Raw genomic sequence first — 70231 nt, forward strand, 5'->3', positions numbered from 1 at the left:
AAAAACTTAATAATTTTATGCAGAACATGGAAGAAGCTTCGAAAAAGACTTGATTTCGAATATCAAGAGGATAGCTAGCAACGTTAAATTTAAAATTAACAGTGTTGGGTATGGTTGTCAAATTAGTATTTTTTTTTTTTTTCATTATAATAATTCTCAAATGACTTCGACCCGTTTAACTGAAACTAAATATATATCTATAGATATTAAACAACGAGATCAATCTTCATATTTGTATAATTCCATTGAAAGAAACCAGTGCTGGGGTATATTTCTCTAACCCATCACAATTTCAGGTCAATTAGCGCGCGCCCACCATCAGGACAGCTGAAAAGAAATGAAGGGGAAAGCTCCTACTCATGGAAAGAGGGCTAATAATGCGAGACAAGTGAATAATGGCACCGGCAGCAGTTTATTAGTACTATTGCTGCAAAGGACTAGTGGCCACATTGTCTAGAGAATTCAAGACTGTTCAAGAGTATAAAGCAACCTAGATTCCGGATCCAAATGGTGACAGGCATCAATAGCACGCGCCTCCACCACCACCACCCCCCAACGTCTGTCTCCTCTTTTCACCTCTCCATTAGATGCGCAGCATAAGGCACAGCCACGCTCAAATTATCATTAGGAGCAAAAGACTGTAGATTCACCCTAACATCAAAGGTGAGCTCTCAACGTTTCCATACACAAATGCAAACCCCTCTTCCCGCCTCTTAAATCAATATCACAATCAGGTCAGAATACAGAATTTCAGTAATATATTTCAAACAAATCCATTTTTCATCTCTATAGAACTGAATTCATTCCAAGCTGACAGCACGTAAGTGCCTAGAATATAAAATCACGGGTAGAAAATATAGAGTTTCTGCAATTGCTTGCATGAGAAATAAGGAAAATCTTGAGCTAATGGATATTCTTATCGGTCTTACGATAGAGTTCGTCTGTTGAAAGACTCCACTGTCAGGTTGGCCGTGAAAGCTGGAATTGAGTTCATCTTGCGAATAAATATATCCACCTGAAAAGGTGCAAGCCTTGGATGAGTTTCTTCCCCACATTCCAAGAAACGAAGCAACAATAATAGAACTAGAATAGCAAGTAGTCAATAACAAAAATCAGATTCAGCTAACAGTTCAGATGACAAACTTTTATACTGAGAATTTTAAGTAGTGAAAATGAAGTATAAACTTTCAGGTCATTAAAAACCAAACCAAGCAACTGTGCTGGTACAAATTTTGGAAGAAAATCTTTGGGCTAACAGCATCAATGACACAAAACAAAGTGCCATCACTTTCCATATAAACCAGCATTGAAAGTTATAGCCCAACCTAGCCATTTAAAATCAAAGGCATTAACGTTCAACATCCCCATATACTTTTAACATGAGAGGAGTGGGTGATTTTAATGATCCAGTTAAGGTCATATAGGCCAAGGAAGAGCATTCAGAGGTATGCAAGCAATACATGTTTGTGCCTGTGCTTGTGTCCACAGACTCCACACACAATATTTGTAGGAAAACTATTGCTCCATACCTGACGAGATATGTCGGGCTGTGATGTGTAATCGTTAGCCTGTTGCAATTGAAGAAAGAAAAGGAAAGTTCAAAATTCTTCACTAAAATCAACGGACCAAAAAAGTAATTTGCATCCCATTGCCCAAACCCAGAAAAAAGAAAAGAAGATGACAAACTGTAATTAAAATATTCACTCCTTTTCCACCAAAGGAAAAGTTTTTTTATGCAGGAAATCATTTTCCAGTTCCAATGCCACCAAGACACAACTAGCATGTTTTATTGTCAGTAGAATAATTTCTCAAGGACATCAGGCACCTTTATGTAACCTAAATTTGCTAACTTACCAAAATGTTTGTATTCCCTGATTCATATTCAAACTCAAGTTTCTCATCATCTCTTTGGGCGTAGACCGATTGCAGGGTAAACCGAGTAACTGGAATTCCATTAGAACGCTGGTGTTCATCCATTACAATCTGCAAAAGATGTGGGCAAAGGAAGAGCAAAAGCCAATTATACTCAAGTAAAAGAAAGCAGCTCCCTAACTGATTCATAATGACCTGAGAAGAGTCAGTGGAACCTATGCCTCCAATGAATATCTTAGTACCTTGGAATGTCCTGGCAATTAAGCTTTATGCCTTTTTTTTTTATTTAAAAACAGACAATGAAGGGTTAAACTATCACAATTGGAGCTTGAAACAGAAAGAATGACACTTTCCACGGCCCAATTACCATCAAATTTAAATGAAATTGGTAAATCCAATATAGGTGTCAAACTGCAAATGCAGTGAGAAACATTTGATACCTTGTAGCCAAAAAGTTCACAGCATGCCCTTCGAAACACAGAGATTCTATCAGCAAAAACAGTCTTGTATCTGTTCAATGGATAAAATCAAACGCTTTGGGTTATGATAAAATTGAATAATGGTTTAAAAATGCAAGAATTCGAAGTACTTTGTGAACATCACTCGCCTTTCTTCACGTTTTTCAAGAGTTGCAATTTGTTCTTTTAATTGTGTTATCTTCCCAGAGATATAGGAGTCCACCAGCTTGCCCGCATCACCTGAACAATTAATCATCATGAAACTGTATGATCAAAAGTATTGGAAGGTTCAGAACAGAAATGTAATGAAGAAAACAAATTTGGAATGGAAAATAAAATAATTGTTCAAGGTAAATTGCTTGTGCTTGATACCTGACTGACTCTTCAATTCTTCTACAGCTTGCAACTTCTCCTTGGTCTTCTGCAACTCAGTTCGTAAGGCCTCAATAGTTTGTTTGGCCTCATTATCAACTGCAAGTGTATTAACCATTCTCAGCACTTTTGTATTTGCGGCAGAGAAGTCACCATGACCTAGCTGTGGAGGAAAAGAAATAAATTTGTAAAGGATTATAGCTGAATGTTAAAATAAATCAAGCATCTTTAACAAATGAATCATTCACATAACCAGATCTCAATTGTGTGCAACTGAAAGAGAGCACCACAAAAGAGTTGGCTTTCAGCATGTTTTCAACATACCACACACTAAACGAACCTTTTTCATGTTCTTTACATCTCAATGTGATCAACAATCACTGGAAAATAGAAGAACATAAACAAACAGCCAAGCTTATGTTTGGTATACAGGAAAATCTCTTTGGTGGTATCCTGGTGTTGACAGGGTACAATAAAATCACTCTACAAGCACTCCAGAAAATTAACATAAGAGCATGAAAGCAACTTCAGAAACAGTCGAGGAATTATAAATTGCCAACTTTTAATGTTCTTGTGTTTTAAGGATCACATTTAGCTGGAGAACATACATATGAAAGTATGAATACCAACACTAACCAGTGCAAGCAACAACTGCTCTAGGAAACTAGACCTAAAGCCTTCATTAATGTCATAAAATTTTTGGGGGGCCTACTTACTATAAAATGAGGTAGTTTTCAACAGGCAAGAAGCAGATACAACATTTTCAGTTCCATTTCGGCAACAATAAGCCCAGGCGCAAAGCATATAATCATCTCAGCACAGATACAGATTGAACCCTCATAAATAAGGAAACTTCTATGACTTTGCACCGGTTCTAAATATCCTAGTGTCCATAAAGGTAACACCTAAAACCAAGCAAATTTTAACGATCTTAAGAAACATCACATGTGAGAGAGAAAAAACTTAGCAAATAACCAAAAGAAGGGCTAAAATATTTATGTGTGCATCTGAAAGGATCTGTGTGTTTCCCTGTGAGCTATTCTTAACATAGAAGCTCAATGGACTCTCTTTCAGATATGTGAAAGGATCTGTGTGTTTCCCCGTGAACTATTCTTAACATAGAAGCTCAATGGACTCTGTTTCAGATATGTGACAGTTCTTATGACATGAGAAACATGTCTTATCAGAAGTTCATACTTCGGTAAGTTATTTATTAATTGCCTTCAGGCTATGAGACAAAGTTTTACAAGAACATAGCCAGTCATGTACAATTTTAGCCTTGAACCTACAATGAGAAGAGAAGTGTTTCTCAAGCCTTGTCTGAGGATGAACTTCGGCTACCAGCATTAAGAAGTTCCTACTCTATTATGCCAAACAGATCCTGAAGCATCCATTATTTAACAGAAACAATAAACCCATGGATTAAAAAGAAAAGGGGAGTTCATCAACCACATTATTTAACAACAGACCTGCCTCCTAGCACTTAATTATATCCAGGGAGCATCCCTGATATGTACAATTACCAGCATGAAGAAATCTGGATGCAAGACCAGATACAAAAACCAAGTTTGCCTAAAGTACATTTTTGCAAGCATCAAACCATGCCTTTATTCCACACAAAAAATATGCAGGCAATAATGATGCGTATCCCTTAGTACTTAGTATGAAAAGATCAGGAGCAACAGACTTAATAATCCTATGATGGAAACTAACAAGATTTCCTCCACAGAACTGATATTTTGCTCCTTCATGAATGACCTTCTCCTAGCAGAAAGAAGTCAAACATCATTCATACATGAATATGTCAAAGTGCCTTCTCATGTTTGGAAGATGAATAGATGTTAAGAAATTAGAGCAGTCAATAAAACATTTAATAAAGTGCCCAAGCGTAAAAGCGCCTGGTGATTCCTGGAATAGCTTTGAAATTACCTTAGACTCCAATAGGGAGATCTCTGCACGAAGCCGATCACCCTCCCTTTCCAATGACTTAATTCTTCTAGCTTCATTATTTAGCATGTCATTGAGTGTCTTTATTTCTTCCAATTGGCGACTATTGACTTCTTTCTGTGCATGTAGATTACTCTCCAATTCTTTAATACAAAATTCCTTCTGTGCAAGAGATGACTCAAGTTCCTGGACATGAAAAGCAAAGTGCAAAGAAAGACTGTTAGAAAAGATTGCAAGAGTTCCAAGGAAAATAGATGAACTATTCAACTCCAAGACCTGAAGAAGAACTCCACTGGCTGCTTCATCCCCTCCTTGATCATTCTTTGGCCTCTTCAATTCATTGACAACATTCTTCAACCTATCTCTTTCTTCAGTAACCATAGAGAGCTGCAATTAGCCATCAATATATTTATTTAATCTGCACCATATCAATGGAAGACAAAAATATGTTGAATGTTCACCACTGTTTAAGGATGAATTCATACTCATATAATAAAATCGATATTCTGATTTGCATCACCAAGCATTAACCCCACCAGTTAGCATCTTAAGACAATAAATGGGTCATCTTCAGCAGCATGAACTAGAAGTCATGGCATTAACTTACCAGAAAAAGAAAACACTTCTCTAACACTATCATTGGCGAAAAGAGGGGGGAGGAAATGGTGAGAAGAGGAAAAATCACTACATCAAGCACCTGAATGTTCATTCAAGGCCGTCAAGAGTTTCTTCAAGCATCCTCCAAGTCAGTAAGAACAAAAGAAAGAGGACACAGCTCCTGTGGAGCTCTAACAACAATTAGCAAAAGGAGAAGGAGGAGGGAGAAGGGAAACAAAAGAAATCCCTAACCACTCATCTCCACAGTGCATAAACCATAACAGCCCTCCGCACCCCCAAAAATGATGCCTCATAAGAATTTGGTGACAGAAAGGGAGATATCCAGACACGAAAACGTGAAAAAGTTTTAGGGCATCAAAGGCAAAGGATAAATGGTGTACAGACAAAATGAAGCAGTATCATGAACATATCCAAAATGGAGACATAGGCCTCTGCAATGGCAACTCTGTTTAGATTGTTCTGCAAGCAAGATCAACTCCACAAAAGACATAACTGAAAAAAATTTGACACAGTTATATCCCGGTACCCCGGAACTCTCTCTTAGATTCTTGACATCTGCTCCATTGTTTGTGGAGTAACTCAATTTACCTAAACAAGGGAAATAATAATGACTGAATCTCCTCAAACACAGTTAGTGGATAAGCAAAATGCACAACTCCATTTACACATGCAACACTATTCCAAATTTTAGTTCTTATTCCCAACAACACTATCCACCTTGAGGATTTTTCTTAAAACTGCTGCAATAGCAGAGCCAACATGAGAAATTCATTTAGAAGGGGCACCCCCCCCCCTCCCCCCCCCCCACCAAATACTTATCCAGGTAACCAAACTTGATAATTCTCTAAACACTAAGTAGAAGGATTTTGACATTCTCACTCAAAATTATCTGGTCAGCAACCCCCCCCCCACCCCACCCCTAAATTTGCTGAATAGAGCAGATCCATGAGTAGCAAACACCTCTGACTTTAACAAAAAAGTTAATTGCTGAACTCATTTGGACAAAACAGAAAAGAAGTGTTAAAGTTATAAGAGCATACATGTCCCTAAGCTAATACTTACCATCAATTCAATCTGTTTGACCTCCAATTTCAATGCTTCTGCCTTCTCTTTGGCCAATGCAGCCTCAGTTTCAGCATTTTGTTTACCAAGTTGAGCAGTTTCCAAGGCCACCTCCACTTGTTTGAAATGTGCGTTTGCCTCACCTGCCTTCATCATGTTATCAATTACCTCTCTGCATTGAACAGATACATTTAACATCAGAGAGCAAAAACTAAAATGAGAAAAAGGTCAGGGCAGCTAATTTGAGCTTTTCCTTTAAGCTCTCAATTTATATTTACTGTCATAGTAACAAAATGATTGTAATATTAACAGGTAACGAACTATTTCACACCATAGATTTTGTAAAGAAAGTGAATTGCTTCAACTAATAAAGATGCTTTGTGAAGTACAGATAGAATGGAAAGAAACTCAACCTTACACCAGAAAACACCCACCCTGACAAAATCTTTTATAAAGGAAAAAGAAAATCAAAATGTTGGGTGTCAATATTTCCACATGCAGGCAACCTTAAGGCTTAACGGCAGACTTAAATAATGAAGCAATTGAAACCAACAAGCTAAAAGAATAAACATACCTCTGTAATGCTGCAAATTTAACAGGTATATCATCATAAGATGACACACCAGGAATATCCTTTATTGCTAACTTCCAAGAAGACATCTCATCCTCCAGCTTCTTCATATTTAACTCAAATTCTAGTAACTTAGATAACTCTGACTCTGCTCTTTCTCTGCGGCCCTTTTCTTCCAGCAATTTCTCCTTCAATAACTCAATGCTTTCATGGGAAGATCTTATCTTTCTTGCTTCCCTCACTTCAGTCTCCTATAAAATGTCGAACATTGATAAATCACTTGGCGATGAGAAAAAGGATTCATGGAAAGAGAAATGATCACCAGCATGCTGTAAATATATGATGTGAGATCCTCAATATTAAGACACCTATGTCACCCGGTGTAGCCAACACCTGAAAGTACTCATAGTTGATAATTAGAGATAGAGGGATATTCAACATTTCAACCAGCATACACAATTTCATAGTCTCTGGAATATTTTCATCTTCATGGATATAGATATTTCAAATCTCTTTTATTCTAAGTTTTTGCTCAAAATATCTAGCATACACCCAGCATTGCTACTTCATGTGAGCTGGATGCACACTTAATGCCATAATGTAACCCTATATAAGTGAGTGCATTTGTAGGCAATATAGAATGCTATACTTTTTACAATCATAGTTTTCAATACCATTTCGGAAACCATTCCAAATTTTCAACTGGTATGAGATACGTATCAAACTTAGATGGCCTCCAAACATTTAACAAAAACTTAAAATTAGATTAAGCACCATAAATATATATATATACAGGAAGAGAGAGAGAGAGCGGGGGGGGGGGGGGAGACTAATTAATGGAAATGTTCTCCAGATTTTCTTTTCATTTGAATAAAGTTTTCACCATGGTAACAACATTGAATCCACAATACCAAACTATTATCTTAATTCAAATAAATATAAACTGATCAAATTCAACTTCATACATAATTCAACACATGTCAATTATATCTTCAAAAAAAATATGTATAAATTATACTTAGCAATCACTTGGATAACAAAGAAAAATGTAAAACAGAAATTCACTCTAAAATTACAAAAGAAAAGAAAAGGCAATAATTATTTATTACAGTGACAGTCCTTGTAGGGCAAGAATTCGCATGTGAATTAATGGTTAGTAGGATGAAAACATTATTATTCTTGATTTCTAGTTTGGATGTTTGCAAAACAACATAAAGTAGAGAATTTTCCTTGACGTAAAACTTTAAGGCATGCACTGGAGATGACCAAGATGTTTCTGCTGGTATTTGGTGAAGATATTCTAGATGAGGCTCAATTAACAGCAAGTTGAAATAGGAGTTCCATGCTTTGTTTTCAGAACCAGTATGAGATATCTTAGATTTACAACCATGTTTACAATGACTATCTCCTCATCAAAATGTCAGCCTTACTTAATTGGTAACATGCCTTTCAAAAATAATTATTCCGTATTCAAATTCCATGTCAACTAACACCTAAACACCACTTTATACAATTCCATGAACTTCAGCAAAAACTTTACTGCTGTTGCTACCCAAAAAACAATGAAGTGGACTTTCAAAATCAAATTTCAGCAGCAAAACATAAATACATCAGAATAGAAGACAAAAACACCACCAAACAAAGTATGTTTCCACCAGAACACAAGAGCTGAACTTCCCAAATTATTCATCCCAACTGCATGCAGAAATGAAAGTCATTTCTCGAGTTTCTAGTTTTCTTAGCGCAAATACATGTGAGTTTTATGTCAAAGCAACCAAGGTAATAAAGAAACCATGGCAGAACAGAGTTGAATACAGCTTGCATTCACCTAATAACTTAAATAGCACCGACTTCAGCAAGAAGCCTATATACAGAAAAAAGTATTCAACCTGCCTGAACTTCACTCATCTACAGTTCTTGGGTGAATGACCAGCAGATTACCATATCACTTGTAATGGACATTGAAAGTAGCAAAACCCTTTATCTGAGTATGAGGTATGTGTAGAAACCAAACTTACAAAATTTCTAAGCTCTTCTTGTAGATGTTTAACCAAACTGTTGCTATCAGTAGAAGAACCTTCTTGAAAAGTGAAACTTGATAATTTCTTCTCCAATTCACTTCTTTGATGCGAGCACTGGAAAAAAAAAAAGATGAGGCCATAAAAAGACTTGATGAAAAAAGTGATCAAATCTCTACTGCACGTTAAGGATTCTGGAAGGTTTTTAAACATGTCATTCTAAATCAATGCAGACCAACATTTACACCAAGTAGAAGCTTGGCTTACTAAACACACCAGTCAATGAGTACAATCCACTTTTAGATAAAAGGAAAAAACAAGAATAAAAGTAAGACACCTCAGTAAGTTGCCTTTTCAGATCTTCTAGCTGCTCCTTCCACAGCTCTGATTCTTTCTCAGCATGCTTGGCCCTGCATTCCATTTTTTCTAGCTACATAGAAGAAAAATAAGCAAGATAACTAGAACTTTGGGTCATAGCTAAGCCATTATAAAAAGGAAATCCACAAATTAAGATGCTTACATCTGCCCTTATTCTAGAAACAGAATGCTTTGATTCTCTATTCAGCTGCGCAAGCTCAGTATTGAGACGCTTTTTCTCCCTTTCTATGCTTTCAGAAAGATGGCCAAGTTTTCCCTCTAAAACACTTGCTTTCTCTTCAGCAGAAGCTGCTGAGGATTCAGCTTTATGGCGCAGTTTCTTTTCATTTTCAAGCTTAACCTAAAACAGAAATGGAAGAAGCATTTTTTTCAAAGAAGAGGAACAATTTGAAATACCACAAACAGGCAAACAGGGAAAAAGAAGAAGGTACCGACCATGCCATGAGAATTTAAACTTTTAAAGCTGAATTTAAATAGAAAATTTACTCTTCATAATTGTGATTTTAGAATTGCTTCATAATAATGGAAATCAATGCTGAAAATTACAATTCATAAGAAAGAAATTGTTAAGATTATTAAGGTGGTTGCCTAGATAGCTAACATAAAGGAATTAATGGCTAAAAAATTGAATTAGTTAATCAAACATATTGTAGCAGTAGAATTTACATACCAAAAATCCCTCATTTCTATTTTAAAAAAAAATTCTTTTAAAAAACAAAAGAAAGAAAGAAGCATTGGGATTGTATACCTCAAGGTTAGCTTGTGATTCTAACTGTTTCTTGAACCTTTCTTGGTTAACATTAACTTCCTTAAGAAGTTGTTGCTGAAGAGCATGTTCGCGTCCTTTGGCAGCAGCAAGTTGTTGCTCTGTCTGCAACAATTTATCTCGAAACTTCTTCCTCTCACCTTCTACATCACCATTAAATAATAATACTATTAAGATTATTAAATAATTATTATTATTATTAAATGATAATAATGATGATGATGATGATGAAGAGAGTAGCAAGTAGCAACCAGATTTGGTGAAATTTTCATTGATATCTAGTAATTTAGACTGGTAATCCTGAACTTGCTTCTCGGCGCTACTCAACGCGTCTATAAAATCCGATTTAACCTGAAATTGAATGGATGAGCAGATGAGTACATAAAATACACAGAACTTGTGAAAGAAATGTGTGATTGAGCGAGCAGGACCAATTGGCGGCACTGGTAGGTGCAGAGGAATTGTTCGTGTTGGAGCGGCGGAGTGTTGTTGTCTTCGTAGATAACTAGATGATTATCGCGGTGGTGCTCCGACTGGGGGCTCTCGATGATAGGTCTTGCATTTGCGTCGGCGGCTCCTCCTCTTGCTCGCTTTGCCGGTGGAGTTCTTAGTATCATCTTCTTCTCCCCCCCTCTCTCTCTCTAGAGATTAAATTGTAAATTTGAATAGACGAGAGAATTCAAAATCACGGACACGGACTGCAACTGGAGATTTTAAAGTTCAAACATCTCAATATATTACGTATTACCATTATTAGCTCCCGAATTCTCCACGAAGGTGTCGTGGTGTAGTTGGTTATCACGTCAGTCTAACACACTGAAGGTCTCCGGTTCGAGTCCGGGCGACGCCATTAATTAGTAAATGATTTATATTATTTATATTTTTAATTTATTCGGTGGCCAATTGTCTATTTATTCCTGCTTTTTATTGTGAACCCAATATTTAAATAGGATTATTATTTTTAATATGATTATTTTTTATTAGTAAAGTCAAGTAAATTAATTTTTATATTTTTTTTTTAAATTCAGATCAGTCCAGGTTTTAGGTTAACCATCAAATCAATCCTAATTTTACAATTAAAGATATTATAATATTATTAATTTCAAGTCACTCGTAGTTTTATAACTAATGATATTATAATATTATTAATGTCACTCGGTATAAATTAAAGTTAAAAATAATATTTAATTATTATTTTAAATATGTAAGTTTAGCAACAATACATATTAAAAATAAAATAGATTTTATCATATTTTATGTTATTATAACCAAATATAATATAAAGATAATTATTTTATGTTAAATGTCATTATCAAACATAATTTTATTTTTAATTATTTTTATTTTTTTTTTGTCTTTTCTATTATGCCATAGTAATTAAATGTTATTAAAATATAAATTTAAAATTAAAAATAATTTAATAAATGCATGCAATGCACCTTTTGCACTCATCTCCGAAGAAACACAAGGCAATACTGTCATTCCAGAAAGAAACAAAGAGGTTAAAAGCATAGTTTTAAGATCCAGTCTGGTGGCCGACTCGGTCCAAGGCTTGGGTTCCGAGTTTTGATCAGGTCGCCGAGTCAATTTTAAAAAAAAAAATCAAAATGACATCGTTTTAATAAAAAAAATAATAAAAGTCAACGGGTTTGAGGCCGAGTCTTGACCAGGTCGCAGGGTCAACCTGCCAGGTCAGTCAGGTTATATTGGGTTTTTTCTTCCTTTGTTTTTTCTTCAACTCAGCTCGGTTCCAGCCCCAGGTCAACCAAGTCCCGGGTTAACCCGCCAAACTTAGCCGAGTTTCAAAACCATGGTTAAAAGGATACTTTAAAAGTTAAGGAATTAAAAACATTTAATACAAAACCAATCCCCTTAATCAACTTTAAATCAAAAGTTTAAATAGTGAAATTATTATTTTTTAAAATGTTTTTTACTAGTAAATATATTAAAATAATATTTTTTAAAAAAAATTATTTTTAATATTAACATATTAAAATAAGTTAAAAACATAAAATAACTAATTTAAAACAGAGAAAAAAAACAAAAAATAAATAATTTTTTTCAAAACGCTTTTAAAACATAAAACAAACATAGTAAAAAATATAGCCAAAAAGGCTATTTCAATAGCAGCGTCCAAAATACTTATATGAACTCAATTCATTATTTTGAGATAGGAATACATAACTAAAAGAAAAGGGCCTTTGTTAGGAAAAACTTCGCAAGTTTCTTTGTTTTTTTTTGGACAAACAATATTTCTTTTTTTTTTTCCCCAATCTATTGAAATAACAGATTAAAAAAGAATATGATCCAATCTTAGACCCATTTGAATGTAGCAGATAATAGCAGAGCTCGAGAGTTGATGTGTATTCGAATCATAAGAACTATTAATCACCAATATGCTCATATAGGTGACGTTATTATTGTTGTGATCAAGGAAGCAATCCCCAATTCACCTTTAAAAAGATCTGAAGTGATCAAAGCTGTAATTATGCGTATTTTTAAAGAACTCAAACTTGACAACTGTATAATAATATGATATGATGATAACGCTACAGTTGTAATTGATCAAGAAGGAAATCCAAAGGGAACTCGAATTTTTGGTGCAATCGCTTGGGAATTGAAATAGTTAAATTTCACTAAAATAGTTTCATTAGCACCTCAAGTCTTATAAAATAAAGCCTTATAAGAACATTATAAGATATAAGATGAGATATAAACCATAATTTATATTATTTGATATTTGAACAAAATCAATTAAATTAAAATTAATTAGTAGATTGTGTTTCATGCATATACCTTTAATAAAAATGAATATTTAATAAAAATAAAATAATTAATTCATAAAAAATAAAAACAAAGTATGTGATTATATCAAATTACGAGGCAACAAAAATTTTAGTTTATTATGGACAGGGACACTCTTGCTGATATAATAACCTCTATACGAAATGCAGACATGGATAATCAATGAAAGATATTCCTTTCATTATTCTCTATGTTGTTTATGGAATCTGGTTCTTTTGGGGTTATAGTTGATGGTTGTTTCGCAATTTCATCTCTACTGCAGAACTGGACATGAGAGTTTCTTCTCATCTAGCTCCTCGCGAATGAAATGATTATAATTGATAATGACTAAAAAGAAAATATACATAAATATTGATATTTCACTTAATCTATTTATTAGATTAGAAATTTGTATATCTTATTATTTGTCTATCTTATATAGATAATTATGTATTCTATTTCTATATAGTATATAGAAATTCATTGAGAATTCTAAATTTATAGATAATTATTTCTATTTTTAGTTTTAGTCTATTTTTAGATAATGTTTACATAATGTTCTTCTAATCTTATAACAAGTCTGTATTTATTATAATTATTTAGATCAGATCGCTTAAAATTTAGAAATCAAATAATATAAAATAAAAATCTTCACGAGCGAGAATATTTACTCTTTCAATAATTACTTCATTTATAGGGTTAACCCATGACCTCTCAGAATAAATGGATTGTCTCTTGGTTCGTTTTGCTATCCTACCCCATAAATCATTAAGATTCGTTTTCAATAAAATATTATATATTCATAGGTTTCATTGTTCCCATCGCTTTTCGATTAATGGTTAGGTCTTAATTATACAATGGAGCCCCTCCTTAATGAATTTGTTTTTGAGTCAATATTCTTAGTCCTTATTGGCTCGAGGCTCTTGATTTTTTTATTCTATGAATGTGATTCATTTAATTATGAATCAATCGATATTGATGCTTTATTACATTAGCTTTTATAATATGACCTATAGACCTTAAACATATTAGAATCCTATATCATTGATAATCTTTTTCTCTCTTTCTCTCATCCTTCCATTTATCTATATAATTTTTTATTTTGCTTTACAATTCATAATCAGATTGGTTCTTACTTTATTTGTGCAAAAAAGATTTTAATTGCTACAATGAAATGACCAGTAGATTCTATCCCGATTTTGACTTTTTTTTTTTTTATCTAGATTCAGATAATGTGAAGCGATTAGTTTGTTATAAATTCTATATTTATACTTAATTCTATATTTATACTTATTAATTCATTAGTTCATAGTATGCACTGGTCTGTTTTTTATTTTTTTATTTTATTTTGACCTTGAAAAACCAACAAATCACACACTAATCATAACATATTAAATAATCAATCGAATATTTTATTTTATTCAACCTTATAGAATTAGAATTCTTTCATTCTTTTTTTTATTTGTTTTTTTGGCCAAAAAAATGAAAGAATTTGTCATTTTTTGTTCCATCGGTGGCAAAGTTTTTAAACTTGACCTGGTGGTCGACCCAATCCAAGATTTGAGTGACGGGTTTTGATTAGGTCATCATATCAACTTTGATTTTTTATTTTTGTTTTATAATTCAAAATGATATTAATTTTGTTCAAAAAAATAGTCAACGAGTTATAACCAGGTTAACCAGAGCATCAGGTCAACCCAGGTTTTTGCCTTTACTTATTTTTCTTAAATCCAACTCAGTTTCGGCTTCAAATCAACCGAGTTAACTTGTTAAGTTGAGTTTTAAAAATATGATCGGTAGTTTTAAAATGCAAGTAAGAGATCATTGATAAGGATAAAAAAAATAGAGTTAATAGGTTGATGACAAGAGTTATTTGTCATTGTGGTAATAATGATTTTTTCATGTTTTTTTGGTTTAAAAATCATTAAAATAATAATTTTTTATTTTTAAAAAATTATTTTTAATATCAACATATCAAAACGATCTAAAAATATATAAAAAAAAAATTAAAATAATTTTTTTTAAAAGTGTTTTTGCATCGCAAAAACAAACAGTGTATAAGATCATGTTTAGAACAATGATATATATTACTTTTTAAAGTATTTTTTGCTTATAAATATATTGAATTAATAAATATTTTTTTTATTTTTTAAAAATTATATTTTTATATTAATATATCAAAACGATTAAAAAATATATAAAAACTTAATTAAAAAAAATTGAATAATTTATAAAACTATAATTCCACCACAACACCTAATACTTTATAAATTGACTAGGTGCGAGTCAGGACGACCAGGTCACTAAGTTAACTGTCTTTTTTTTTTTTTTTTTAAATCCATATCAATTTAAACTTCAGATAAACCAAAGTCTCAATTTTTAAAACAATTGTTCCCATTATATTATAAGAAAATAATAAACAAATAAAAGAATAAATCCTTAAAGGAATAAAAGGACATCGAAGGGTATCCCTTTGCCTTTACTCCCTCTCAAAAGTCATCGATGTAACGTGGGGGTCTCGTTTTTACTACAAGCATACGTAAATAGATTAATGTTACAATTAATAATTAGTAATTAATGTAACTAATAGAATTTAAACTTGTGTCCTAAAGCTACCTAATTAATATAATATATTCCAATTATATCAAAAGATTTCTTCTAAATTAATATAATATATTCTAATTAATCTGATAACGTGTAAGAGATTTAGAAAACTGGATTCAGAAAGAATATTTTTTAAATTTAAAATAAAAAAATAGCTTGTATTTTAATACGAAATATATTTAAAAACATGTATGAGTGATTGAGAAAAAAAATGAAATGGAATTAAATTAGAGATAATAAAAGTAAAAACAATAAAGAAAAGAGAGAGAGATTATTAAGAAAAATAAAAAGAGGGGGTAGCAGACAAGAGAGCCAAAGACAAGTCGTGTCGGCTTGGACAAGACATTGACGATATAACACGCACTTACTGTGTATCTATCTGTACGTGTATATATAAATATATATATATATATATATATATATATATATATATTTTTTTTTTTTATATGCTTCTCGATCCAATCGATTCATCTGAATTCTTCCAAATCTATCTTCAACTTCTTGTTTACCACTTTCTATCTTCGGGTCCTTCTTGCCTACCCACAGCTTTCCCCTCCTCAAGAGCAAGGTACTGTGATTTCCATGTTTTCTTTTCTTTTCTTTTCTTCCTTGTTACTGGGCTTTAGTTGCCTAGAAATTAATAGAGGGGTTTTAGTGAATTTTAAGTGAAGAAATTAGGTGTTGTTATAACTTGTTTATCATCAGATCCCTGGTCAGTTCTAGTGTACTTCCCCTTTTGTTTTCTCACAGTTCCTCTCTGTCCCAGCATCAGGTTTCTTTCTTTCTTTTTCTATTTTTTTGTAATCAAGCTTTTTGTGTACGTTTTTGTGTATGTTGGTAGATGGGTTTTTTGAGTTTTAGGATATGATCGTGGATTCATTTTAATTTTCCTGTAAGAATTTATTTTTTTCATTTTGTAGTGGCTAAAACATATGCTGTGCAAAAGAAAATGCGGATTTGGGTTGTGAAAAGCGTGAAGGGCATTTTAAAATCTTGAAAGATCCATGCTTTTTTTTTTTTTTTTGTAAAATTCGGAGTTGACGTTGAAGAAAAAATAAATGCCAAGTCTTGTTGCTTCATTTAAGACAAAAAGAAGAGATAGATATATTTAGCACTGACAAATGGTTAGTAATTAAGTCAGACTTTGTCTCCTTTCAAGTAGGCAACACTGAATCAATCTGCATGACAATAAGTGATAGTAAATGGAATATCTTTAAAGGGTTTGTTTTTGTTTGGTGAGTTAAATGATTGCTACTAGTTTCTTTCATTCCCTTTCTGTTGTTGATGGAGCAGCTTTTATAGAAGGGTTTCTATAGATTGGTTTCGCTTCTCATTCAGGGTTTGTGTGGTTTTTTTTTTTTTTTTTTTTTTTTTTTTTTTTTATGGTATCTGCAGCTATGAATCATACCTCCGGAGGAAACCCCCATCCAGGTTTGAGTTTTCTACAGTTTTGTTTTGTTATGCTTTCTATAATTTGTGTTTACAAGACAGGATACATACTGAGTTTCCAATTGGTGATGGGATTATTGCGACATCAGCTTGTGTCAACTATTTTTTAGTGTGGAATTCATGAATTTGCAATGGTTGCTTGATCCATTTACATTGACCTAACAACAATTTATGCTATCCATTTTCTCCCAACATCATTGAATGAACTGAATTGAATTGCACATTTGTTTTGATGAAGGCTGGCAAATGACTTTGTTAAAGCTATGTTAACAAGATTTGATGTCTTTATATAGGATTTGGTGGTATGATTCACCTCTTTAAATTTGACTCTTACATCTACCCCTCCCTCCCTCCCTCCCTTTCACAACTGGACAGTTTCAGACAATTAGGGTTGCTGACACTAGAATTTTAATTTGCCTGCAGCTGCACATGTGATGATTCTTATTTTGAATTTCAAATTCTTTGAAACTTGGTATTCTATTCACTGATTTTCCAGTTGCAGTTCAGCATAAATTTTTTGTCAAATTGTAAATAATAACTTGAGGTTTTGCTTTTTTAAATTTAATATTTTACTGAACTTGTTAAATCTAAACCTGTACTGGGCTGATTGGAGGTGGGAACTATTGATTCAGATGTAATTGGCTGGATTTGTCTGATAACATCGGGCTAGGAGATGACAATTCATGCTTATTAATCCCATGCAATGTCAAATTTTTCCTGTAGGGGAAAGTTTTGCTTTGAAATGGTGGTTTTTTAATTGTGCCCTAGCAATGTGATCTTTTGTAATGGCCTATTTTACCTGCTCCTCTCTTCAATTCGTTTACCTATTTCACATGGCTAGCTATAATTTAACTTGCTCCTGATATCTGTGGTGTTGGCTGTCTTTTGTATGTCTTCTTTCTGTTTGTCACTTCATGAAATTTAACCCGGTGACCTTCCATAAATAGGGGGATGCAATGATGCTTTGTACAAAGAACTATGGCATGCCTGTGCTGGACCTCTTGTCACTCTTCCTTGTGAAGGGGAGCGAGTTTATTATTTTCCTCAAGGTCACATGGAACAGGTATTCCCAAATAAAGTGCAGACCAATGAATTTTGCACTATATCATGTTGCTTATTGTAAAATATTGTACTCATAGATATGTAGGTAAGTTCCTGTTTCCCACCTTTTCTATTGTATATTCTCTCTTGCAGTTTTCTTACAGAGTTTGCATATCTGTTTTATTAGCTTGAAGCATCTATGCATCAGGGGATGGAGCAGCAAATGCCCTCATTTAACCTTCCATCCAAAATTCTGTGTAAAGTGGTTAATGTACAGCGCAGGGTGAGTGGTGAAAATCTGACATTTATTTTGATGAATCCTAACATGGGTTCTTTTTAACATGGTGAGAAAATCTGGATTATTTTCTGCATATTGGTTCATCCACTATTCTTGCTATGGATTGTAGGCTGAACCTGAAACAGATGAAGTTTATGCCCAGATAACACTGCTTCCTGAACCAGATGTAAGCTCTCAATTTTTGTAGCAGACAAGGTTTCTGAGTGGATTTTTATTTTGTACTTTTTTTTTCCAAATCTGCCATTGTCATCATTTCCTCTATGAATCAGCAAAGCGAGGTTACTAGTCCTGATCCTCCACTCCCAGAACCTGAGAGATGCACGGTCCATTCATTTTGCAAGACACTTACTGCTTCTGACACAAGCACTCATGGTGGTTTCTCTGTTCTTCGAAGGCATGCAGATGATTGTCTGCCACCTTTGGTTAGCATCTAAATTTTATCATTTTGACATTCCTAATATGCATTATAGGGCTACTTATGTGCCTTGTGAGTTTATGCCATTCTCCTTTTCATTCAGGATATGTCTCAGCAGCCACCTTGGCAGGAATTGGTCACAACTGATCTGCATGGCAATGAGTGGCATTTTCGACACATTTTTCGAGGTTAGAAGTAGTTGCTATTGCTTGATATGACACCTTGTAGATACAGTTGGCAACTTGTTCATGGCATGTCTCCAAAGGTTTTTGTCCTCAGTTTGGCATTTCGTTTATGTAGAATTTGTATATATATGTATGGAGTTGTGGTTTGCGTCCCTACTTTTGAGCCTTTTGTTGTGAGCATCTGAGAACCATTGATGCTGTAGCCTGATCTGATCCAACAGAGAGCACCTGTTGGTGGGATCATATGGAGGCTTTGTTTTTGTTGCTGTTCATAACACATAAACAACCTTTTATTTCCACTATTGTCCATCTCAGCAAGCCATTTGGCAATTAATTCCCATGCCAGTTCAGAGAAAGTGGGCCTAAGGTTTTTGAAAGGGGTTTCCTAAGGTTTTTGAAAGGGGTTTCCTCTTCCTTCCCTTACCTTTCCCTTGCATCATGCAGATTTATGTGAAGGAAAAGGATTTTAGGGAAAGAGAAACCATGATATGGTATAAATCATCTGCTTTCTCCACATTTTTTTTATCATTTGTTATATGTGGGGTTTGATGTCAGCTACTTTTCCTCATCACATGGTATCCTAGCACAAAGTACGAACAATATTCTGTATTAACCCTTAAAATGCTGATTAAAAGATCATTTTGCAGGTCAACCAAGGCGTCACCTGCTCACAACAGGGTGGAGTGTCTTTGTTAGCTCAAAAAAGTTAGTTGCGGGTGATGCATTCATCTTCCTAAGGTAAGTATATTGTCCATGGTGGTTTTTTTTTTTTTTTTTTTTTTTTTTTTTTTTTTGCAGTGATTTTCTTGCTAAACAGAATTGTCAATGATTGATTGAAATACTCCCTGCAGGGGAGAAAATGGCGAGCTTCGTGTGGGAGTAAGGAGGCTCATGAGGCAACAGACAAATATGCCATCTTCTGTTATATCTAGCCAAAGCATGCATCTAGGGGTTCTTGCTACTGCTTCTCATGCCATTGCAACTGGAACCCTTTTTTCTGTCTTCTACAAGCCAAGGTTTTTGTGCACTTAGTTGTATTAAACCAACTACTTTGTAGTTTATCCATCCAATTTTCTCGCTATCTTATTGTTTTGAAGTCATTTGTAATTTGTAGTTACCTTAGCAACATTCAGAACTTTGCATGATAATGTGCCTAATGGTTCATGTAGAGCCTTTAATTGTCAGTACTTTGTAATTGCCAGCTACCTTCAGAAGGGAGAATCTCATTTTAACATGACTGTTGCATTAATGTGATATTGAGGAGAAATGTGAAACTGATGTTTATGCTTCTACTGTTATTTAGCAACCTCTGATTATAAGGTCTTTTCCTGGATGTTTCAACTACTACTCAAATTGTACATTTTCCCTTAATTCCCACTTTCCAATCAGTAACTTTTGTCAGTCCATTTTAGGGTTGCTTGCTGTAGCCTAGGATAAGTATGAGGGTATAGTTTCACATTTATGCAATTCTTGTGTTGCTTTCTGAGATTCTTGCATGGATATATCTTCTGAATAAATCTTTTATTTATTTATTTATTTATTTATTTTGTTTTCAGAACAAGTAGGTCTGAGTTCATTGTAAATCTTAACAAGTATATTGAAGCTCAAAACCACAAGCTTTCTGTAGGGATGAGGTTTAAGATGAGATTTGAGGGTGAGGAAGTTCCTGAACGAAGGTATGTCTCACTCTAAATTAAAACTTGGTTCAAGAATTTGATGATATCTTTTAAATCATGATGGTCCATTATGCTACAGGTTTAGTGGCACCATTGTTGGCGTTGGAGATGATATATCATCGGGATGGGCTGATTCTGAGTGGAGATCATTAAAGGTTGTTTGGTTAATAGTTTATTAATTATGGATTCTGATATTGAGTGCCACCTTTTTTTTTTTCTAATTCATTTTCCAATTTCCAATGCCAAAGTATACCTGTCTTTGCTCATGACTGGTATCATATTGTTTGCCAGATCCATTGGGATGAACCTTCTTCCATCTTGCGTCCAGATAGAGTATCACCATGGGATTTGGAACCTCTTGTTGCAACTACTCCTTCGAACTCCCAACCTATGCAGAGGAACAAGCGGCCACGGCCATCTGTCTTGCCCTCACCAACAGCCGATCTTTCTGTACTTGGTTTGTCCACATCCCAATTCATATTTCCTCATTCCATCTGCTTGTGTTGACATGTTATGATAAACTTCCTGCTACCCTTGTGCGTTAGGTATGTGGAAACCTTCGGTTGAGTCTTCAGCTTTCTCATATGGTGAATCACAACGTGGACGAGACCCTTATCCATCACCCAATTTCTCTACCACTGCAAAGGCCAACTCTCTTAGCTTCTGTGGCAATAGTCAAGTGACCAGTGTTTCCCCGAATTCAATGTATCGGCCTAACCAAGTGGAAAGTGTCACAGATTCGTTTGCTCCAGTTGTAAACAAAGATTTGGGAGAAAGGAGACAGGGCACTGGGATTGGCTACAGACTTTTCGGGATTCAACTTATTGACAATTTCAATTCAGAAGGAACTTCACCAGTGGTTACTGTGTCTGGAACAGTGGGCAATGATCGCCCAGTTGTGTCTTTGGAGGCCGAGTCTGATCAGCATTCTGAGCCTGAGAAATCATGTCTGAGATCTCCTCAGGAGTTGCAAAGTAGGCAAATCAGGAGCTGCACAAAGGTAAATCCGTTTGATCTTTCTATTGTCAACTAGAATGCTATGCACACTATCTTTTAGTTTTGCTGCCCCAACTCTGAAAAAACAGTTAGCAAGTGTCTTAGACTTTCTCCATGAGACAATCATTACAGCAAACTGAAGTGTGGCATTGGATGGATAGCGTGGATATGGAGTATGATACTTTTACTGTATGTTGGTTGTGCAACTCTAGCAATGAATATTTGATGATTTATGTATCTTTCCAGGTTCACATGCAAGGCGTTGCTGTTGGAAGAGCTGTTGATTTGACACAGTTTGAGTGCTATGAAGACCTGCTGAGGAAGCTGGAGGAGATGTTTGATATTGAAGGTGAGCTCAGTGGATCCACGAAGAAATGGCAGGTTGTGTATACTGATAATGAAGATGACATGATGAAGGTTGGAGATGATCCATGGCTGTAAGTTCATTTCACACATTCTTATATTCTCGAGTTTTCATCCTTAACAATAATTAAAATGGGTCATTGTCCTGAAGATGTTTCAGATTTTTTGTATTAACCATGCTTACAAATTAGAGAGAATTGTATTGCTTTGTTGATGACTAACTCGACTAATTTGCTATTTGATTGCAGTGAGTTCTGCAGCATGGTGAAGAAGATTTTTATCTATGCATCTGAAGAAGTCAAGAGGCTGTCACCCAAGATTAAACTTTCAGGTGATGAAGAGATCAAAGGTGGTAGTGTCAGTGCTAATGCTGATGCAGCTGTTAACACAGAGGACCGCTCATCTATCGTTGGGCCTGGATGCTGATTTGCCATAAATGGCTGCAGTGGAAATATATAAAGGAATGATGAAGAGAACAGTCAAGGCTTTGTTTGTTGCAGGGTTACAAGGAATGACCAGTACATCTTCTGGACACACAACGCTAATATTATGTCAAGATAGTGGATGACTGTTTATCAATCCTGTCATTTGTAGAGAATGAGACTGTCTTTATGAATAGGTATTGTGTTTTGTTTATCATTTTGTTTTGTGAATTATATCATACAGTGCGTGCTTGTTTGGATTCAAAGCAGCCAAAAAGTTGTCCATTCCACCTCTTGTTCTCAACCGATGAAAGAATGGGAAATGTGCTATCTTGTTTTTTCAGTTTCCTGAGTTGTGTTTTGGTTTACACTGGCTCATATGCCTTCTGTGTATAAATACATATAGCCTTCTCATATCTTGCTTTGCGGTGCATGTCTGTCGTTTTAGTTCTCTTTGGAAGAAGCTCATAGTGATTATTTTTGAATGATGCTGCTTGTCAGGCGATTATACAAGTTCCAGTTAATATCAAATCAGAAGCTGCACCATCCAAAAACAACTAAAAACCTTTATATGTTGTGCATCGTGCAATACTTTCCTTTTTAGTTTGTTCCTCGATATAAAGCTGGCATTCATCTTCCCTTGTAAGTCATAAGAGGAGAAAGTATTTATGCTGTGCTGATGATTCTTCGAAGTGGTTGAATGGAGCGTGTTTTATGTGTGGCCTGTGTATGATATCACTTCAAATCTTGCCAGTTTCTTCGGATAGACCACCACCAGAAGGTAATTTCTTGTAGCTTTGACGTGATAAAGGTGGCGGATTTCTGAGGCTCACAAGCAGCTTGCCAGAGAAACCATATGCAATGCTGCAAGATGCCATTCCATAGATTTTTATCTTCATTACGGAATCATGTAGTCTCTACCTTCATTTGTGAAATGTTTGTTAATCGAGTGTGACAGATTTTCATGAATCCTCAACTCCATTTGATTGCTACCATGATTCTCTAGACACTTGTGGGCAGAGACCAACTGCTTAGATCCCGGGATGAGTCAAAGATTCGATGGTAGAGTGTGAGTGCTAAAAATCCCAGTTCCATGATCCACCGCAGCTGAAACAACCAGTTAAAAAAACATAGCGAAAAGAAAAAGAAGAATCATAGCAAAAACTACGTGGAAACAAAAGCAATAGTTGTCCAAGAAAGGCCTAGCCCACGCTCTCCACCACGTTCTTTTCAGGAACATGAGGTGGGTGGGGCTAGGAGTGGATGAGCAACGGTCGTTAGATTTGAAAATTTCAAGCAAAGTTGAATATATCTACTTTAAAAAACGTCATAGGATGCGTTTCTTTGTAATAATCTTTTAGCCAAAGACGCTCTCTCAAGCTTTAGCTACCACTTTCTCTCAAAGAATAATTAAAGCTCTCCTCCATTTCCCATAAAAATTGCAGAGTAGAGAGTAGAGAGTAGAGACACCACCAGGATATGATAAAAGCAGCGAAGAAGCTCAAGAAGTTCTGGCCAAGAAAGAAGAAGAGGAAGAAGACCCTTCAATATCATGAATCCTATTACCACCATCCACCCTCATCATGTCATTGTTGCTGCTCTTACCCTACCGCACCAACTCAACCCTCAGCTCCGCCATTGCCACCATGGCTCGAGCCTGAGCTGACCTACGAGGCCGTTTCTGCACCTGGGCTGCAGTCCTTACCTGAGCTGGCCCATCCAAGTCAAATCCAAGTTCCATCACAAGAAATTGTTATGGAAACAACTCCCATATATCCAACATTGCCGTCATATCAGCAATATCTGGTTCCAAATCCTGTTTATGGAGTGCCTGTTGAGCAGAAGCCAAGAAGAGAGAAGTCAACTGGGTTTTTCGGATGTGTTGTCAACTTCTGTGCCAATCTAATCAGTTGCTTATGTCCATGTTTTCGCATTCAGGAAAAAAGTGAGTTCGTAGTGGCTTGAAGCCCGTAAAAGATCCATCCATATACATGCCTTTTTTTTTTTTTTAACATTTCAAGATCTAGTGGATGCTGTTGTAATTAGATTTTAAAGCTACTGAAATAACATTTGTAATGCAATCTGCTGTTATCATCATCATCATCATCATCATTATTATCTCTGTAGCCGTTTGAGAATCACTAAGTGGAAAATCACAGTTCCTTGTTATTTTCAGAAGCTACAATTTGTCGCTTTTCAAAAGCCCAGATGGACATTGAATAAAATGAGCTTATATATGGTTGATTTCTTTTGTAAAATTGAGGATACCTCCGTTAACAAATCAACAGAGGGACAGAACGAAGAGACAACGGGCCAAAGCAGTAGTACAGGTGAGAGGATCATGAAAATCATTGAACGACAGCACAAAATAAAGAAAAGAATTATGGCATCAGGCTTCATCACACCAATACCTTTTCACATTTTCATCAATGATATAGCATCCAGTCGTTTCTATCACATGATCCATGAGCTCACAGCAAGATTGCGAAGGACAGACTCACAACAAAACTGCCGATTGACTACATATATTGCACATGTATTGTGCTACATACAATAAATAAATAAAGGGTTGAGGTGTAGCCACCAAAGGCTCATCAAGATATGAGCTACAGCTTGGTTGTTTCATTTCTTCTTTTCTTTCTTCCAAAGGCATTCTTGCAATCACACTTTCAGATGCACTGGGAGCACGGCACCTTCAAGAAGAATGTGCGTTGAAAATATTACAGATTCAGCCATCTTCATTCTCCTCTTTACAGAGAGCTTTCCACATGCATCCACTGGAGAATGATTTGCATTTATTACAAAAGAGATCTTCTTCTGGCTAAAGAAATTGGCTCCCTGGGAAGAACTACTCCTTCCTCCCATTTTTTGCCCTTCAGTTTACACCGCAGATAGCAAAACAAGTACAACGACGCTGGAAACACGATGTCTCTCTTGATTTTAGAAACAGCCTCTTCCAATTTGGCCTCTAGCTCTGTTCCGCCACTGGACTGACCTTGCTGCTTCTATAAGCTGTTGAAGAACTTCCTCCAGTCTCCTAATTGCCCTGATCAAGCTGCCCTCAAAAACCTGTGTAATTTCCATTGATGTCATAGAACTTGGATCCTTCTGCCCAAGCATGCATAGCCTCCATGAAATCACAAAATCCTCCACATCAATTTGCACCTGTCATTTCGATCAAAAAAGAAAGGAAAAGAAATGGAACACTCCATTAAATGACAACGAGGAAATCAGTTTTCGAGTAGCATACAGTAGTGTAGGTTAATCACAGGTCATGCTAATCTCGGAGAAGGGGTATAATAACATGTACATAAACGCCAGACTCAATCCAAAATCTGTACAGCGCACTACAGGTGAATCTGTGACCAATTCTAAGCCCAAGAACGTGTAGTTCTACGCCTGGAAAAGTTGGATATCACTAATGAAGACAAACCATCCTTTCTAAGCATTTTTCTTTGAAATTTAAAGTTTCGAACCACCAGGAGTTCATTTTAAAGAGATAATGGTAATGTTCTAAAACACAGCAATCACAAAATTTATCTATATAAAACATGACTTCAGATTTACCATGATATCCATATTGCATACAAGGCACAAGGATCAAGAAAACAAAACCCCTGCCATGAAAAGATTTCATATTTACCTGGCATTCAAGCTGAAATTTGACACGTGCATAGAGATTAATAAAAGTTGTTGGTAATATACTCACTCTAGTAGCAGCAAGTCAAGTCGCACGTATTCAATACTTAGCTGTGTCCTTCGAAGGATGACAGGTTGTGCTGCCTGTTTTCTTCATCAAATACCAGCTGTTGGCAATTATTTTTCGAGTTACTAATTATTAACTTGTGTATATATAAACCAGAAGGTGATTAACATTAACCTCATCGTGTACTCAATTATTGTTGGACTAGACTTCCTTTTCTTTCTTCTTTTGTTTTATGTTTTAACCAATACAATGACGAGTAACGAAAGGACGATTGCTGCTCCGGCCCTGCTGCTACCCCGGCTTCGGCATTCATGGTATTGTTAATGAGAGGTTGCCGGCAAAATGTGGTAGCGATCAACGAATTAGAGAGCAGAGCATCCATAGAAACTCCTTGCAGGGGATTATTACTCGTAGATGATAGCATAGAACACATCTCTTATGCGAATAATCTGACTCTCAAGTTTGGTTCTGACTTGTTCGTTGTGCTCCAGAATGAACCTAGACGATCACAACAAGGGGCAACAGATTCTGTGATAGAAGGTTGAAAAGAACATGTTCATCAGGGCATGCATGATGATGGCATATGGATTATTGAAGACATCTATCCTCTCCTGCTGTCATATGGAATACAGCATTCATTATCTGCAGAGCACCAGCCATTTTGACGAGAGGACTGGTTGTGCCCACCTTCCTAAGAGTTATAGCATGTTTTCAAATCCCTCAGATGCAAAGCATTGAGTTCGAACCTCACCCTCCCTCACTTGGCAAGATTTCACTCCTTTGTGCTCTTCTTTGGACTTGCTTAACATTAGCAACTTAATTATTTCACATATGGCAAATTTAATCAGAAGATCACTGTATTATTGTTTGGACAATGGTTTTGGATGCATGCATGGCCAGGAAAAAAGAAGGATCAGAAAAGAAACCATGTTCCTGTTCTGATGAGGGCATGAAGCGGGAAACAGGAGGAGGAACATCTGGAGGGCTATTGGCTTCTAAGAAGAAGAGGAGGGATACCCCCCCCTCCCCTCCACCTGGATATCCACACCATATCAAGACATGAATCAAGGCCTCGAGGTTGGCAGTCCCACTCGATTGGAGGAGTCTGCACTTGTTGGCAATGGGGGTGGGCCAAACTCAAGCATCACAACTCTTCTCCAAACCACGAGAAAGAATTGTTTTTCCACTCGGGATTCAATACAACAAATACAAGAATTGTTTAATCGAACAAAAATAAAAAAAAATGCTCGCCTCATCACCCCCCATCTGCCAACTTGGAGAGAAGTAAATGGAAAATTTTAGCGTATGTAATAATACAACTTGAAATCTAGAACTTGTAACTGCAATGCCATATATATACACACACGCACGCCTTTTCCACTATTACAAATCTACCAACCTGACGTGAGCTTCAGAAATGTTCCCCGCTGCAGTGGGAGCAAAGCATGCGGCCACCCAACAATAATGCACGAATAATGAATTTGTGTTTCGGGCTTTATCTAATATCTATAGGATGAACCAGATGGCGGTGGTACGGGTGGCATCCGAGTTGGTGTCCGGCGGCTGCCGTTTGAGCTTACATCACCATTCTGAGCTGGATCACTGTTTCGTCGACTGTGGGACCTGGATGGGCCAACAGGTCCATTGGCTGCAGAATCAAATGCATTCCTCCAGTCTTCTCCTGACGAGGGTCCATTTGTTCTTGGGCTGCTTTCTGCGTGTATTTAGCATTGCAGATATTAAAATGAGATCAAAAATCTGAAAACATAGCAGGAGTGACAAGTGACTCTCTTTCAATAAAAACATGCAGCCTCTGTAAGACTACAGCAGTCCTTAGGAGAAAGTCAAATGAGGCAGGCTGGCATTTATGGCTAGGACGGTTCACAATGGAATGCCGAACCAACATGAATTACTCTCCCTACAAACTAAGTTCAACTGCCACCATCCACATTCGGGTTTTAGGACAAGCTATTTTCATGAAATCAGATTCAGCAGCCACCACAATATGCGGACAACAAATTTGAAATCAACTACATGAAGTTACTATGTAAAATACATATACTGATGCTGTTAGTTATATTATTATGAAAATGCAGACTAAGGTACACATGTGCATGAACAAGCACCAACATATAGGTGAATTGTAGTGTTTATAGCCACCGTTACCTGCTCCACCACCATCAGACCAACTGGATGCAGCAGCAGCTCGATTATCATGGATGCTAAGTTGCCTAGTGAGTTTTGAAAGAAGAGAAGACTGTTTCTGATAACGTTCCCTCTTCCTCTTTACATTCTGGTCCTCCTGCAGCAGCTCCTCAATCCTTGCTGTGCTTTGTGTGCTAGCCACCAAAAATTGAGTAACAAGTTAGTCTTTTACCAAGAAAATTTGGCAACAAAAAAGAAAGAAGAAATTTCCATGGCACTTGATTGGGTATTCAGTGCCACATGCAGGACACCAACTTCCATTACGAATATATCATGATGCATTCCAACAATCTTTTACAGAGACAAGGTTAGGAACAGTTGTTTGCAACTCATAGGGCATAAGCAAGAATATATTCACACATTACAAAGGCGAATAACAGTACACCGACCTAATAGAACTATATAATTGATTAAGCATGTCTTCTTTGGCTTTCTCCACTTGGCAAAGAACAACTGCCTGTTCAACAAGGACGAAATGATAAGTACCTCAAAAAGTTATATCAACAATTGAAAATAATATGATGATTGGCATTCAAGAAAAAGAAATACTTTTGGGACATTGGCACCAAGGCTGTTAAGAACAGCTTCAACGTAGCCGCGTACTTCTTGTGACATCCACCGAAGCTCCTCTTCAGGGTCGGCAGGTCTTCTAGCCATTGTATCCTAAAAAGGTGAGCAAATTAGAACAAATGCACAAAACAGGAACAAACAACTTCACTTTAGAGACGCTGATATTCCATTTCTTAAGAACTAAAATACTATGAAGAGGAGAAAAATTCTAAAAATCACAAATTGAAGCTGATGTATATAATGGTATCCAAAACAAAACAAAGAGAAATTCCAACTATCACTGGATAACTCACTAGGGAACCATCAGACATGCTCTGACGCATGGGAGGACCAGATTCACTAAGCACCTGGCCTCCTTTAGACTGGATGACATTTCTCAACTTGTTTAGCCACTCAACCTTATCGCCCATGCTCTCAGCTTTTAATACAACAGCACTGTGAGCTGCAAAACAAAAAAAATGGAGTGTTAATCAGCATGTATGTGAAAGAGTATTTTTTTTATTTTTTTATTTATTATCCTTTTCTTTTCAGGGGAGGGTGAATGCAAAAAAGATTGAGAAGCAAGCTAAAGATAAATATTGATACCTTTCAAGACAGTCTTATATGGAACCCTACTAGTTATTTTGAACACAAGACTGGGTCCTTTCTCAGAACTTGGTCCATTTGCCTTTTTATCCTTGGAACTTTTTGAAGAGGTTTCTTCTTCTTCAGAAACTTCTTCAATACTGCATTCCTGATTGTTACATCCAAAGATTAGGATAAAGCCTTAAGCATGAGCGAAAAAAACATGTCAAAATGGGCATTGATTTCAAGTTTCGTCACTCTGAAATTATTAGGGTAAAATCAATATGCTAGTTAACATATTCATTAGTCCTATCAGGAATTTCAGAACTTATAATAGTAGGTCAACCTGAGAATTTGCATCATAGAACTTCTAGTTTTAACTAGCCATGTTAGCGAATAGCAATAAATACCACTTGATGTCCACAGATGCTTTATATATTACCAATCACTCTGACGCTAGAAATAGATTTGCAACTATCATGCCCTTCCATATTTAAAACAAAACTGCAAATAATTTAAAATTTATTATGTACATGGCTGTAACTATTTCTGCATTTCCAAGGATATATTATATTATCCAAGTTTCTCAAGCAAATTAGGATATCGCAGGAGAGGACTGCCAATCCTTGCCAAGTTCAGCCATAACATGGCATCATTCTAAAAAACTAATTATTATACATATGGATTCCAGATAGGTTTGCTTCAGTGACTGGAAGGACTTGGCATTATGTTTTGTTACCACTTGAAATTTCCTTCTCCTGGTGAGATCCTTACCTCCAAAGTAATAACACCACGGAATTGTCTTTCTTCTTGCTTTTTTGTGTAACCAAGCTGCAACAAAAGGTAACTATTATAAGATACCATGCCAGTAAAGAGAGTTAGTAACCTACAAACAAAGGAGTGGTAATGGTAGAATAATGAACGATCAAATTCAAGGACTAATGAAGGGGGTGATAAACATTATTCCAAGACCTGATTTCTGGATGGGTGACAACTTTTACCAATGGCACCAAATAACAATCAACAAATTTCTAATAACTTCCTTAACAATGTAAAAGATGATAGTATAATAAAAAATACCTCTTCTTGAAACTCGATGGCATTTTTTTATGTAACATTTTAAGCATTACATTCATTTCAAGCATACTTTGCAAGCTTGACATGATACTCCTACATAATAGGCATTTTAATGTGACATAAGTACATGCTTATGCAAATTTGTTAGATTTACAGGAGTTGATAAATGGAGCGCTGTGTTTGGTAAAGGAACATGTCAACTGCAGTACAAAGGAGATCAAATTATCATGCCCTCACTTTATGTTGTTGAAAACATTATACACTAACCTTGCCAGTTTTTTCATTCAAAACAAACCACCGCTTACTCCAGCCATTAAGTTTTCCACTTTTCTTTAATAAAAACCCTGCATTTCCAGAGCAGAATCAATGACATGTGGAAGTAAAACAAATAAAAGCACTTCCACAAGGATCCAGCACCAATCTTCTTTTCCCTATTGAGTACCTTAAGTCTATCTTTGAAATCAAAGTTGCAGATACAATTTACTGAGTAACAAGAGATCGCACAACAAGCAGGCAGCCAATAACATAACAATAATAAAAAAAAAACAGGTGCACACATTCATCACCCCTCCTCCCAACATAACAATAATAATATCAATAAAGAAAGAAAAGAAAAGAAAGAAAAACAAACTGAATTTGTTAAAAATAGTGTTCTGCACAGTTCGGTCACATTTTCATTGCCAGGATATTCCAGAATATTGGTCCACCATAATTTCTAAAGAACAATTACAGTATATTTCACACATGTTAAGCAAAATATATGTGTGCATGCACCTTAAGCATGTTTGCAGATGAAGCATGTTACAGCTCCAATATTAGAATGAGGACACTGATTTCTGTATTGTTTAGACAAAATTATCAGTATGAATAAGTTAAAGTACAAACCTGCTGTTATCTCACCCCCAGGCCCAGCAGTTTTCAAGGCAGATCCCTCTTGGGCATCTTTATCCTGCTGATTGGATTTCTCTTTCAATGATTTCAAGCTTCCTCCAGATTGTTGACCTGTTTGGGGGCTGGTTGCCTAAGTGATACATTGAAGATAATTAATACATGTGATGAGAAAAACTGATAAAGGATTTTGCGTGAGGTGAGGATGCATGCATGTAAATCCAATTAAATTTAGAAACAGCAAATAGTCACCCTGTTTAAGATAGACTGCTCAGCGTCAACTGCCTTTTTTGAAGATTTGTTCTTTAGCTCGTCCTCACGGCGCTGCCTATCCATTCTGATTAAGATTAAGTAATGAAGGATCAGATAGACAGAAAGAAAATCCATGGAAACCATCACGTATCACAAAAGCACACTTTATAAATTAAAACAATAAATCATTTGGGAAGAAAAATGGATGCAAGTGAATTATAGGAAAAAAATTATTGAGAACCCACATTTGAATATGTCAGTACAAGGCTTTAGTTTAAGCATACAAAGAGCTTCCCTTGCCATTGTAATTTATTCTCTTTCCTATATTTCTTTTAGACGCTGACAAGAATTTGATAAAGGAAAATTGAAAATTCAATGTGTTATATATCACAATACACAAGACTCCCTTACTAGAACTTCTGGAGAAGCCCTTACGAATTTAAATCTGATTAACCAATAAATCAATATGGCCCCATCTTCCGATTCAGGAGTCTCAGATTGGGGAGGCAGGGTTTCTCATAATCTAGTTGACACATCATATCAGTAACCAATATAATGATTTATTAAATAACCGACAACAAATGACATGGAAAGGTATCAATTTTTGAAACAACCTTGGCTGATAAACACAAAGTTCACATTGCGGAGGCAACATATACTAAAACTGACAAACATAAGGTAATCATTTACCAACATGATAAATTAGAAACTTAACAACAAAATGAAATCAAATACAGATGCCAGAACAGACACAAAGAAAGTATATACTTACCTACCAGGGTTAAACATCAAAGCACATCCTTTTCCACCAACAATGATAATAATAATTTCAAAAATAAAAGGCCCAATATTTATCTACATTTCACTTTTAAACATACCGCCTCTGCACCAATCGGATGAAGTGTTGAGGTGGAACAAACACACGTTCCATATCAACTAGGGCAACTACCATTTTCTTAGCTTCATTTTTAAATCCATCAAGCACAGAACTTGCAATTGCCACAACCTGCTCAATAAAATTTTAAACTGAGATCCAGAGTTCTAGACAATAAAACTTCTTCCATAAAGTGTACAAAAACAGCAGCTAAGCTGCAGTACCTCTCTCTTGAAAGGAGGATACCTTCCAAGTCCAGGAGTGGCATTTGCAGCAGATGATACAATATCCAGTAGTACACGATGCACCTATTTTACAACCACCCAAATAAAAAGTAACTCAAGTTAAATTAGTAGCAGGAAAAGATGCACCTATTTTACAACCACCAAAATAAAAAGTTACTCAAGTTAATTGGTAGCAGGAAAAACCGCACGCACACCCATTGAATAAGAGTTTTAGATTAAGCAATACCAATAAAAGAACAAACTAGATCATCAAAATTTTGGAGTCTCTTCTTCCCTAGAAATTTATTGCCTGGAATATATGGGAACCGCAGAATATTAAATTGAAAAAATAAGAAAGTAGAATTGATAAAAAAAAAGTGAAAATGGTCAGACTGATAAATGCCTGTGATTTATAAAGTAACATGTGATGCTATGTCAACAATTTTACTAGGGGATTGAAATTTGAAAACCATTATATTACCCCAAATTGTTTATGCCTAGTTTTTGTGATCTGATACATTCAGATTTGCTTGCAGAATATGATGATTCCACAACTTGCAAAGGGGAATCAGGTGTATTCATGATTTATCAAAACATGAAAGATACCAGCATTTTGCCAAAAGATTTGCTGCTGTGTGGGTTAGTGCAAAGACCAAGGAGCCACAGGCATGGGCACGCATGTAATCATATTATAATTGCAACATTCCCTTCTTTTCATTGTTGGATTGAACAGGTTTTGATTTCAAGTAAAGTATTTTGGTTACTCGAGAAGAATCCAAAGATGGAATATATTCCAAAGTGGCAAACATAAAACTGTACCTCATCAACACACAGCTTTGAGGGTTCCTTTGCCAGCTCCAGGACACCTTTTATTAAGGACCTCAATCCCTTCTCTGGTGATATAAGATAAGGTTGATAACCATCTGCTTCTAGGACAATCTGATATCAAGGAAACATACTTCAAGAGGACTTCAAAACATTTCTAATAAGAAAGAAATACAGCATAAAGTTAGAAGAGAAGAAATACCCTTTTGACATTGTTTATGTCAAAATGCCTATCTAAAGGTAGCTGCTTGATCCTGTTTGGAAAATTACCCTCAAAACTTGCAACAACTTTCCAACCATTACCCTGTAAATAAGCTGGGTTAAAGAAACTATAGTGATTGTACAACAGAACATGGTTTTCAAGCCTTAACAACAAAGATAATCAATGCAAGTCAAATCCCAGTCATGATCCTCAAACTTTAAGAAGTGTGAGACAATTAACTGCATGCACAATCATACTCTTGCCCTGTAAATAGGAGTTACATATATATATATATATACAAGTAAAGTGAAACTGTGCAGTATTGAATTATTCTTGGCTCATAAGGACATCATAACTCAAGCACATATATCCTTAACTAATTTATAAACTTTCATTTCTTGAAAGTCCCTATTCACATTCAATTTCCACACAAGTTCAAATTCTTTGAGCATGAGCCCTGGAGGTTCAGTGACATTCATCAGGCTGCAAGCACCATATTAACAGCTAATCCTGTGAATTTGAGGCATTTCCTTTTAGCTTTGAGGAATCTCTGACATTTTGAGATTTTATAATTTTCTGGCACATAATATAGATCCATAATGTTAAATAGTATCTACAATAGAAAAAGCAAGTCTACATGATGAAAGATGAAAGCAAACCATATTAATTTAACAAAAGTTTAGAGGCCATTTTTTTCTTTTCATATAAACTATAATCATCCTGACACGGGAAATATCTGTAGTGTGCTGTCACTAGTCTCTCTTCCAGTTATAATAAAAATGATGCATAAGATGCTTCAAAAAGAAACTACTCACTTCACCACCAACAAGATGCAGGAGAAATTTGTCTTCAAACTCACGGCAGAGCTCCAAAGCTAAAGCTCTTGTACCTTCAGAGCTACTAACCATTTGCTCGCCAAGCCTCACCATTTCGTCTTGAACTATTTGAGATTTCCCCTGAAGCCTACAGTTTTATCAAAGCATATAAACAGCATTAAAGGTCTAATGGACACAAAGCATCATAATACAGGAGAAGCCCAGACCTAATATAGCAATTGTCTGATAGAGTGACAGTAGATAATAATTTTCTAATTCTTGTCAAAAAGAGGGAAAATGCCAGAGAGAAGGAAGCAATATGAAGACAGCAGATGATATTTACGACAGTTTTGGATAAAAAAAAAACAGATAAGTTAATAGAAACAAAGATCAAGCAGCAGCAGCAGGAGGAGGAGGAGGAGGAGAAAAGGAGCAATACCCAGAAAGGAGACTGGGAAGCCTGAGTTTCATGCGACTACGAATCTGACCAGCAAGGACATCCACCAGAGCAACTCTCCCAAGCTTGCTTTGAGGGGCTCCAGTCAATATAGATTTTAGACTTTCACTTTCAGCTCGCCAGGCAGTTTCCAAAGAGCTCTCGGATGAAGCACTTCCAGATTGCACTGACGCTATGGAAACAGATTGACCGATCAATGCAACCCATGGAATGTCAGATGTTTTTGGTGGTCCCTGATTCAAAAGAAGAGCTTGAACAGCTGCAATAGCTTTTGACTCTGTAGCTGCTTGATCAATTTTACTAATAATGCCAACTGTTCTGGTACCTATAATGCAACACAAATCATACTTAAAACTCAAATAAAAAGTTTTCAAAATTTCAAAAATATAGATCTTTTTGACAAAAAGATAGGATGCAAGCTTAACATTGACTCACTCTCTGCATCATATTCCTTTGCAATTCTGAGGGCTCTAGAGGAAGAAATTTCTGGCGCCTGAATAGCAGGTATTACAACTAGCAGAATAGCATCATTGTGCTGAACATATTCACTGATCTGGCAGAGCAAAAAAAAAAATTGCCATTAAAAGAGCTTCCAATTGCACTGACTTAGAAACAAAGGGAAAAATAAAAAAAGACCTTCCAAACTACAGCAATTTTTATTTTATAAGAACCAAGAGGTACAACTCATACAAAAACAGGGCATCAAGGGTAGCCACCCACACAAACTATAACAATATTAGTTATAGAAAGAGCCCATTCACAAAAGAGAAAATATGAATCATATACAGCAGGAAGAGAACCAAAATATTGATTGACCTTTGAAGTACAGCACCTGATACACAGAAATAATCAGAAAAGAGAAACAAGAGAATCACACATGTACCTACTGCAAAAACTAGAAAACCAGAAATAAAATAACACCACTCACCATCGAGTCATCTACGATTCTTTGATCCACCCCAGGCAAGTCAATCAATTTCAATGGAGGAGCTGAACATATCAGAGGAAAGAAATTAATTAAAACTGATGCAGGGAAAGTGCATGAGTTGGTGAATGTTGTCTTGGTGTCTTTGCATGAATAATCTGCACTAAGACCTCATTAATTTGACACTGTCCATGCCATCTACGTAACTGGATAATCATAGGGAAATGCCATAAATGATCTGCATTGCACCATTTTACTATTATTTTCCACAAAGTCTTTACAGAAAATCTTTAAGTGAGGAACAAACCTGTACTGGTACGAAGTTTCAGATATATTTCATCACGACTCCTGCCGGAGGAAACCTTGCTAAGCCTTTCCTGTAGAGAATGCCGAAGAGCACCTATGACGTACCAAATTAGAGAAACCAACAAGAATCAGAGACATTAAACAGAAAATTCAAGATAAAAAGATGCCGCATTGGCAAACAAAATGCAATTGAAAATTTAGTAAGAGAACTTACTCGCAGAAACCTGTTGATTTTTGCTGTCAATCTGTAAAATAATTGATTTACTGCTTACGGAACTATCCCTACTTAAATCTATGCTTATCGGAGCCCGAGTGGCTCCATTTTCACCGGTGGGCTGCCAAAATCATAAGAAAAAACTGTCGTCAGCGGGAAAAATGGCATCAAATCAACAACAGTGCAAGGGAAATACAAGCTTACCAAAACAGGATGTCCGATTAAACTATTCAACACAGCAGATTTACCCGCACCCTGTTCAAACGAGGAAGCTCGTCAAAAAGTTCGGATATTCAAGCATTCATCTCCTTTCTTTCTTTCTTTCTTTCTTTCTTTCTTTCCTTTTGTTTTAATCCAGACGGAAAAAGAGAAGACAACCTTTTCTTGCATTTTTCAACAGTTTCTATATTTGAATCCAAACACAGCCTTAATTGCAAAGAAACCTATAAACAGATCCAACGATCTAACATGCATTTATTACTTGAGAGAGAGAGGAACTTACGACATTGCCGAGAGCGACGACATTGAGGAAAGTAGAAGAGCGTCTGGAAGAAGAAGGAGAGGACGACGTCGTCGTTTCATCAACGTCTTCGTCGGCAAGCAAAGCAGATGCTTGCCTCATAGATTCCGAAAGCTGAGTCAATTCTTCGATCGCCTCCATAACTGATTAAAATGAAGATGGTAGTATATAAACTTCTATGTATGCCAAGATTTGCAGATCTCAGAAGGAAGGAGAGGAGAGGAGGGGAACCCTGAGATTGGATCTGGGTGGGTAGAGGGGAGATTTGATTCAAAAAATTGGGGATGCAGCTCTCTTTTAATTATTACAAATTTGATGCCTCTTTTTTTTGGTTCTTATAAACAAGCCAACCCAACAAAATGCATGTATCGCTGGATGGGTTTTTTATTGCCTTGCCAAATGGTCCTCTAAGTTTCTGTTTTCTTTTTTAGGGACTAGAAGTGACAGTTATTAGAGCACAGCTGTAAAATCTAGACCGACCGGGGGGTGGGAATGAAGCTTGTGTCAGTCAATTCAGGTTGAAAAAACAAAAAAAGTTACCCAGTTAAAAACTTTAACTGACTCTGTTGGCTTTTTTTTAATATTACAACAATGCTATTTTGATTTTTTTTTAAATATTTTTTAATATTGAGGTCACTTGATTAAATATATTTGTTCAATATTAGGAATAAAATTAAAACTTTTAAGAGTTCATGGACGAAAATGTAATGTTGTATCCCATCAAAGATCAGCCAGTCCACGTGACTAAACAGCATTAATCACCCCCTCAATCTTTCGTTTCTCCAGATCGCTATCAGTTTTCATTGGCCTGCTAATATTAGGGTTCAACAACCCTTAGGGTTCTCTCTGTGTACATTGCTGATCTTACTTCGGAGTGATGATGAACTTAGCCAGCTTTAACTCAAATTAGGGCTCTCTGGTCTTCAAAATATCGCATAAAATCTTATTCCGGGAGAAACAGCTTTCGTTTTACTGCTTTCACAGTTACATCCTCTGTAACCTACATTGTTTCTTCCCTCGTTTGGCAATGGCGAGGGGAAGCTAACAGCTCCATAAGAACGAGTCCTTACGGGCAGCAAGGATTACATAGCTTGCTCACCTACTTGTGAGGTTTAATATGTGGGTAAAGCCCCAGTATATGATCTGGTGTGAAGTCATGGCGAGTCAGGATCCCGACAATAGGAGGCCTCTGCAAAATAGAGAAATTTGAGGAAATCTCTGCATGAGTATTCACATGGATTCTAAAGCTAAGTGTTCATATGCATATTATTAAACACATGTATAGCATCGGGAGAGTCGTACCCCTGGTGTCTTGGGCACCACACACAAGTGTCTCAGGCCAAGTTCGCGAAAAGAGAACAGCAGCTTTTGCTAGAGACATTGTTTCAACCACGGTGTATGGAGATGTGTTGGTAATAGGATGGAGATCAACATACATCTCCATCTCCTCCTCTGTGATCTCCAAATCCTCCAGCTTCACCCCTTTGCCTGATCCAGCCTTTGCAAAGTCATGTGCCTTGAAACTCTTCATGATCCCTGACCCCGTCTTTACTCTCTGCTTTGTAAATTTCTTTCCTCTTAGCAACACAAGCAGATGAGACCTCAAGACAAGTCCACACAATTCTGGAGCATCTGAACAAGGCGGCTCACCAATCACGGGGAATCCATTGTGCCCTGTTACTTTCAAAGCATGCATCAGGTTCCCTACCTTTTCAATCCCAGAGAATGAAACTAATGGACCAGAAACAACATCACTTGCAACAAGATGTCTCATGTATGGTTCTGCATGGGCTTCCATGTAAGGAAATCCTTTCATTCTCACCATTTGATCATAAATACCCTTGTTGAAACAATCGGCCACTGTTTTTGAAATGAGGAGCACTAGCATCATTAGTGGAAGCATAAGCAGGTCGTTAGTAAGTTCAAGAAGGATGACACAGAGAGAAACTGTCATTCTCATGGTGCCACCAAGGAAGGAGGCAGCTCCAAGGAGGGCACAGGGACCCGCATCAAGATTAGACAGAGGGCCAAGCATTGTTCCAGTAAGACGCCCATAAGAGGCCCCGGCAAGAATGACGGGGATGAAGAGCCCAGAGGGAACAGCAATGCCGTAAGTAACAATGCCAAGGCAGTAAATAGCAAAGAAGAAACCATAAGGGTGGAGAGGTGAAATTCCTTTTCACTACCGGAAGTGAATAGGTTGCGGATGGCATCATCATTTGGTGTTGAAAACGAGGGAAGCAAGGTCGTTGTAGTGGTTTGGTGGACACTGGAAATTCTTGAAGTTGCCAGAGCGACCTTCAGTTGGGCATTTCTCGGCCAGGTGAGGGGGACAGGGAATGCACTTCGAAAGCCATGGGAGACCATAGGAGCAACAAGAGGTCAAAAGGGAAATGACAATAACAAGCAGGATCTTAAACGAAGGACCCCTCCTGTAATTTGTTCAAACCATCAGCATCAACAAACTATAAAGCATGACGATTCATGAGAAAAATGGCGATGAACATTAACAGTAAAATACTCATTGATACGAAGAGACTTAATTTTCAGGGCATACTCATTGATGAGGCTGTACGTGCGAAGAACCTTGACGACACAATAGTTGTAAAGGCTTCCAAAAACGCCTCCTATCACTCCAAGGAACACAACTGCTAGTAGATCTGGGGTGCTGTAAAAGGCTTTTCTAGAATTTACATCAAACATGATCAGACCTCCTTGTCCAAATAGCCCACATTTTCCAGATCGGCAAAAATCTATGAGACCTCTCAATACGACTGCTACTACAGCTGTCGTAAAGAACGTCCTCCAAAGAAGGGCACTCCTCCACCTGAACGGAATGGGAAAATGATATATTTCACCCAGTTGTAGAAGAAGGAAGAAAAGAACACTTTTGTAGAAATGGGGAGGAGAGGATGATAACAGAACAGGGAGTTACCAGGAAGCAGCTTCTTCAAGGGCAAATAAGACCCCGCCAACAGGAGCACGGAAGGCAGCTGCTACACCAGCAGCAGAACCACATGTAACCAAATCTCGCCGGTCTCGATCATTTTTGAAGTATCTCAACCATTTCCATGTCAAATGATACTTGCGAGAACCACCCTGTCCAAGTAAGGAGGCTATGCAAGCACCAGTATGTACCATGGGTCCTTCTTTACCAACAACAAATCCAGCAGCAACTCCAAAATATGGACCCGAAAATCTGAGAGGTTCAAATCAAATATAAAAACTTCAGTACCCAACAAGGATCAAATTTCCTGAACCGCTTGTAAATGACTCACGTCAGTGATGAATTAGCTCATCATGTATTAGAAACAGTTTTAAAGAAGACGGTCAACATCAAAAGGCAGGAAAGTTAGCTGCTTCAGAGAATCAAAATAGCTATTATTTCCACAGAGACAAAAGAAAGTAGAATACTTCATGAATAGAAGAAATACTGAGCATAATAAACATCTGCAGCAAAAGCTTCTCACATTAAGAGACACTAGCAGAATTCTTCTCTTTGTTTAGATTTTGCTTGTGTTCTGATGAAAAGTTCAATGGGAAGAACTAATGCATATGGTTTGGGGCTTGTTGTTTCACCCCAAGTATCCTGACAAGGTAGTGTATTCACATCAGACATGTAAGCAAAACCCATGAGGAAGGCAATTTGACTTGAGTTGGGTTTCGAGGAGCTTATAGTGGCTTGGCCATCAAAATATTCATTTGCATGCAGAAAATAGAAGCTAAAGCAATTTTTCATCAGAACAATTCTCTCATGTTTGGAGGTTAGACGATGAAATATTAGATTGATTTGTCTCATTTTGATGCAGGTCTAGTAACAACTAGAACAGGGTTTCAGATTTAATCTACAATTTTATGGAAACATGAGAATTGGATCTGGCCTTTATGTCTTTGTATACATTGAATAATTATGGGAAACAACTTGATTTAAAGCATTCAGACAATCACTGAATTCCAATAATTGTATAGAGGGAACCGATGGAACCTATAAAGTTGGCGGGGAGAGAGTTGCAGATAGCTTGTGATTCACCTTTACAAAGAGGGTAGCAGGAGCCAAAATAGAAGGAGCATCTACACCATTGAGGTATGCTTTAACCTCAGGTATACCAGAGCCTGCTGCTGCAGGAGCAACGTAAGCACAGAGGGCTGCAGCAGCAATAGCCAAAACCACGTTGCAACCAGCATAAGTTGCAAATGCCTGATAGTACCTGCACTGAAAAAAGAATCATTTATATCATTTTTTTTTATTAAAAGAAAAACTAACATAAGCATCTAAGCTGTTTCATGATAAAAACATAGCCGATTATATCACTAGCACAAGACAAAAATCTAACAAAAACTTGATTTGCAGAACAACAAAAAAAATGAGGTAAAGATATCAAGTTGTTCTGTTATATCTAGAGAATTATGTGTCCTCAAGGAGATCCCCGACACTAGATATTGGTTCCGACTTGGGGTCACACGTTGAGATCTAATTGAGGATTGGGTGTGGAGGTGGGCCTGGGGAGGACTACCTCCATACATAGCTCAATGCCTGATGGGGCCTCTGAGTGCACCAAGAAGTTGTTCGTAGAAGTATAAAATATGAATATGGTATAATATCTCAAGAGAATTAACAGAAAATAATAGCACTTTATCATGAAGAAAAAACACTTGCAGTGATGATGAGGCTTACTTGTTCTCAAGCATGAGATTGTTTGTCAGCAGAAGTTTGAAACCAGCTATGTTTTCAACAGCGAGGTTATTGAAGAAGCCGACAAGCCCTGTACCTAACCCAATGAGGAGAGCAAGTGTCCACTTGAGGACAACATACTGATATATCTCAACCTTCTTTCGAGACCTCCAGTCTTGTTTAAAAAGTTCATTATCAGCAATCCTGCCAGAGTATATTCCAGTGGGTCAGAATGCGGTAGGAACAGAAGATTACTTCTAACATCAAATGAAGTAATGCTTGGAGCTTTCAACAATCTATTCTCCCCTTCAATAACCTTATTTTAAGCATTTCAGCATTTCTATTCTTGGTAAGGAGAGGTGCTAAGGCACCAGTGAACACCCTATGGCTACCGAAAGGCTAATTACGGTCACCACCTGAAAGCCATGGGTGAACAGAAAGCTGGGAAAGCAAGCCTAGGAAGGAGGCCTGTTCCCCCGCATAAATTTAACAGGCCGATTCTGTAAGACCAAGTACAGCCTCGATAAACTAAATGATTGGTGATAAACATAAGATCAAGGTCGTCAGCCTCTATCATTTACAGTAGTTAGTCCACCTTTACTTTCCTAACCATAACAGCTTCCACTCTGTAACTCCTAGAAATGCTTTTTATTGAAAATAGCTTCTTGTTCAACTTCTAATAAGTGGCAACGCACTGCGGTTACACCTGCATTTCGCCAGCAAAAGCATAAGAAATTATGCTTTTGCTGCGATGCACCGCGTTGCAAAACGGTGCCTAAGAGTGAGGGAAGGCGGATTGAACAGTAAAAAACTTGCATAAACTCGAACACAAAATGGTGATTTCTTAAAATTACAACGTTTGATTAATGCATTAAACAGCCAATTTAGTTCTGGAAAACTACAAATAGTTACCAAGCTACTACATCAGCATCATGGCTCGCTCGAGAGCGACCTTGTTTGTTCTAAGCCAAAATCAAACAACAAAAGATTCAGAATTTAGTTTCCTATTTATCCTAAATTGTCTTTGCACACACAGACACACTACAAAAAATGTAGAACAAGAACATACAATACAAATGTCCCTTCTTTTTGTCATTTTCCCTCTGTTTCTAGCTATCCAAAAGAAGAAAAGAAAAGAAGAATTGATATGATAGGAAGATTTTAAAAAGAAAATAAAGAAGCCATCAGTAATTCTTCTAATAAACCAATTCACCCTCACATTTAACAGATAAAAAATATTTTTAAAAAAGGAAGAAGAAGAAGAAGAAGATTGGGACTTACTCATAATCAAGGCTTTCAATAGGGCAGGTATTGGCACCAACAATGGCAATCTGTGAAGTATTATTCTTTATATTCCTAACAAGAAACGGCTCTCTCAACATTGACACACTGTGTTCCTTATCATCATCTTCTATCTCAAATCCATTCCCTTCTCTACGACTATGATCCTCCTCCATTTTCTTCTCCCCCTTTTCTCTATCTCTCTCAAACTTTTCTCGGTCTTGGTATTTGCACGTCAAGTATATACTATACGAGGGGGGCAAGCTGTAACAAATCTGTTTCCTTTTAAGCTGGATTTTGAAGTTCAATCAAGAGCAACGGGACCACCTTTTTCTCTTTCCTGAACAGATAAAAGCGAAGTTTGAGTTGTCTGTCTTACGTTACATGGGAAGACAAAGACAGAGAGACTTATGTCTTGTCATCTGATTTCCTCAGTTTACTTCTATAAATAAATAAATAATCTTTCAACTTTTTTTTTCTTCAAAACTATTTTGAAGATATATAAATTTAATTCAAAAGATTTTTTTTCTTTCTAGTATGTATCTAACCCTTACTTAACCAATAAAACAAATGTTTTTCTTTATAAGGAATTAAAAATCATTGAATATAATGTATTATATCATTTAAAGAAATACAAGATACACGATCAAAGCATACACACACGCTAATAAATCAATCATGAGCCACGTTGTCACGCCGAGAATCCTGTTTATAGATTTTCTTCTATTAACAAATAAAATTCTCAAACCAGCTTATTTGGAAATGAAGTAACAGATAAGGTGTTTTTTTTAACTATTCATTGTTGAATTGTTAGTGTTATTAAACTCAACTCGATTTAAAAAGTTAATTCGATGATTTATTAATTTAAAATTATATTAATTTAAATATAATAAAATTGTGCTGTATACCTCCATCAGAGATGAGGGACACGTTACTGTTGTGCAAGTTCTAATGTCCATGAAGGAAACAAATTGGCCATGAATTTTATGGTGTCGTATCAATTGGGATTTTATATAGGTTCATTGGGATTGTCAAATATATCCAAGATGAGTATGAGTTCATGTTGAGTGAACTCACCAAAGCGACGGTCTGCAACTTTGTTTTTTCTTTTCTTTCTTGCTCATTTGTCTCCTTTCCATGACGCAACTGCACTTCTTCACATTTTGTTTTACCCCCAATCCTCTGCCCTTAATATTTTGAAAAAGACATTAATTATTCTACGAGAGCCTCTCCTACCATAGCTTTAAAACCTAGTCAAGGGTAAGGCCCGCCAAGAGAAAATCAAACCTTTTTTTTTTTTTTGAGGAAAAAGATTGTGGGGTTTTGCTTGGGATGAAAAATTTGAGAAGAAGGGAGTTAAAGAGATGTTTTCACCTGGAAAGAGAAGACTAATGATGATTTATGAGGAAGGTGGAAAAAGAAAATTCATATAAACACAAGTGATAAGTGATAAACAATAAATTATGGATTTTATAAATATGTTAAATATTAAATGATTGTTTGAATATAACAAAGAAAAAAAAGAAATTCAATATAAAAAGGATATATTGAATAAAATACTATAGAAATGTAGATCTAGTAGCAGTTTTGTTTTTATTGAATAAAATAGCTATTTTGTTTATACAATACTATATAAACAAAAAATTATGAATTTAAAGAACTCTAAGAGATTTTTAAAATATTAAAAAAAAAAAAAAAAAAAAGAGAAGATGAGAAGTATGCTATTTTTTTAAGCTATAATTTTTTCATGGGCTTTAGAGGAAATTTCTTCTCAATAAATTAACTCTTGGAATATAAAATATAAAGTGAGGACACAAAGAACATGTTTTTATTGTATTTCTTGTTTTAAAAATATATAAATTTATTTTAAGACTATTTAAAAAACAATTTATTTGATGTCCGTATTTGTTTTTATTCAACTAGACATTTTTTTTTTCTTTCGGACATTAATCAATAAATGGTAACTATGGTTTGAAAAAGAAAGAGAGTAAAACACACGACCTTATTAGGTTCTCAAAGGTTCTACAATGGAGTGATTGCATTTTTGAAGGCTTGAAAAGTAAGGGGCGAGGGCAATGGGTTCGCACCAGCACAAAGGTAGTGGACCGTTTCTAACTCTTACTAACCGTAATAACAACTTGGTGGCTAAACGCCAACTGCTTCCTTCCTTCCTTCCATGTACACCTATTCTTGCTTCCTCTCTCTCCTCCCCTGGTCTCCACCTACACAATTACAACAAAGACTCAGATTCTGATTCCCCGCATCCCTATATCTCTCCTTAAACCACCTTTTCTTTTCATTCTCCATAATCAACCACACTGCTTTCTATCATAACGCTCATCTTTAAAGTTTCTCTCTTTCTCTCTTTGTGGAGTATGGTGACTTGATGCCAAGTGTTGAATCGATATTCTTTTTCTAGTGATTTAGGCCCTTTTGCTTTTCTTTATGAATTCTTCGAGTTTCCCATTTGGGTTTGATTCAAAGATCTAATTTTTCTTTTGGTTTTGTGGGATAATTTTAGAACTCAGGTTTCAAAACTCTTGATTTCTTTGATTTTCGGGGTTCAATCAGTGTTTTACTTGGTGGATTTTCCTTATATTCTTTCAGCATCACTGAAAGTTGTGTCTTCTCTGGGTTGCTTGTTGATGGTTAGGATTTATTTTTCTGGGTTCAAGTTTTGCAGGGAAAGAGTTGAGCTTTGATTGAGGAAAAGAATTGAGAGATTATTGGGAATCAGTGATTGGGGTATTGACTTATTGAATGAAAAGTGAGAGAGAAAGGGAAATAGATGGCAAGGAATAGAGGGGATAAAGAAGAAGGACCTGAAAAGCTCATGGGATTGCTTAAACTGGTTCAGATATTGTCGTTGTTGGTGATTTTTGTTGCTGGTGTGATTCTAGGCTTAGCTACCAGTTCTCACATCAACCATTACTTTACTTCGCAAGCACAGTTGTTTCTCACAAACAACATTGCTTCAGCAAAGCTATCTGATAATAATTGTACAGTTGTGAAGCCTCGGGAGAAGGTTGATTTTTTGAATATGGAGAGGTTTGTTCATCCAGACAACGTGATTCATAGCATGACTGACGATCAGGTCTTTTGGAGGGCTTCTCTGTTGCCACAAAAGAAAGGGTATCCCTTTGACAGAGTACCTAAAGTTGCTTTCATGTTTTTGACTAGAGGACCTTTGCCACTGCTGCCTTTGTGGGAGAGGTTCTTTAGGGGTCATGACCAGTATTTCTCCATCTATGTCCATAATCCTCATGATTATGTGCTCAATGTTTCCAGTGATTCTCCATTCTATGGAAGAATGATTCCAAGCAAGGTATGTATCGAAAGCCACATGGTTTTAGTTTATTATATCTGTTTATTCTGATATCTATTAGCAATATAGTTGAAATTTCCATGATATGGATTCTGTAGATGTAGTATCTTTTTATATTGAGTTGGAAAGGGCTAGATTAGCTTATGAGTTGTGCGTGCTCACCGGTGATCAGATTAGTGGCCTATTCAGCTTTGGATTTGGGGGTTGGGGTAGGAAATTAGGGGAGTTTGAGATTGTGGTAGATATTGTTTTTCAAAGTGTTTTTTTTAAAAAAAAAAGAAATGCATGAAAATAATGTTTTTTTTTTTTTAAATTTATTTTTCAATTAATTTGAAATCAATTTTTTTTTTTTTGGTTTTATGAAAAGCAAGTTAAACCTCAATAGACAACAATTACAAGTGCATTATTTGTCAAGGGAAATGATGCAACATAGAATTCTAGGAGTAGGGTCACTACACAAAATCTTAATTTGAAACTTTATTACTAAATATTTACACAAAACCTTAATTTGAAACTTTATTGCTAAATAATTTCCCTCCGAAGAATTCTAAGATAAACAACCCTTTATACTAGTTTTTGGTCCATCTTAAAAAGGAAAATAATTTCATTCAATAATTATAGAGTTTTTATAGAGATTCCTAAACTGAATAGGAAAAGTAAAATTTACCAATCTCAAAATTTTTTTTCCTAAACTGAATTTAAAAATGAAAAAATAAAAACAGGAAAATATTTTCTAAAACTAAATAGGAATAAAAATAATTAAGGGAACAGATACTTTTGCTTAAAAGTCTTCCCGCGTGAGGAAGTCCTTAACCCCTATGTAAAAGCTGCATAAATATTCTAAATGTTAATGAATTTGCATGTAAATGTCTTTTCTGGAGAAAGTTTGTTGATGAATTTTCCACAATTTGTTTCTGTACACATGCGCACAATTTGTATGGATACACATCCTTTTCCCTTAGCTCTCTTCTCCATGTTCTAGTGTTATAATTCTCCACTATTGTGGTGTGGTTTTGATGGAGTATTGCTTCTGGAAATAATTTCTGCAAGCTTTGTCTTGCTTTCCTTGGTATAATATAGATAGAAGCTTGGTGAATCTTTTGACCATTTCTGACAAGATTATCTTTTATAATGTTTTGGGCATTTGTGGTTCTCTTGAGGCAGTGTAAAACAACCATATGATCACCTTTTCAGCTGGTCCATTTCATTCATTCCCATCTAATTGTTGTAGCTTAAGAATATAGCAGCATAATAAATACCAGGATCGCATGAAACATCAATTTGAAGGTTGAATGGACTGCTCCTGAGATCATGCACTGCAATAACAAATCATTTTCTTCCGTGTCAAATCACTCTATGGATCTTGCATGGAGAAGCTCTTCGCAATCATCTAAATGCCCGCAATCATCTAAATGCCCGCAATTAACTTATACGTGGATGTCCATTACAGATACTCACCAGCATACAAAATGCATGCGATTAACTATCCTGCCACTTTGCATTGGCAAGAAAAGTTGATATTGGATGCATTCTGCAGTTATGCTCCACAATCACTGTGGTTGGCATAATAAGATGCATTCTGTTGGTGTTTTTTATTTGTTGATGAACTTCTCTGGTTACTAGAAACGAATTGTTTGTTATGGACTAACTAGCAGATTTTGTCGGGCTTGTAATTGCGTTATTTGCTTTGTGTAATTGCAAACAGAAGTGATGTCTTGTGTTTGCATATGAATTTATTATTTTTTTTCTCCTCTCCAGGATGTTGAATGGGGATCAGTATCCCTGGTTGATGCTGAGAAGCGCCTTCTAGCCAATGCCCTACTGGATTTCTCAAATGAACGTTTTGTTCTTCTGTCCGAGAGCTGCATCCCAATCTACAATTTCCCTACTGTCTACAAGTATCTCATTCGTTCAGAATACAGCTTTGTCGAGTCATATGATGAACCCAGCCGCTATGGACGCGGCCGCTACAGCCGGAAAATGCTTCCTGATATTCATCTGTACCAATGGAGGAAAGGGTCACAGTGGTTTGAGATCCAACGTGACCTGGCTGTTTATATAGTTTCAGACACCAAGTACTACTCTATCTTCAAGAAATATTGTAGGCCTGCTTGCTATCCTGACGAGCATTTTATTCCTACTTACCTGAACATGTTCCACGGGTCACTTAATTCAAACCGGAGTGTGACATGGGTCGATTGGTCCATCGGAGGACCGCACCCAGCAACATACAGTGGTGGTAATATTACCGAAGACTTTATACAGTCCATTCGGAATAATGGCACACAATGTTCCTATAATTCAGAAATGACATCTGTTTGCTACCTCTTTGCTCGGAAGTTCGCTCCAAGTGCATTGGTTCCTTTGCTTAGCCTAACCTCGACAGTAATGGAGTTTTAATTTTCCTTTTCGTTTCTTGGTAGAGGTAAGATATCATCTCTGTAGTGCTCTTGCTCATTGATGGAGCTGCTGCTACAGCTCTCCGAAAAGTTTTGGTATGGGGCCATTGTACAGTTAGTTTTCTTAGGGCAATGAGGTTTTTGGCCATCGAGGCAATGACTATTTGTTCCCCACTTTTTTTCTTTTTTAAAAGAATACGAGGCAGCTTTTCGAAGAAAAGCAACTATACAGAAAGGAGTGTTTTTTTTATTTTTTTCCCTGCGTTTATTCGAACAATAAAGCGAAAGGCACGATTGAATATCGAACTCTTATGCTCAGATGAACTAGTTCTTGTCACCCATGAGTAGGATCCATAGACCCTCTGTTGGCCAACAATCCAAGGGTGGCAGACTGGGCAACACTTTTTTGGTGTTTTTATTTGTTTGTTTTTTTTTTTTTTTTTCGAGATTAATGTAAATATTCGACTAGCTAGTTTTTTGGTTATATTTATTTTAATTAATTTTATGGGCTGAGCCTTTAAGTTAATGACCAAGTAAATTTTCAGTGATTTTAAGATTTGTGGGACTTAAACTAGTGATTTATAAAAAACAAACTCAAGATCTAATTAGTTCAGTTATATCTCTCAAAGCTAAAGCTTTTTTTTCCTTGTACAGATGATGTACATTTGTTCTCGGGTGTGTATCTATTAGTCATGTTTGCTTTTTATGTTTTAAAAATATTTTTTAAAAAATTTAAAACATTTTTATTTTTTTATTTTAAATTAATATTTTTTAGTATTTTTAAATCATTTTAATACGTTAATATTAAAAATAAAAAAAATATATATTATTTTAATATATTTTTAAATAAAAATTATTTTAAAAATTAATTAAAATTATTTTTCAAACCAGCACACTCCCATCATTTCCTGCCCCTGTTCTGCAGCCCGCGTTACGTGAGACCCTGCTAGCCGTAGCTTTAGGGTGATTTTTTTTCCGTGGTCAAAATATCAACATTCAAACACTTTCTATCTTCAATATTTATTTTTGGTGATTTTCTTTTTCTTTTTTCTTTCTCAACATCTAGTGGCCAAAACATAAAGCAACAAGGACCAAATAAATAAGTAAACCGAAACTTTAGGGTGCAAATCGAAGTTTTCCATGATAATATCTAAAGGAGGTTAGAGTTGGTCACGTTTCTTTTATTGTTTTAATTACCAACAAAGTCTTATCTTGGAAAATCAATTTTTAATTCATTGTTGGAATACTGAAACTTGGTCAGGTTGTGAACTACTCGTGTAAACCTGCTCTTTGAACTCAGCATCACCCGTCCTTTTGAATATATATAGCCAGGAACTCTTCTTGCTATCATTTCAACTCACAATCTATCTATCTATCTATCTATATAATAATATATTACACACAGTGTCGCACCCGATATCGCGGCAGCTCTAAAAATAATTCTCTTGAATAAATTATGGAAAAAAAACAAGTTTCTCGCATTCGGTTCTTTTAGGAAAAAATGTCTCATTTGAGGAGTCGACACCTAGTATTATGGTCACTAGGAACCCTAACTGGTCAACAGAGATTCTATGACTCGGGATTGGTTACGTAAAAGGGAAGATATTATCACCCCTTAAACGTTCTGCTTAAGGCAGACTGCATTGTTGGTTTTGTCTTAAATTGCTAAATATTTATTAATTTATGCTGTGATGATTTGTTTATAATATTCCTGACTCTGGCGCCAGTGAATATTCGAGCTCGAATAATTCCAACTCTAGCGTTAGTAAAAATTCGTAACTACGACAAAAATTAGATCAATATATTTTTTATTCCCTACTCTAGCGCCAGTGAATAAATAAATAAAAATAAATTTATTTTTTACGCATGCACACATTTTTTATTTTTTAGCTAAACAAAATAAAAATACAACGAATAAAAATAATATAAATTTAAATTGGTATTTTTATTCCTGACTCTGGTGTCAGTGAATAAACCAATAAATTTATATTATTTTTATTCATGCATACATATTTTTTTATTTTTTTATTTTTCTGCTTTTTATTTTTCTATTTTTTATTTTTTTGGGCTGGGCCCAGCTCAGCCCACATGGGCTGGGCTAGACCCAGCCAGCCCAGCCCGGTCACTGGCCCAAGCCAGTGACCTGGCCGGGCTACGTCTTGCACGCGTGAAGTAAATTCACGCGTGCTGCACTGTGCGAAGGTAATTAAATTACCTTCGCGCAGTGTTTAGAAACACAATATGCAGAGAATGAAAGGAGAAAGGAAAGAGCGTACCTGCTTCGGGAGGCGAAGGTGCTTGCAGCACGGATGGATTCTCGCCTATTGCTCCCCTTTATCTTCCTTCTATGTTCACTTGTCTGCGTGCTCCTTTTGTTTGTTCAGCGGCTTTTGAAACCGAGAAGATGATGAAGAGGCCGGTCTGCTGGGAATTTGCTTTGATTCTGGGTTTTCGTTGTTTGTAGGGACGAAGGCAGTGACAAAGCCAATACTCGTCTCTGTGTATTACTTCTCTCTTGTTCTCCCCTTCTGCTAGCCTATCTGTTTCTTGGAATTTCCTCTGTTTTTGTTCTTCTCTCTGTCCCCTGCGTTCGAGAAGATGGAGATGTTAACGTTGGCCCTCTGGTTTTTTGATGGCGTTTGTCTCTGTTTTTTGCTCTGGATTTATGCTCTCTTTTTCATCCCCAAAATTCCCCACTGGTTCTGTTTCTTCCCCTGGGTATTTTTTTTGCCCTCTCTGTGCTGTGTTTTCTTCCACCTCTCCTCGCGCTCTCTCATCTTCTCTGGCTTTATAGCCAGGGAATGCCAAACATCTCTGCAGTTGAAACGGCTTCAAAGCCATTACTGCAGAAACCGTTCCTGTGGAAGGAGACGAAGAAGGCGTGGTTGGTTTCTAGAAATGGCGCCGTTTGTGTGATGGGAATGGCCATTTTCAATCTAGTCAATGAAGTTCTGAAATTATGCAATCAAGACCCTTGATAAAATCTAATTGGATCCTTGTATTTACGCGCCATTTTCAAGCTGGTCCTTGGATTTTAAGTTTTGCAATTTGGACCCCAATTAAACTCTAAACTTTGATATTCTTCAATTAAGTCCCTAATTTCATTAATTTAATTAAATCCAAAGTTCAATTAAGTCTCAAAACTTATCGACTCTCCAATTAAACCCCTAATTGGATTAATTAAATTAATTCCAAACTCAATAAAGTCTCAAAACTTATCAATTGTCCAATAAAACCCTTAATTGGATTAATTAAATTAATTTCAAGCTTAATTAGATTAATTTCAAAGTTTAATTAAACCAAAAAAACTTCCAATCATTTTGCCATTAACCCAAAATTTAATTCATTCTTCATTTATTTCATTTTACTTATTTTTTTCATCATTATTATTTTTTCATCAATTTTTTATCCTTGTCAATAAATAAAATAATAAAAATAAAATGGTAAAAAATTAGGTTATGACACATAGGATCATGATTAATGAGGTTCTCAGCTCTCACTTCCCAAGGCCGGGATTAATGTTCCATGCATATATGCATATGATCATGATCTTGATCGTTAGGCTTTGAATTACTTGTGTTTCAACTCTTATAAACAATCTCTAAATAATTGTTTTGTGCCTCTTCAATGGAGAGTAGGTTGAAGGTGAATGAATGTCTTGGATGAAATTATAAATGGGGTCTTTTAAGATACTTAAAAAGTATTTTTTTTTTATTAGTTTATATATTATATATCTGACGAGTTGAACTTGAAGTTCTTGCTACCTTTTCAATTCAGAATTTGTTATTATAATCTGATCAGAGGCTGGTCTAGCGCGGACTTTACTTGGGTCAGGCAACGGCAGTGGGCACTGCTGTCTGGAAGGTGACCCAACAGTTTGATTGCGAGCCCTTTCAAAGTCAGCAGATAAGACCTTCACTGGTGCAAGCTTCCATTACTCCCCTCACTTCATTGGCCCAAGTCTCGTTAATTAGCAACCCATGGTTGAACAATTCCTTGTCTTGATCCTCCCCAAATCAATGCTCGGTCCTTGGTCTTCTTTTCCTTAAATTTAGAGCATGCCCCACGATACTATACATATTTATTATCCTCCCAACCTCCATGCTGTTCAAGTTTCCTCCAAGAACAAGGCGGCAGCAGCAACCACCATGGCTGTGGGAGGAGCAAGCAGTACAGGTCCAACCCCATACCGCTCTTTGCAAGACACCCCCACCTGGGCTCTGGCAACCGTTTGCTTCGTCTTCATCTTCACCGGCATATTCATTGAGTACTTGATCCACCTCCTTAGCCACGTAAGTCAACTCTTAGATGCCACCACCAACAAAGCACTAGAAAATCATGTGATTTCAAGTTCAAGAACCTCCTTGACCATTAATTGTACTGTTGCAGTGGCTGAAAAAAAGCAGAAAGACTGCCTTGTATGAGGCTTTGGAGAAGCTCAAATCAGGTGAGCCAGCTTATGATAGCTAGAACAGTTAAATATATATTCTCCCATATAATTGATGGCCTGGTTAGGGACTGACGACGATCTCTGTTTGGCTGGTGGTCACAGTGCTCATGGTGCTGGGGTTCATGTCACTCATTTTGACAGTAACTCAAAGATCCATCATCAAAATCTGCATATCTGACAAGGTTGCAAACAGGATGCTACCATGCCGTCAAACCATAACCAAAACCACCAAAGCAACACAGGAAAGGATCTTGGCAGCTGAATCCGGCTCAGATTATTGTGGCTCAAGGGTTTGCACGCACATCCCATCTCAGGATTTCTTGTTTGCGCGGTGCACACCGCACACAAACAACAGAACACTAACTAATCCGTAGATTAAATGTTTCAGGGAATGACATCTCTTATATCACAAAGCGGGGTCAATCAGCTCAATATATTCATCTGTGTGATCGCAATCATGCAAATACTCCACACCGTTCTTACTATGGCCTTGGGAAGGGCAAAGGTAACATAACATTAGCCTTTGTACTGCATTCATACTCTTTCAGACTTTAAATGGAACCAGCTGATAATTCTTGGATTATAGTTACTGCGACATAACTTTTTTCTCATTATATGATATATAAAAATCTCTTCTCTTGTGTTAAAAATTAATTTGAAAAGATATTCACGGGCAGACAACTAGTAATAATATAACTGATATATATATATATATATATATATATATATATATATATTGTCAAATAGAAAAGACTTGAAAACCTCCAAGCAAGTCATGGCCATGCAAAAGAAGATAATGGAATCTGTGGACACCTCGAGCTTGTTTGACCTGGCTTTATGTTCTTTAATTTGAAGGGGTTTGGATATTGATGGTCTAGGCTTGTTTTGTGTATACTGTATACTATATATTTGGACCAGAACTTGCCAAGTTGCCGTGAAGTTGGCCCCAGACTTGGGGGAGTACTGCCCTTGACTTCCTGTACTCCATGCGTTGTCTGGAAAAAAAAAAAGCAATCTATTTCTACTTAATTAGTCCTCCTGATCTGTTGAAATGTATAATTAATGCTAATCAAGCATGATCCACTTTTCATGAAGGTTTTGCTTCCCTAATTCTTTTTTCACCATTATTGACCGATTGATTACTTGATTAATCAACAGATTAGGAGTTGGAAAGCTTGGGAGCGAGAGACTCAAACAGTGGAATACCAAGCTGCCAATGGTAATTAATCAAATTATTGTTTTGCCTCTTAGCTCGATGTTTTCTCTCTTAAAATAAAAACATACACAGCCCAACAAGAATTTAATTTTGTGTGTGATTCAAAGCAAAACTTTCAAGAGTGTATATATATTAAAGAACTCTAAAACATTTGGTGTTTTCACTGTAGTAGCTACTATAGCAGTTTTTTTTTTTTTTTTTTTAGAGCAGTTTTTTTTTTGGAGCTTTTTTTTTCCTACTTTTGTTTCTTTTTTTTTTTACATGTTTTTTTTTTCATTTTTTTTTACCCAAAATTGACTTCTTTTTTTTTTTTTTAATTTTTTTTTCAAAATTATCTTTGCTAATTTTTTTAAATATTGAGCTGGTTGAAAATTTAATTATGTATCTTTTTTTCTTTAAAACATTATGAATTGCTATAATGTACTCATACATGGTTTTTTTTTTTTGTGATTTGTTTATTTTTTTTAAATGGTCTTTGTAGATTTTATTTTTTTTATATTGCATTGGTTAAGAATTTAGCTTTGTAGTTTTTTTTTTTAAAAAACAATATGGATTACTACAGTGTTTCCCTACATAGTTTTTTGTTTTGCTGCAGTGTTCCCCACATATTTTTTTAAAAATTATCTTTATTGAATTTATTTTTTCAATATTGAGTTGACTGATAATCTAGCTTTAGCTTTCCCCACATGTTTTTTTTTATTTTTTTATTTCTTTTTCTTTTTTACCACAATTGTCATTTTTTACATTTTTTTTTTTGTTTTTTTCAGAATTATTTTTGTTGATTTTACTTTTTTTGCTATTAAGCTGGTTGAAATTTTAGTTTTTTTGGTTTTTTCCTTAAAACACTGTAGCTTTCCCCGCGTGTTTTTTTTTCTAGCTTTTGTTTCCTTTTTTTTACATGTTTCTTTTTTCATTTCTTTTACCCAAAATTGACTCATTTCTTTTTTTTTTTTTGAAAATAGTCTTTGTCAGGTTTTTTTATATATTGAGTTGGTTGAGAACTTAACTTTTTAGCTTCTTCTTTAAAATACTAGATTGCTGTAGTATTTCTCTACATGGTTTGTTTATTAAATAATTTTTTTTTCAAAATTAGCTTTGTCGATTTTATTTTTTTTCATATTAAGTTGATTGAGAATTTAACTTTGTAGTTATTTAAAACACTGTAGATTGCTACGGTGTTTTCCCACATAATTTTTTGCCTTGCTACAGTGTTTCCCTATATATTTTTTTTATTGATGTTTTTTTTTCAAATATGTTTTTGTCAAATTTATTTTTTTTATACTGAACCGGTTAACAATTTGGCTTTTTTTTCCCTTAAAACATCGTTGATTGCTACAGTGTTTTCCCATATGTTTTTTTTTCTTATGTTTTTTTTTTTAAATTGTCTTTGTCGTTTTTATTGTTTTTGATATTGAGCTAGTTAAAAATTACAACTGTAGATTTTCTCATGAAACACTATAGATTGTTATAGTGTTTCCCTGGATGTTTTTTTTTTCTTTCGTTTTTTTTTTTATATTTTTCAAAATTATCTTTATTGAATTTTTTTTTTAATATTGAGCTGGTTGATAATTATAGTTGTATATTTCCTCACAAAACACTACATATTGCTACAGTGTTTTTTTAAATGATTTTTAATATTTAGCTGGTTGAAAATTTAGCTTTAACTTTTCCCACATATTTTTTTTTATTTTTTTGCTTTTTGTTCTTCCAAAATTGTCATCTTCTTTTTTTCATTGTTTTTTTTTGTTTTTTCATAATTTTTTTTGTCATTTTTTTTTAATATTGAGCTGGTTGAGAATATAGCTTTCTAGTTTTTTCCTTTAAAATATTGTGGATGGTAACGGTTTTTTTTTTATATGATTTTTTACACAAATCCACAATAATACACAAGCATGCTACAAGCCCGCGGCATTGCACGAGCATGTCACGCCTTTTACTAATATATTTACTTATTAATATATTATATTATTATAATTATAAATATTATTATATTGTGTTATATTATATTGTATTATATAACTATTTTTTCCTTTTTTTTCTCTTTTTAATTTTTTTTAATGAATTTTTTTTGTTTGATTTAGTTTGTTAATGTTAAATTTTGTTTTTTTATTTAGTTATCAGATTTTCATGATACGGATCTCGGGTTTGATGGGTTGGCCTGATTTGACAAGTTATTTTTTTCATTTAGTTTAGTTTGTTAAAGTTAATTTTGTTTCTATTTAATTATCAGACTTTCATACTTTCATGACATGTGTCCTGGGCTTGACGGGTTAACTTGGTTTGATGGGTTAATCCAGTTAATTCTGAGTAAATCTGTCATTTTTTTTCTATTTAATTATCAAACTTTCATGATGTGAATCCCAGGTTTTACAGGATAACCTGGTTTAAAGAGTTAACCCAATTAATTCAATTTTTTTTCTTTTTCTTCATTAGTTTTTTCCTTTATGTTTGATTTTTTTTTCTTTGTTTTTTTTTTGAATTAATCTATTTAATTATCACACTTTTATTACACGACTTTATAACTAGACCCACATCCAATATTCTTGGGTCTGGTGTTGCAGCCAGGCTCACTTAAATTTGGGTCATGTAAGTTTAATTTTATTATTAATATTTATAAATATTACTCTTAGATCAGGCGTTGCAGTCAAACCCAAGATTTTTTAAATTTTTATTTATTTTAATATTTTTTATGTAAAAAAAATGACCCGCAGCATCGTGCGCGGCTCAAATATCTAGTATATATGAAAGTGCGTGCACACGTCCTCTAATTAATCTTAAAGTTGACTTTAGTTTAATACTGATTGAAAAAAAAATCAAAGCTATAATATTTAATATATTATTAACATTTCTTTTGTTTCTTTTATTGTAGATGCTCATCGCTTTCGATACACAAGGCAAACGACATTTGCACGTAGACACATGGGTTTCTTTACAGCAACATCAGCCCAACTCTGGATTGTAAGCACCAATTAATCATTTTCTTTTTTTTGATCGCATCGTCATTATATTTAATTACAACCATAGTATATATATGTATTTCTCGATCGTAGGTTAAAATAACATTTAATTAACTGCTTGGTTGTATTCAATTACAGAAATGCTTTTTCCGTCAATTCTTCAGTTCAGTGGCAAAAGTTGACTATCTAACCCTGCGCCATGGATTCCTGGCGGTGAGCTTCTCATGCTTTCATCCCACCTAGCTCATGATCACGCCCTTGATTATATATAACCTTATCTTCATCATCATTTTATTATTATTATTACAATCCTTCTTTGTTATTATTGTCGAATTGAATTGCATACATACATGTTGTTTTGTTTGTGAGTATGTGTAAATAAAAAACCATTTCAACCCAATAACTTAAGCTATTAGATGGAGTTCCAATATATGATTTATATTATTTTCTAACACACTCCTTTAAATGCAAGTTTTTTGGGCTTAAAAATTTGTACAAATCCATATTACATTGTGCTTAATTTAAAAAATATCTCAGCTCAATAATTTAAGCTATTAGACGAAATCTCATGATATTATTTATATTATTTTTTTATAAATTTGTTCATTTAGTATGCTTTTCAAAATAAAAATAAGCACAGAAGAATCAAGATTTATACTGATAATTCATTCATGAATAACTATTTGCAGGCTCATTTTCCCAATAACAGTTCCTTCAATTTCCAAAGGTACATACAACGATCGCTGGATGATGATTTCAAAGAAATAGTCGGCATTAGGTACGTTGAAGGATCAATAATTCAAGAAGCCATAAATATATATATACATGGTGATATATATAGTAATGCGAGCGCTGTTGTGACTGCATGCATCCGTGTTCTTATGTCATAATCTTCTGTTTCTATTGCTTTTTTTCGCAGTCCCTGGATGTGGTTTTTAGTCGTCATCTTCATGCTTGTGGATGTCTATGGTAAATTAATGCTAGCTTCTGCTTTTCTCTTAATTTCTTTAATATTTAAAAAAACCTATCATTTCTAAATTAATTAACTTGCATGTGTTTGTGTGTGAACAAAAACAGGTTGGCATGCCTATCTTTGGGTATCATTTATCCCACTGCTAGTACGTTGCTCCTACTATAAATTCAAACTTCTCTTTATACATTCTTATGATCTTTTGTAGTAGAAATAGTTCTTAATTAATTAAATTAAAGGAGTGGTTTTATGTGTTTGCAGATAGTGCTGGTTCTTGGAACCAAACTTGAAGTAGTAGTAGCAGAAATGGCTCTTGAAATCCGTGATCAAAGCAGTGTAATCAAGGGAGCTCCTCTAGTCCGACCAGATAACAGTCTCTTCTGGTTCAGTCATCCAAAATATGTCTTGCCTCTTATACACTTCACTCTATTCATGGTATGTCCATGCATTTATAATATTTTGTCTGTGTGTGTTTGTATATGCATGGTCTTATCGTGTGTTTGGTTACTGTCTCACACGACATAAAAGATATTTCTTTGATTAAATATGTTTATATATGTATTTGTCTCTTCTATCACTATATACTAATCAAAAGTAATGATACAAATCTAAAATCAAGTTCTGTTTATAATCACTGCATTATTAGTGAACTTACTTTCTTTCCTTCCGCACCCTGCAGAACGCGTTCGAGCTCGCATTTTTTGTTTGGGTCACGGTAGTATTCCTCACCACTTCCCTTCCCTTTGTTTTCACTATGAATCCAACTTAATACAACCCTACGTTATGACAAATATCTAATTTCTCTCTCTCTTTTTTCTCAGCTGCAATTTGGGATAAAATCTTGCTACCATGAAAAGGTAGAGATCACCGCTGTTAGGGTTGTATTAGCGTGAGTATAACTTCCCTTCCCTACTATTTTCATTCATCTTGCTGGAAAAAATTGATTCAATCTCGACTATTTTACTTGTCAATGCATAAGGAATTGTTATGTGTGTATGTCTTTCCAGGGTGACTGTTCAAATCATGTGTAGCTACATTACTCTTCCTCTGTATGCCCTAGTAACCCAGGTATCCATCCATATCTCTTTCTTTCTTTCTATATATATATATATAGAATCGCATGGTTAGTCTTGGAAATGCACTAAAACTTAATTTGTATGTAAACAGATGGGGTCACAATTAAAGGGTGCGATCTTGGAAGAGCGAACAGCTAACGCTATCAAGCAATGGTACGGTGGAGTGAAGAAGAAGATGAAGAAAAAAAGACAAGATGTTTCACTATCTAATTATCACTCTTATTCCCCCCCTGTGTCAACTAGCAACCGAACCATGGATTCCCTCTCAGATAACAGCCATCATCATAGCCAAAGTAATTCTCAAGATGACATCCCTTCTCTTTTAAGAAATCCAACTTTAAGTGATATCACTCCATTTCATGGCCAAATTGAGATGGTTGAAAATGGTGCTCAAGAAATTCCCCAACATGTGGTTCCATCCACTGTGATTGAAATAGCTGGTGTGCCTGATCTAATCAAGAATCAAACATAGATATTTACAATCTAAAAAATTATCCCCCCCTATATTTGTAAGTTACAAATTCATTGCCCTTGTAATATTTTGATCTATTGATAGATTTGTGAAAAAAAGAGCACATTTACGTCTCTAAACTATCACTTGACTATAGCTTAAGTTCCCAAACAAAATATTTTTGCTATATTATTGGTGTTGGGTTTTCCAAAACGCATATACCACCAAAAACAATAAATTTCATATCCTCTAACATTAATCCACAAGTCGTCCAAGTATCTATCCTTTAACGTTAATCCACACAAACCACCAGTGAAAAATCTTTTAAACCTTTTTAGAAGAGATGGATTGTTATGCTTTTGAGTGCTAGTTGTTTTCTTTTATGTTTTTTAAGTGTTATGCAACTTAGTTTTTCTACGTATAACATTCTATTTATAGAAAAACCTGAAAACCCTATAAATAACAAAATATCAATTTGCTCCCTGAATAAGATCATATATATTATTTCACGATAATTTCAAAAATTATTCAATCAAATCCCTACTTGTTTTTTTTTTCTTAAATCTAGAATTGCAATCCCTTATATTAAATACATTCCAGTCCCCAATTTCTAAAACTTATTAACAATCAAGTCACACTTAATTAATCATCATAGTTTTATTTTTGACCAATGGTTCTTATGTGTGTAATCCATTAGGTTATCTGATAAGTTGGCTTAAATATAAATCACAATCCTAAATAAAATAGGATTAAATAAATTAAATAATTTAATTTATTATCAATTCAATAATTAATTGATTTATATTTGAAAATTAAATACAATGCTTAGTAACGTGTCATGATCCCTAAACTAATAGGAAAGTCATAAGTGATTTAACTTAACATTTCAGTTACCAGTTCTTAGTTTAATTTTTATTTCTTCATTAACAATATTATGATTTAGACATTATAGCATGTAGTATGTCTACCCTATCAAATCATGTTTGTTCACAACACTATAGTTATTGATTATTTGAATATGTTGAAACTCTTTTCAAATCTCATTCCACCTTACACAATGGTTTACAATCAATGTTATTCCAGAACAAATGAAATATTATTCTAATTAATTCACATAAGGTGATGAATCATCTCTTGATTACTTAAATATCTTCTTATAGTTCATGTTATACCCAATATCTACTCATTTGTTACCCTTGATTATGATAATTTGTAGTAGGATCAAAGCATAACATTCCCTATATAAGATAACTTAATGATCTCAAGTCTAAGGATTACTTACATAACCATCATATGAGCTTTTTCATAGACAGACACAAGTGATATTTCTATATGAAATTCATGACTAACAGTTTATTATTTTTGGGATTTGTTGTGAGTGCTGATGGAATTAAGGTCGACGAAGAACAAAATCCATGCCATCCAGGAATGGCCTACTCTAAAGAATGTTGGCGAGGTACGTAGTTTCCATGGCCTCACAACGTTCTACCAGTGGTTTTTAGAAATTTCAGCTGAATCATCGCACCAATCACTATGTCGCACGTCCCAGTGCGGTGTTTGTTGGTAATTTTTCATTCGTTTGCTTGTTTGGTTCTTGAGAGTTGCCATCTAGTATTTAGTTCAGGGTTACTAGGAAACCCAAGTGTACTAATCTTATCAAAGATTCACGGGTAAGGAAATGGTTGTGGCTAGGGAAGGTATTAGCACCCTTAGCGTACCCTACCTGAGGTAAGCTGCTTTGCAATTTGATGTGACTTAGAAAGTTTTGAAAGTTGTCTTGCCAATGACTTCTTAAAAAGAAAAGAAAAGTTCTACTTGGTAAGAAAATCCTTATCTTATTGAATAAAGAAAACCTAATTACTCTAACATCAATAATAATAATAATAATAATAAAACAAACTTTTCTATTTAATATCAAGAATACATCTTACATATAAGATTATAATCCCGGATATCAAAAGAAAAAATATTTTTTTGATATTTTTTTGAAATATGAACCAAATTCAATGCAAGTTAAAACATTTATTTTTTCTTTCTTTTTAGTTTTTATCATTCAAAACATACATAACAAAAAATAACAAAACACCCACTAAACACTCTTCTTGTACTATGTTTAAGCACACACCCATTACATGTTTACAAATAAATCAAAATTCAAAATAACCCAAACAACATATTAAACAATTTTAAATTTACAAAATGAACCCCAAAAAATTCAGGAACAATGCTAGGAAGCCCTTTGAAACTGTAGAAACATTAGCGGCGCGTAGGTTCACGGGCCGCCACTGATGAAGGTAAGAAAACTATGGATCGGGAACATTTTCTTTTTCTCTGTCTTCCCACGCCGTCTGTGAAGGTCACCACCACCTGTAACAAGGGAAAAAATGCACAAACAACAATTGATTTTTATTTTTCTTTCCCTTTTTAGATCTTTTCTCGATCTTTTTTCTTCTGTTTTCAGTTCATTGTTCTTTTCTTCTTCAGGTGGCGGATGTGCCAGTGCTTGAAGGCCTTGGTGTGGAGGAGAAAGGAGTGGCTTTCTGGTCGGGATAAAAAGAGATATGGCATCTATGGCTGAAGAGAGACTGTGGGTTTGTAGAGACGAGGAACAACTCTACCCGTTCTCTAGCCAAAGAAGATGAGGCTATTTTATGGTGCTGTATATGGTCAGTTGCAGAAGATGGAGAAGAGCGGGGGTTGCCTTGGCTAGTCTGTGGCCGTCGCTGTTGAGGAGACCGAAAGAGAAGAAGAGGCTGCTGAGGGGAAAGCTTTTGGTGGAGAAGTTGGGAGACGGTTGCTGCGATTGAACATGAGAGGAAATGATATATTTAGAGCTGCTGTGGGAACGATGACAGTTGGTTTGTGGGGGGGGGGAAATAGAGAGGGGAGATCTCGTGAGGGAGATGGAGGTAGAGATCAGTCGACTTTGGTTGCGAGGCAAACTAAAAATAGGCAGCTGTGGAGAGGCAGGGTGGATCTAGTGTCCAAAGGATGAGCGGCCGAAGAAGGAGAAGGGAGGATCTGAAATGGCGGGGGGTCCTTGGCTCTCTGGTTCTTTGTGTCTATTTTAATCTTTGATCTTGGGTGTATTATTTGATGGTCTATGAATAACGTGACCTTTTGTGAATTTTGAAGAAATACAAGGTACTTGAGTCAAAACTCGAGGCTTTATCAATAAAGATTGTTTCTTTTTCTTAGCACCAATTTTATTAGCATGTATAATAATTAGTAGTTGATTCATGAAGTCACAACCCTTATGGAATAACTCTTCAAGTTTTGAGATCGCCATTTATCGATTTAGATTGCTTACTTGATTAAAAAGAGTTTTTTCAAGCATGTAATGCAGGCTATGGTTCATGGCTATGAAAGAAAAGAATTTCACAAGCTCAAAAGGTGTTTGAGAGTTTCAAGAACCTAAGATCAACATCAATTATTCATCAGTCTCTTTTTCTTTCGTTGTCTTTGTAGAGAAAGTGGCATATAATCTTGTTAATCTCAAAGATCAGAATTCTTTTAACATTGATCATAATGCAAGTCCAACTTTTTCTTTGAAGAATAACCAATCTAATCTTTTTGAAGGTACTACAGGCTTTGTCCTAGACACACCAAAACACATGAAACTCGATTTTTTTTTATGTTCACTTTTGACATTTGCTGTGTCTTTTTTCAATTGAAACTTATTTTGCCCTTCTTAGAATTGGTAGGCATTCTAATTGTAACACCCCACCTCACTAGCAAGGTATTGTCCGCTTTGGGCCCACACCCTCACGGATTTGTCCTTGTAGAAGCGAGCCCACCGTGGGGTCTGACTTCTCAAAACGTGTCTTCCAAGTTGGCATGCTCACCATAACCTCACTAGCAAGATATTGTCTGCTTTGGCCCACAGGCCCTCACGAATTTGTTGTTGCAGCAGCGAGCCTACGGCCTGACTGCCCAACACGCGTCTTACTAGTCAAGGTGAGCATGCACTTATAAGGCCCTGGCTATGGACACTCGCTTCCGATGTGGGATCTTACAATCCCCCCATCTTAAGACGAGCCGTCCTCGGCTCTGATACCAAATGTAACACCCTACCTCACTAGCAAGATATTGTCCGCTTTGGGCCCACACCCTCACGGATTTGTCCTTATAGAAGCGAGCCCACCGTGGGGCCTAACTTCCCAAAACGCGTCTTCCAAGTTGGCATGCTCACCATAACCTCACTAGCAAGATATTGTCCGCTTTGGCCCACAGGCCCTCATGGATTTGTTGTTGCAGCAACGAGCCTACGACCTGACTGCCCAACACGCGTCTTACTAGTCAAGGTGAGCATGCACTTATAAGGCCCTGGCTCTGGACACTCGCTTCCGATGTGGGATCTTACACTAATTCTATGGTTTCTTCAAAGTTTTCTTACATTCCCTCCAGTCTATGGTTTCTTTCTTCTTTTAGCTCTTTCTCAATGATTGGACTTTTTTTCTAAGCCTTTCTTTTATCCATTGATTATATTAGTGTCTTTAAAATATCTCTTATTTGCCCCCAATGTGGGGCGTGATCCTAGTCAGGGTTTTTTTTTAAAAGAAATATTCTATCAGGCTTAAATAAGAATTGCAAGGGATATATATCTTTAGAAAGTGAAGGGATGAGCAAAGATGGCCTTTTCTCATTTCAAACAAGGTCAGTTAGAACCGATAAATTTTGATCCCATCCATAAATTTTTCTTACATGCCCTCCAGTCTGTGGTTTCTTTCTTCTTCTAGCTCTTTCTTAATGATTGAACTTTTGTTCTAAGCCTTTCTTTTATTTATTAATTCTATCAGTGTCTTCAAAATATCTCTTATTTGCTCCTAGTGTGGGGGTGTGATCCTAATCAGGGTTTCTTTTGAAAAGAAATATTCTATTAGGCTCAAATGGGGATTGCAAAGGATATATATATTTAGAAAGTGAAGGGATGGGCAAAGATGACATTTTCTCATTTCAAACAAGGTCAGTTAGAACCAATAAATTTTGATCCCATCCAGTGTAGTGATTTGGACTTATAAGAATCATGATTCACAAGTCCATAACTATCGAATTCACTACATGTCATTATGCATACTACTAAAACTTAGCTACATAGTGGGTCATTTAGTTTCACGTGTGAGCTCAAAATTTGTTTGGTCACCCCATATCATTTTAAAAAGCATCGAGTCATTTTGCAACCAAAATACTTTTAAACTTTCAAGATTGATTAACCTAAATCGCGTGTCGGAGTTCGATCAAAATATCTTGCCAAAATAAACTTTGAAGGAAATATCTCATGATTTCAGAATAACAAAGAGACAAAGAAAAGACATGTTTCATTAAAGGATGAGATGTGATTCCAAAACAAAATGCAGAGAGTCAAAATTCTATAACCATATTAATGATAATTCAACACCATCCTTGGATTAGCTTTTCTTGTAATCTTTGTGTTTTGCCAAACATTTTTTATCACTTGTCATTCTGAAAATGTTCAGGGAAAAATATATCCAATGACACATTTCACAAACTCAACTCGCCTCTTGCTCACCATCCTCCGAACTTAGTTCTTAAAACTCTTGTAACTACTCAACTGAATGACCTAAAATCTCACCATGATATTCATATCTTTTTTCTGGATTATACCACCTAGAAAATGATGGTTGTATGGGAATTGATGGAGTCAGGGCAATAAGTCCATAGTTTGACAGATACTGATAAAAAAACTTGAGAGGCCGAGGTATGTCAATCTTGGCAAAGACATTTGAGCAATTGATGCTACAGTATGCCCTAACTGAACCACATAGCTAACGTTTCTCACCTTAAGTGTTATTTTCCGATTTATCTCTCATCATTGTTCTGGAATCCATGGCAAAACCTTAAATTTTTATTTAATATAATTTAAAATTTAACTTAGATTAAATTTATGATCGATCAGATTAATTTAAAGTTAACATTTTATTCTAAATTTAGTTTAATAATTATTTAATTTAATTTAAAATTCAAATTAAATCAAATTTCTATTCGAGTGGTTAAAGTTAACATTATCAATTGCAAAAGGCAAATAGAGAAATTAATTTAAGCAACAATAACAAGCAAATTAATTTGAAACACTCTTTATTTCATAAGTAAGAGTCCAGTCTAGCAAGGACCAAAAACACAAGCTCCCCACAGGGAGAGGAGATTGCAACATTCCAAAAAGATGAACCAAAACTAGTAAAAAAAACAAACAAACAAAAAACAAGAAGCACCAGAGCTACTGGAGACACTCAATCCACACATACTAGGTAAGGTAGAAGTGGGTAGGGATAGCATGGATAAAACCCAGTTCAGAGACCAAGAGAGAACGGGAAGGTAGTGGATTTCAACCAGCTACTACCAGTGATGAAGTTGCGAGCAGTAAAAGCTTGAGCCTCAGTTGCATCGGTGATCACCTTGTATCCTTTCCAGGGAACCCTTCCGGAGGTTCCGGCACCAGCCCCACTGTTTTCGTACTCTGCAAAATGTAATGTGTCAAGTGCGAATCTGCCCTTCCACTCACGCCATCCGGCCGGGCTTATCACATCACTTATGGATGATTGCATGATAACAGTCCTCGAATACTCCTTCCAGGGTCTACCAAGATACGCAGAGAAATTACTCCTGGCATGCTGTAGATCAGGAGTAGCACCGATTCTAGACTTCTGAATTACAATGCCAGTGTTTTGATTAGGATCACTCCTCCCTTGGGCAGTTATTGTGATTGTTTGCCCTGGATTGGGATGGCGAGCACGGATGTCACAATCTTGGAAAACAGCTGCAGAATTGCCGAAAATGAAATCAACCGTGCCTGCTATGTAGCAGTTTGTGAAGAACTGACGGTTTGAGTGGACATAGAGGGTGTTTTGGTAGGCCAGCATGCCACATTTGTAGAACGCTGCAAAGTCAGACTCAACTCGTAGTGCCACGACTTGGTACTTGGAGGCGCCGGCTGTGTTTTGGAAGGTTATGTCTCTTGCTAGGAATCCTTTACCCACCACGGCTGCGAGGTTCATCATGATGTCCCATTAGAGTACTCTTGCATAGAAAATAATTAGGAAAAATAGAATAAAATCAATGGACATACCAACAGTGGCAGAATGGTAGGTTGTGCCGCCATCAACCACATTCCTACTTGCTGTGATGATGGTTTTTTTCCTTCCATCTCCAAGAAACATGATGTTAGTTTTCTCACTTGGAACTTCCACGTTTTCCCTGTAGACACCTGCCTTGATTTTGATAATATACCTCTTACCGCTGTGCTTAGGTGCAGCAGCAACTGCAGCTGACACTGTCCTGTACTTCCCACTGCCATCAGCTGCCACCACCACGTCTGGAGTCAGCAATGATGATTGGAACAGCCGTCTGTCCGTTACCGACAACCACTCCGGCCACCCTTCATCGCTGTCGTCCTCCTCCTTGAGCTTCCTGCTTGTGGTCCTGAGCCTATTGGCGATGGCTTGAGCGTCTTCGATCAACTTCTTGATCAATGCCAATGTATTGCTACACATCTTTCCAGCATCATCTTCACTGGAATCATGAAACAAATTCCTCAAAGCAACCATTTTCAGACATCTCCATTTACCACCCCTGCTGAACCCTCAAAGCAACCCACAAACATTTTCAGACGCAACCATTGAAAACACAAACGAGAAAAGCAGCAAAACAAGAAAACTGAAGTTGTTGCAAGCCAGTGGTAGTGTTGCTAACACTATGGAGGATTGTGATTCTTCCGACTCCTTAAACTCAGGAATCCAACAAGGAAATATTCGGTTTCAGATCACTTGTACGAAGCATCAAGACAATGGGTTTGACAGTGAAAAGGAGACTCAAGAAATGATACAAGATGCTGTGGTTCTAGGTTTGGGAAACCCGCAAGAACTAAAAGGGTTCAAAGAAGGAATAATGAGAAATATTGATAGAGAAGTTGATGAGTGGACATCAGTTAACCAGTTGTAAGTTCTCTATCATGATAAGTCTAGCCTGCCTTGGTCTTTTGCTCTTTTTATGAATATCTTTGCTTGGAACAGCTGTGGTTTAGGCATGTCACACAAGAAAAATTCAATCCGGAATAGGCTTATAAAAAATAATATTGGCATCTGTTTTCTTTTAGAAACAAAGAAAAACAACTGTTGTGACTCCTTCATTAGAAATCTGTGGAATATTGCAACTGTCAAATGGGCTTTTCTAGAATCTATAGGGAAATCAGGAGGGATTATAGCAATGTGGAATAGCTCTGTCTTTGAAGTTAGCTCGGTAGAATTTGGGGGGCAGTGGATCAGCCTATGCGGCACGCATATTCCCTCTTCCTTTACTTGTATGATAATTGGTGTATATGCTGCATCTTCAGTGAAGGACCGTGCTGATATGTGGGAAGAAATCACCACTCTTAAGTTTGCTTTCGAACTGCCATTGGTGGTGCTAGGCGACTTCAACGAAACTTTACACGCTCATGAGAGAAGTAGTGGTCACCTCAATTCATCAGGTTCAACTTCATTCCGCAAATTCATATCAGACTGTGAACTGGTTGAATTCAATTTGCAAGGGCATCGGTTCACTTGGTTTAGGGGTGGTTCTATGAGCCGCATTGACAGAGCTTTCGCTTCCCCGGATTTTCATCTACAGTTCCCGGCTCTATCTCTCTGCCGCTACCCTAGAGGGCTGTCCGATCACTGTCAGCTGATTCTCCAAAGCCCGGAGGTAGACTGGGGGTGGAAGCCGTTTCGTTTCATAAATTGCTGGCTGTCGCACCCTTCTTTCTTAACAGATTTTGAGGCCCTCTGGTCTGAAAGCTGCAAGGAATTTCCAGGTGAATTTAGTTTGATTAAGAAGTTGGGGAACATGGGAAAAAAGCTGAGACAATGGAATAAATCCACTTTCGGGGATCAAAATCTAAAACTTGCAGACATCCAGAACTCCATCACAATGCTTGAGAACTTAAGCGAAGTGCGTCCCTTATCGGAGACTGAAAAAACAAAGCTCCAGGGGCTGAATTCTGAGCAATGGGAGGTTAACAGAAGGGTGGAAGATATGTGGAGGCAAAAATCTCGTCAAAATTGGTGTAAAATGGGGGATAAGAACACTCGTTTTTTTCACATATCAGCAAGTCTAAGGAAGGGCCGCAACTACATTAGTAAGATTGAACATAATGGCAGTCATCTAGTCTCCTCAAATGATATAAAAGAAGGCGCTGTCAACTTCTTCTCATCCTTGTTTCGCAAACCAACATGTAAAAGAATTGAAATGGGAGGTTCGGGGTTCTCTAAAATTTCAGAAGCCAAATCAATTTGGCTAGAAAGACCACCTTCAATGGAAGAAGTGAAGAAAGCTGTGTGGGATTGTGATGGTTCCAAAGCCCCTGGCCCCGATGGTTTCACCTTTTGTTTCTATAAAAAGGTATGGAATATCATCAGCTCAGAGGTTTTTATGCTGGTTAAAAGTTTTTTCAGAACTGGTAAACTTCCAAAGGGTATCAACTCTTCTTTTGTAACTCTGATTCCGAAATCAAAGGAGCCGAGTAGATTCTCCCATTTTCGTCCGATAAGCCTGATTCACGGGCTATACAAAATAGTGGCAAAGCTACTGTCCACTAGGCTTCGTCATGTCATGACAGATGTGATCAGTGTTAACCAGTCTGCATTTATTGCTGGGCGTCAGATTCTAGACGGGTTCATGATAGCAAATGAGGTTGTCCATGATGTGCGCAGCAAGAAGAAGCATGGCCTCTTATTGAAGGTAGATTTCCATAAAGCCTTTGACTCAATTTTATGGGAACATATTGACACAAGTATGGGATACATGGGTTTTGGCTCACACTGGAGGAAGCTGATATTCGAATGCTTATCCGCTTCAAAATTAGCCATCTTGATAAACGGTTCTCCTAGTAGAGAATTTAGTTTGGAGAGGGGTCTCAGGCAAGGGGACCCACTCTCTCCATTCCTATTTGACATTGCAGTTGAGGGATTGACAGTTTTATTCAATAGGGCATCAGCTTCAGGTTACTTCAAAGGCTTACAGACTACCCCAGGTCATTACTTAACTCATTTGCAATATGCCGACGACTCTCTGATTTTCTTGCCAAATGATTTTCCCTCTCTTCTACATGCCAAGAGGATTCTACGTTGGTTTGAGATCATTTCCGGACTGAAAGTTAACTTCTATAAAAGCTCACTAATAGGTATCAACTTGGACAACGACTACACCTCTAGCCTGGCGAACTCAGTCTTCTGTCGTAGTGATACTTTCCCGGTTAGGTACCTTGGACTACCTCTTGGAGCCAATCCCAGCAGACTCTCTACTTGGAAACCAGTGTTGTCCACTATCAGAGCAAAGCTACTCACATGGAAAGGGAATTTTTTGAGCATGGCGGGAAGGTTATGTCTAATTAAATCAGTCTTGAGCTCCCTTCCTCTGTTTTACATGTCAGTTTTTGCTATGCCAAAGGGTGTTACTAAAGCCATCTCTTCTCTAACCCGGTCTTTCCTTTGGAAAGGAAGCTCAACTTCTCATGGCCTTTTT

At 36.1% G+C, this 70231-nt stretch overlaps 6 protein-coding genes, 1 non-coding gene and 1 pseudogene across 10 annotated transcripts in view; 4 read left to right on the top strand and 4 right to left on the bottom strand.

Annotated features, from left to right (window-relative positions):
- Window positions 1-683: 683 nt before the first annotated feature.
- LOC118051323 (mitotic spindle checkpoint protein MAD1) lies at window positions 684-10759 on the bottom strand. 2 transcript variants are annotated; one of them, XM_035061936.2, is made up of 16 exons: window positions 10494-10758; window positions 10314-10413; window positions 10045-10205; window positions 9439-9636; window positions 9256-9348; window positions 8919-9035; window positions 6904-7151; window positions 6330-6501; window positions 4926-5036; window positions 4632-4835; window positions 2703-2865; window positions 2480-2570; window positions 2313-2382; window positions 1855-1983; window positions 1530-1568; window positions 684-1015 (listed from the first exon to the last, which is right to left on the bottom strand). In XM_035061936.2, exons 1-16 carry the CDS (start codon window positions 10677-10679, stop codon window positions 926-928), a joined length of 2172 nt encoding a protein of 723 aa, XP_034917827.1. In that variant the 5' UTR covers window positions 10680-10758; the 3' UTR covers window positions 684-925. The 2 variants fall into 2 exon arrangements, with proteins under 2 accessions (XP_034917827.1, XP_034917828.1); XM_035061937.2 differs by lacking the exons at window positions 684-1015; window positions 1530-1568; window positions 1855-1983; ... (1 more) ...; window positions 2480-2570; window positions 2703-2865 and adding an exon at window positions 2911-4466 and having other exon boundaries at window positions 10494-10759.
- Window positions 10760-10838: 79 nt separating this feature from the next.
- TRNAV-AAC (transfer RNA valine (anticodon AAC)) lies at window positions 10839-10912 on the top strand. The gene has a single exon. It is a non-coding gene; the product is annotated as a tRNA-Val (tRNA).
- A 4976-nt stretch (window positions 10913-15888) lies between these two features.
- LOC118051332 (auxin response factor 1) lies at window positions 15889-22638 on the top strand. 3 transcript variants are annotated; one of them, XM_073408063.1, is made up of 16 exons: window positions 15959-16018; window positions 16156-16222; window positions 16846-16881; window positions 17847-17962; window positions 18128-18223; window positions 18348-18404; window positions 18508-18660; window positions 18757-18841; window positions 19486-19576; window positions 19690-19854; window positions 20395-20514; window positions 20594-20669; window positions 20806-20971; window positions 21060-21514; window positions 21757-21947; window positions 22122-22638. In XM_073408063.1, the coding sequence occupies exons 3-16, from the start codon at window positions 16848-16850 to the stop codon at window positions 22297-22299; spliced, it is 1983 nt and encodes a 660-aa protein (XP_073264164.1). In that variant the 5' UTR covers window positions 15959-16018; window positions 16156-16222; window positions 16846-16847; the 3' UTR covers window positions 22300-22638. The 3 variants fall into 3 exon arrangements, with proteins under 3 accessions (XP_034917837.1, XP_073264164.1, XP_034917836.1); XM_035061946.2 differs by lacking the exon at window positions 16156-16222 and having other exon boundaries at window positions 15889-16018; XM_035061945.2 differs by lacking the exons at window positions 15959-16018; window positions 16156-16222 and having other exon boundaries at window positions 16818-16881.
- Window positions 22639-27282: 4644 nt separating this feature from the next.
- LOC118051330 (dynamin-2A) lies at window positions 27283-37211 on the bottom strand. Its single transcript, XM_035061944.2, has 22 exons — window positions 36902-37211; window positions 36604-36654; window positions 36400-36520; window positions 36187-36279; window positions 35883-35944; window positions 35390-35507; window positions 34937-35279; window positions 34498-34645; window positions 33683-33784; window positions 33475-33594; window positions 32656-32739; window positions 32436-32563; window positions 31558-31642; window positions 31303-31438; window positions 30685-30761; window positions 30115-30171; window positions 29362-29509; window positions 29070-29218; window positions 28756-28869; window positions 28596-28663; window positions 28168-28340; window positions 27283-27715 (listed from the first exon to the last, which is right to left on the bottom strand). Exons 1-22 carry the CDS (start codon window positions 37058-37060, stop codon window positions 27501-27503), a joined length of 2751 nt encoding a protein of 916 aa, XP_034917835.1. The 5' UTR covers window positions 37061-37211; the 3' UTR covers window positions 27283-27500.
- A 176-nt stretch (window positions 37212-37387) lies between these two features.
- Window positions 37388-43232, bottom strand: LOC118051333 (chloride channel protein CLC-c-like; annotated as a pseudogene).
- A 1599-nt stretch (window positions 43233-44831) lies between these two features.
- On the top strand, window positions 44832-48848 carry LOC118051325 (glycosyltransferase BC10). The gene is made up of 3 exons (XM_073407909.1): window positions 44832-44969; window positions 45556-46197; window positions 47956-48848. Exons 2-3 carry the CDS (start codon window positions 45661-45663, stop codon window positions 48595-48597), a joined length of 1179 nt encoding a protein of 392 aa, XP_073264010.1. The 5' UTR covers window positions 44832-44969; window positions 45556-45660; the 3' UTR covers window positions 48598-48848.
- Window positions 48849-52576: 3728 nt separating this feature from the next.
- On the top strand, window positions 52577-59856 carry LOC118051326 (MLO-like protein 3). Its single transcript, XM_035061941.2, has 15 exons — window positions 52577-52888; window positions 52986-53043; window positions 53149-53336; window positions 53435-53551; window positions 54205-54265; window positions 57132-57220; window positions 57358-57432; window positions 57909-57997; window positions 58139-58188; window positions 58297-58337; window positions 58451-58624; window positions 58869-58904; window positions 59011-59078; window positions 59197-59257; window positions 59357-59856. Exons 1-15 carry the CDS (start codon window positions 52655-52657, stop codon window positions 59735-59737), a joined length of 1722 nt encoding a protein of 573 aa, XP_034917832.1. The 5' UTR covers window positions 52577-52654; the 3' UTR covers window positions 59738-59856.
- A 5957-nt stretch (window positions 59857-65813) lies between these two features.
- Window positions 65814-70231, bottom strand: part of LOC118051327 (pectinesterase) — a 6363-nt gene continuing 1945 nt past the window's right edge. Inside the window, exons 2-3 of the mRNA XM_073408000.1 lie at window positions 66801-67264; window positions 65814-66716 (exon numbers count right to left, since the gene is read on the bottom strand). Coding sequence (XP_073264101.1) covers window positions 66025-66716; window positions 66801-67264 — 1156 coding nt within the window. The 3' untranslated portion in view covers window positions 65814-66024. The remainder of the gene's footprint in view (window positions 66717-66800; window positions 67265-70231) is intronic.

The sequence above is a fragment of the Populus alba genome, chromosome 3 (genome assembly GCF_005239225.2).
Source record: "Populus alba chromosome 3, ASM523922v2, whole genome shotgun sequence".
Classification (NCBI taxonomy): Eukaryota; Viridiplantae; Streptophyta; class Magnoliopsida; order Malpighiales; family Salicaceae; genus Populus; species Populus alba.

What these genes read in the sequence shown, in the direction of transcription:
- LOC118051330 (XM_035061944.2), bottom strand. Translation starts at nt 37,060, where the DNA reads ATGGAGGCGATCGAAGAATTGACTCAGCTTTCGGAATCTATGAGGCAA. An exon ending in ATATAAGACTGTCTTGAAAG is followed by an intron (nt 29,219 to 29,361) that starts GTATCAATATTT and finishes TTTGTTTTGCAG; the next exon opens with CTCACAGTGCTGTTGTATTA. An exon ending in CAATTATATAGTTCTATTAG is followed by an intron (nt 28,341 to 28,595) that starts GTCGGTGTACTG and finishes TTTGGTGGCTAG; the next exon opens with CACACAAAGCACAGCAAGGA.
- LOC118051323 (XM_035061936.2), bottom strand. Translation starts at nt 10,679, where the DNA reads ATGATACTAAGAACTCCACCGGCAAAGCGAGCAAGAGGAGGAGCCGCC. An exon ending in TGAAAAGGCAACTTACTGAG is followed by an intron (nt 9,036 to 9,255) that starts GTGTCTTACTTT and finishes TTTTTTTTCCAG; the next exon opens with TGCTCGCATCAAAGAAGTGA. An exon ending in AGCCCGACATATCTCGTCAG is followed by an intron (nt 1,016 to 1,529) that starts GTATGGAGCAAT and finishes GCACCTTTTCAG; the next exon opens with GTGGATATATTTATTCGCAA.
- LOC118051332 (XM_035061945.2), top strand. Translation starts at nt 16,833, where the DNA reads ATGGTATCTGCAGCTATGAATCATACCTCCGGAGGAAACCCCCATCCA. An exon ending in CTCAAGGTCACATGGAACAG is followed by an intron (nt 17,963 to 18,127) that starts GTATTCCCAAAT and finishes CTGTTTTATTAG; the next exon opens with CTTGAAGCATCTATGCATCA. An exon ending in GAGGAAGTTCCTGAACGAAG is followed by an intron (nt 20,515 to 20,593) that starts GTATGTCTCACT and finishes ATTATGCTACAG; the next exon opens with GTTTAGTGGCACCATTGTTG.
- LOC118051325 (XM_073407909.1), top strand. Translation starts at nt 45,661, where the DNA reads ATGGCAAGGAATAGAGGGGATAAAGAAGAAGGACCTGAAAAGCTCATG. An exon ending in GAAGAATGATTCCAAGCAAG is followed by an intron (nt 46,198 to 47,955) that starts GTATGTATCGAA and finishes TCTCCTCTCCAG; the next exon opens with GATGTTGAATGGGGATCAGT.
- LOC118051326 (XM_035061941.2), top strand. Translation starts at nt 52,655, where the DNA reads ATGCCCCACGATACTATACATATTTATTATCCTCCCAACCTCCATGCT. An exon ending in TGCGCCATGGATTCCTGGCG is followed by an intron (nt 57,433 to 57,908) that starts GTGAGCTTCTCA and finishes AACTATTTGCAG; the next exon opens with GCTCATTTTCCCAATAACAG. An exon ending in GCTGTTAGGGTTGTATTAGC is followed by an intron (nt 59,079 to 59,196) that starts GTGAGTATAACT and finishes ATGTCTTTCCAG; the next exon opens with GGTGACTGTTCAAATCATGT.